This window comes from Anas platyrhynchos, chromosome Z (genome assembly GCF_047663525.1).
Source record: "Anas platyrhynchos isolate ZD024472 breed Pekin duck chromosome Z, IASCAAS_PekinDuck_T2T, whole genome shotgun sequence".
Lineage (NCBI taxonomy): Eukaryota > Metazoa > Chordata > Aves > Anseriformes > Anatidae > Anas > Anas platyrhynchos.
In genome coordinates this window covers 65,519,047-65,591,135 of record NC_092621.1, presented here as the reverse complement: position 1 = coordinate 65,591,135, position 72,089 = coordinate 65,519,047, and the positions used below count along the sequence as shown (strand labels likewise).

The window sequence follows — 72,089 nt, the reverse complement described above, 5'->3', positions numbered from 1 at the left end:
AAACTTTGAGAACAATGTCTGTAATCCCTTTCTGTTACTATTTCCTGCATTTAGTCTTTGAATTTTTGTAATTAGAATTAGACAACTAGCCAACAGATAGAGCACAAGAAGATATAATCACTGTCATTAAACCTACAGCAAGGATTTAAACTGCAATGAGCTTAGCTATCATACATATGATAGGAAATTAAAACTAAATCTTTCCCCCAAAATACCTTATTGTGATTAGAAAGTGTGATTAGATATGTGCCCTGGGTAATAAGTCTGTCTACATCAACTACATATTGCAGTTGTGGGACACGCTGAGAAAGTAAAAAAAGGAAGTGAGAAGAGAGACTGCATTGTTTTTAAAGAATATTGTTTTTATTTTATTTTATTATTTATTTTATTTTATTTTATTTTATTTTATTTTATTTTATTTTATTTTATTTTATTTTATTTATTTTTCTTATTTTTTTATTCTTCTATTTTATTTTAATGTCCTTGGAATGCTGACCTGAGCCTGTATAGGTAAGACAGAGCACTTTTTCCTGGCTTATGCGGCCTCCCTCCCTGCCCAGCCATGCCAGTGGGGTGAGTTGTGATCAGTCAGCGCGGATATTACCAGCATGCCTGCAGGCTGCAGCTCGGTGTCAGGTGGGACTCAGCCAGGAGAGGCAATCCACTTCTGGTCTCTACTCAGAAAGAAAAAAAATAGCTGAGATGGGAAATTAAGACACCTGCTCTGTCTGTTGGCTGCAGCCTGACAGCTGCACAATGCGATGACAGCCATGCAAGTGCTTCACAGGATGCTGTTCTTCTTGCCAAGCCAGCAAGCAGACTGTTCTGTGTACGTACAGCTCATGATGCTCTTTCCAGAGGCTCTGGGAATGCCAGAGGAGCTTGAAGTGCAGTTATCCTCCCCACCCAACCTCTTGCCCTTCTGCTCCTTGGGAGGAGATGGAGCCAGATGAAGACCTCCCTCTCACAGCTTCTTGGAGTTCTTGGCTGCCTGGTGACCTGCCAGTGGAAATCGGAGATGGGCAACATGGAGGTGTTATTTGAGGCACCTCACCCATAAGTGGATCAAAAAGCATTAAAGCTCTCATGAAAGAGTTCACCGCATACAAAGAAAAGAAAAACAGGAAATGAAAAGAGAAGCAAAGAGAATAAAAGTTCAGACAAAGTTTTCAGGGTTCCAACATCAATATTCTTTTTATAAGACAAAAAAGTTTGAGCCATTTTTTATGAAAAGAAAAGCCTGTTTTATTGACTGATGAAAGCTTTATGATAGCTCTATGATCTGGTCTATAATTTCTAAATTGTTCCTGAACTTCTCCCTCCAGAGTATCTGATGGCAGCCCTGGGAAATGGCAGCCTCACAGTCTAACAATGTCACAGCCATCCCCACCCCTCTAGAAGAGGAGTCAGGTCATGGCCATGTTTGTGTCTTGCTCATTTACCTTCTACCAAATACATGGCATAGGAAAAGGTACAGTCAGCAGGATGTTTAGCAGAGCCTTTGCCAAACAGGAATGACCTTGCTGAAATTAATACCTCTCAGTAATCACTGCAGCACTGCTGTAGAGGCAGGTCTTCTATCCACATAAGGACTTCAGATGAGGAAAGATGGACACTGTAGGGACAGAGCAGGTGAACATCTCTAAGACAAGGTTTGAGATCATGCTTAGAAATGGCTAACACTTTCCATGATCAAAGTGAAGTACACACAGTTGGAGCTAATCAGAGCCATTACCTTGTGAAACAGAGTCTCCAGATGCGGGTATTTAAGCAATTTCAAAAATGAAACTGACTATGTTAAAACCCATGGAAAGACATCATGTGTAAGTAGTATATATGGTGGGAGCGCAGCAGCCCACAGGGTTCCCATGTCTGAGGAGTAGGGAAGCTTAAAACCTAATCTTTAAGTCTATAACGAAAGTCTTCCCACTGGGTCAGGTCTTTCAAAAAACACAGAGTAAGGACATTTTCTACTTCACAGTGATTCAAAGCTGCCTCTTGGGGCCACTGCAATAAACTGGAAGAACAGTTGCACACATCATGAACTTGGTAGTGGGTGGGAACCAAGGGTCATCCCATCAAAATCCCCTCTTCAGCTGTACTGGATCACAAGAGCTGAGTGCTGAAGCTGATGCAAGAGCTACAAAGCTGCTCCTTGCACAAGCTACATGGTTTAGATCCCCCCTCTGCCTTGATATACAAACGTTTACAGAGAAATGACATAGAGGTTCCCACGTGGCTCCAACAAAATGTGTAGGGGGAAGAGAAGACAGAGATGATATATTTTCCTGCATTTTCTGCTAATAAGTCTCCAATCTATGGGAAAACATTAAGATGTTTTTCTTCATGCATGATGTGAGAATGAACATGTCTCTCCTCATACTGAATACTTGGCATTGGCACAGTAGAAATTAGGTATGTCTCCTCTTTATCACAGTGCTGTATACCTTTTTTTTATTTTATTTATTTATTTTTTTCTTTCTTTTTTGGTAATTTCTGAGTTCTGGGCTTTTCACTTGTGGAAACTGGTAATGCTATGCATATCCTGCTCGTTATTTTATTCAGGCCTCCTTACAGGGAGTTGTCTTAATGAGTGCATGCAACACGAGAACTACGGCAGAGGACCTCCGCGGGCACTTGCCAGCTCAAACACCAGTCGATCCAGACCAAATAAAGCTGCTCTGCAGCATCTTGAACTGTATGATGCACTTAGAAAACAAGACACGTTTCCTTTGAGAAAGGAGTTGACAAAGGGTGTGCGATTCCTCAGAGCCCAGGGTGTCTGTGGGGCAAGGCTCGTGCCAGGGTGCCAAAGCGCGCTCCAGGTGGGATGAGGGCGGAAAGCATCCTGTCTCATTCCACCACCCGAGGGGAGAACTGCTCTGAGGGATGCAGGGCAGTGGCAGGGTCATACTGGTGAAAAAGATCAGTTCCCTGTTCCCTGCTATGCATGCACTGTGCCCACTGCTCCACACTGCCCTTGTCTCCCTGTGCTCAGCAAAGGGAGCAGCCGTCAGCTAGGCAGGGGTTTCGCTGTTTTCCAGTCTGTGTTACCTTTCAGTTTATAAACCAGTTTTCACTCTGATGTAGGACTAAAGGCATGGGTTACAAACTGTTTCAGTGTGGCTTGATAAGTGTGCAGGATGCTTTGTGCACTAAAGATAGCAGTTTTGGAGCTGCCTCCCAGCTTGGCTTGGGTTGCAGCTGAGACATGCTTATGTTCGCTATTTCAGTGGGGAAAAATGAGCTGGAAGTAGCTGAACTTATATAATGTTTTTCTTTCCTTTCCCTGCCCCCCCTTCCCTCCAAACCTTACATTCTTTTGTGTTGTTCAAGTTCCCCAGTGCTTTATATGAGAATTCAGAAGTCTGGTTCTCTGGAAACAATTGTTATGTCAGCTGACATTAACACAGCAAGCACTTTAACTATTTTTCCAACATATCCATCAAGTGCAATGGCCAAAGCATTAATTCTCATTACGCTTCAACAAAGTTTCTCATTTTCCTCTAATTCTGTCACCAGACTGCCTCCATGCAAGATTGCTTTACAAATATATCAAATCATTAACTAAAAGGACTTTGGGAAGATTTTTTTTTTTTTTTTAGTGGGCTTGTGCCTATGCATTTGTAAATGTGCTAGGCCATTTATGGCACAAATTTAAGGCCCTTGTCTCCTAACTTAACAAAACCCATGTATGTTTTAAATCAACTGAAAAATGCAAAGCTATATAGTGCCATTACCATCTTGGAAACTAGGGATAACACTCTAGGATCATCAGAAAATACACAGGAAAAAATAGAGATGAATTCAGCTGTGGTAGGATTAAGATTTTGTTACTGACTACAAGCACTGGGTTGCATGTTTTGTCCCTAAATATTCATCAGCCAGCTCTAGAAGTCTCAATTCTGAATATTTGCTGTGGATGTTGTACAGGGAAGTGCAAAAATAAAAATAGACAGGATATTACTTTGCTTTAGTCATAACCAAACACAGATATGTGTCATTTCATACTGAAGATGTGCTTGTCTGATGTTTGAGAGCTCCAGTGTTCAGAGCACAGACGGTGGTGTAACTAGAAAGAGCTAAGGCCACAGTGCATATAAAATCCACTAATAAATAATGAATATCCATTATAGGATATCATAGCTTCTATGGGCAGAGACTTAAATATATATATATATATATTTATATATATATATATAGTACTGATAGTACTGACAATATCTCAGACACTATCAAAACATTGATGAATGTTGCCATTTTAGAACTATGATTGTGGTGAGCATGGTCTATGCTTACTTTTTAAATGAAGCATGCGGCACCATCAGACTGCACAAATGGCATTTTTACCTTCAAATATCACCCTAAAAACACATGTAAGAACTGAGTTAAAGGAAGTAAGACACTGGTGCATGCCACTAGATTTGTCTGGAGAGAAGAATCACACCAGATTAACTCCCATGTCTTTTCTGAGTGCGCTGAAGATTTATAAAATAAATTCCCACCCACATTAACAGAGGTTAGTATAGGTAATTGGCCTTGTAAATCAAGAACAGAATAGACCCTATAATATATAGTATTTTGAGGTATTTATCACTTTGCTGAGGCAGACAGGATTTGAGCATGTAAATCCTAGTAATGGTAATAGTAATTCTCCGTTGCGGTGCCTGCAGGGTGGTGAGAGCACCCCTCAGCTCCTGGGAGAGCTGTCCATCTCCCCCACAGCCCAGCACCTCTCAGGTCATGGGCTCTGAGGCACTTTCTAGTGGTCCGCAGAGACTTGCACAAATAGGACAATGCACTACTCCGGGTTGCATCGTCTCTTGCGTTACTGCTGTGAGAGCACACCTAATTCTCTGTGTCTTTTGACCCACTCACTGTTTTCTCTAGACTTCCTAGCTCTACAGGATTTTCTTTCCTAAGAAGAATGCATGTTTAAGTTATTCTCAATTCAATCCCATATCATGACAGAAAAATGACATAAACCATGGCTGAATATATTTTCAGAAAATTTCAAAACATTTGGAGTGGGAGAAGAAAAAAAATAATCCTGAGGTAAATGGCATGTTAAAGTCACCATTCTGCTAATATATTCCAGAAATGTGCAATGACTTTAAGAATACATTGCAACCTTCAGATAATCGTTAATGCGTGTAAGTGTTCTGCAGGAAAAAAGACATTCTGTGTTATCTGCAAAAAGCCCTCCAGAGTAAGACTCCATATCTCCAGGTATTTCTTTTAAAGGGGAACGGTTTAATAAAAATAACAAAGCTAGAAACCAAGAACATTAACTTTCACTTTGCCTAGCTACATGCTAGTACTCTTGCTGTAATTATAACACAGAGGTCATTCCAAAGGAATTACCAGCCTTCAAATGATATGAGACAATTATTCTCCAGGGAGTCGGACAAATTTGTAAGACAAATACAGTTGAAATTTCAGACATCAATCTCTTTTTTACCATAGCATGGGAACAAGGGAGCTGTGAAATGTAATTTTACCCTAAGGCCCAACAAATGATCGCATTAAAATGATTTAAAAAAAAAAAAAAAAAAAAAAAGAAAGAAAGAAAGAAAGAAAAAGAAAGAAAAAGACTTTACATCTATTATAACTCAGAAGTGAATGTAGCATTTGATTTTCTAAGGCTTACTGCAAATAAAGGTACTCAGTAACATCTGCAAATTGAGTCCTTGTGGGTGGTGGTGTGCTTGCTGTGCAGGTGCTTTTGCTCCACTGCCATCCGCTGCCTGCTCCTTCTTGCACTGGTGCCAGGTTGCCAGCCAGTGCCCAGAGGTGCAGCCAGGGCTTCGCCTGCCCCGGTGCTCTCTGAAAAGAAAGGAGCTCGGCTTCACATTGCCTCTTTTCAGCAGAACCGCCTGCCTCGGGTCCATCCCTCTCTCGTGCTCACACAGTCATGCCCGTTTTGATTTAAGCCGACTACTTATGTGAGCTGAGCGGGATTTAGCCCGGTGTGTGTGTTACAGTCAAAGTGGTGAAGTGGAAAATGGATATTAAGGAACTGCTCCTTGGCTAAGATTTGATTTACAGAAACCTATAACAGTCTCATTCTTCAGATAAGTGCATTTCTCCAACTGCTATTACTCAAGAAAACAGGCTCCTTAGAAATCTTTACAGCCGACACATTGCAATGTGACCTTGCACCACTTGGCAATGCAACTCTGTGTGTTTTTATTGTATTTAAATAATATTTTTTTCTTTTTTTTTTTGTCTTCATTTTTTTTTCATTTGTATGGGGAAGTCAAGCTGTAGCTCCGGCATCATTCTTGCATTGCATGTGTATGATGGCCACATATGCCCATGTAGGTCCTGGGTTTCTGCAGAGGGAACAAGGAGTTTGTGTGCGCTTGTGTGGGGAGGGCACATCTGTTTGTGCACATTCTTGCATCCCTTTTTTTCCCAAGGATGGATTCCTGTCCCTGTGACACCTCCCATCAACTGCTGACTAAATGATCTCGTTAGGTATAGCCTGTGCAAATATTTTGGCCTACCTGCTGACTTCCATTGATTGTATGAGAATGCTTCCCAAATGGAAGTTGACAAATTAATGAGAAATGCAAACACATCCTGGTTTAAATGAGTGCAAAGCAGTGCGGTGCCTCTCTGATTGATGGGGATGATTGACTGGAGAGCTGTGCAAGTGACCTTCTTTGGTACTTTGGGTGGGGAAAGTGCTTGAAACGTCATGTTTCCATTTACTAGACCACAGCATCTCAATCTACCCCCACGAAGCTCTGCTAAGGTACAGTAACTTTCCCAAGAGGCCTAATGAATTGTTAGGAAAAAATAGAAAACCCTCATGATGAATGATAGGCATCTCAAAGCTGCCATGTGATGTCTCACCAGCAAACACTTTGTCCACCTTACTGTGGGAACACTTTGAATGCCCCAGAAGTTTCCCAGAAGCATAAGAAGTTATGAGTCCCTGATGCTACATAGTTTCCTAAGTTAGCTTTAAATTAATATGCTGTTGTATTATTAGACAAGCAAAAATGGAGTTACACAAGCCAGAAAGAAAAGAAAAAAAAGAGCAGAAATGCATATATACATGTTTTGTATGCACATATATAACTTATCTGACTCAAGCTATTCTTACCCTTAGACAGAAGTGGCAAATCTTTCATCATTTGCCTCTTGCCTGCATTGTGTTTAGAGGGCACAGGAAGCCCCATTTGCTGACTTTGGTACCGATATACTAAGCAACCCTGAGGGCTGGGAGCAAACCAGCAGACTCCTCGTGTCTGAAAGAAAGGCAAAATGGAAACTGAGTGTCACAGTATGGTCATGACTGAACACATGGAGGCAGCTCAGGGACATATCCCATATAGTCCACAGATGATAACATGAAGTTGTATGGAGACTCCTATGTATGCAAAACAAAACACCCCACCTCATCAAAATTCTCTTGCTCATGACAAGTAAATTGCAAGTTTAATATCAAAATCTGTGTTATGCCTCTTTGTTGCCCTGATTAGGAGGGATAGCTTCTTGTAAATGTGGGGGAAATCTTTGTCCCTCCTTCCTTCCGTCATTTGATATAGGAGAATCCTAACTTGTATATCTATGACTTTTGTGAATGTTTTCTGACACCTTTTACTTCATTCATATGAAATCCTCATTTGATGTCTGTATGCAAATTACCTAACAGCTCTGAGTTACTGGAAACTTCAGTTTTACAATAATCAGAATGACTTATATCCATAAGGACTCCAGAATATGGTAGAAAGCAAAGCTGTTTAAAGTGACTGATTTATTTTTCTGATAGAAATAGAGGAAAAACTACACAGAGCCATTGAAAGGCTGTTTTCACTGTACAAACAGATTCAAGGATTACTGCGCTTGGATCAAGGGCATACCTAACCCATAGTCAACCCAACAGTTTAATTTTCAGAACTTGGCTCCCAGTTTTGGAAGCATGAGATCAAGCCAAAATACATCACCAGTAAAAGGCTGTAGCACAAAACCAGTGTTGAATTACAGAACCCAGAAGGTTTACAGAAGTGTTTAGTGAAAATTGTTTGCAAATGGGGTTATGAAAGATTTCTGCCTCTAGCTGCTTCAGGATCTGGCCCTGTCAGAAGAGCTGAAGAGCTCTCTTCCCATCATCCTAGTGGAGATACGGAGGATCTGCATGACTGCAGGCAAGATGCTCACTGCCCAAATTAAGCACGAGAGAAGATCCAGAAGATGTGCTCTAGCCAAGGTGAGTGTTCTGCCACCAAAGAGGTTACTGGGCTCCATCCAGGCATAGCTGGATGAAATGCAGAGCTCTCTGATACACAGAAGTGAGGCTATGTAATCTAATGGCCCCTTCTGTACTCAGATATTTGACCCAAATAGGCATATTTAATGCTTTTTTTCTTCTTTTTTTTCCTTTCCTTTTTTTTTTTTTTTTTTTTTTTTTTTTTTTTCTGTTTATCAGATGGACTGTTAACTGGAACAGTTCTATGTGGAATAGAAATAAACTATGAACACAGAATTTTGCCCTGAGCAAAGCAGATTTGTATTTGATTTCTCAGCTTTGTTCTCGTATCTGATATCCATTTAAAAGAATTTCATGGGACCTGCAGGAATTGTGCTAATCAATGGGCAGTAAATTTATGGTTTTAAACAGCTTTGTTGTCCCTGAACCCAGTGCAGTCATCACTTACGTCAGGACTTGCACAGGAGTGGTTTTGGCTCTGCCTCTGTTTCAGGAGAGCCCTGGAAGTAGGTTGCGATTGTTAAAGTATGTTTGTTTCAGAGTTGAACAGAAATGCATATACCCAGCAGGATAAGCAGCTCCTACAGGTCATGGGGAAATATATTTGCATCTCATTTAGATGTGCTTATTTCTATTCACAGAAGTAGGGGCAAGTGATTTTTAAGGAAACTCTGGCTTGTAACAGCAGCTGCTGCTATTTGATTGCTGTTTCCTTCCTTCCTTCCTTCCTTCCTTCCTTCCTTCCTTCCTTCCTTCCTTCCTTCCTTCCTTCCTTCCTTCCTTCCTTCCTTCCTTCCTTCCTTCCTTCCTTCCTTCCTTCCTTCCTTCCTTCCTTCCTTCCTTCCTTCCTTCCTTCCTTCCTTCCTTCCCTTCTTTCTTTTTTCCTTCTTCTCTTTTTGCCTTCTTCCCTTCTTTCTTTCCTTATTTCCTTCGTTCTTCTTTTTTTTTTTTCTTTCCCCACCTGGTGGAATTTTTTGGAGATTTTCCTCTTCTTGTTATAGTCACTGAACTCATGCATTTAGTTTAGACAGGGAGAAATGCACTCTTAAAAACCTACTCCTTCCTTCTAATGAAAGCCTGAGTTTGGTGCTGTATCTAACATTCACAACAGCACATTCACCGTGCTGTGAAAATAGAGACCTTATTAACCGTGGAAGAGGTACCTTCTGCTAGAAGTCTCCAGGGAGACTCTCAGAAGTGCTGACATGGCTCAGATCAAGGGTTTTCTATGAGAATTTCTTAAAATAACTCCGGAATCTCTGAAATCTTTCAGCTGGGTCCCTTTGACTGTGACAGCTTTGTGCCAGCAGGAATTATTGCATATGTCTTATTTTTCTCCTCTGCATTTGCTCTGCTAGGCCTGTTTAGCACCTGTTTGCTTCCCATCGTGATGATCCTTGGACCCAAGTTAGCAGAGGGAGACCTTGCTGTACCAACAGCAACGCAACAGGATTTCTAATTTTTTCCTGCTGCAAGTCTGAACACTGCGCTGACAACAGGCAATGTGTGGCTCCAGCTATGTAAAATGAAATCTTTTTTGTATCCATGGAGCAGTATGGAGAGAGGTGCTGCAGGCACCCTGCCAGTTTGACTTATTGGGATTTTATCCTATTATTTCCATCTTATTTTCCTGAAATTCTCTGCAAGGCACCAAACCAATAATAGAGTCTCAAGGGGCAGATATTTGTACTTCTCCCACCTGACGAAGCACTACCTAGGCTGGCAGTGTAAGGCAGCCTGTCATCTATCAGCAGCAAGGCTGGCATTGCTTGGAGGGATGTAAAACACTGAGTGCCGTGTTTCATTCTAAGCTAGGTCTGCAAATGATAATATTTTCACCAAGAGTGACACCAAAGTATCTCAGGCTTTTTCCACTGACCACAATCTAAATGGGCTTTCCAAGAACTGAAACAGGAGCCTGTAAGGAGTCAGCTCCCAAGCTGTAGACCTGACCCTGACTTCTGCTGTAGTCCGAGAAGTCATTTAGCCACTCAGCCTCCACTCCTCTGCTGTAAAAACACCTCCTCTGACACCAGGCAGGCTGGAAATAGGCAGCAGGGTGAACAGTGCTCTGCCAGCATGAAGGAGCAGCAGGGGGGCTTTGAAAACCCAGCCCCAGCTGGGGCTGCTCTGCGGCAGCCTCAGCATCACTCCAGTGTGGGGTTTTTAGGGAGAAGGTGCAAGGAAGCCACGACTAATCACTTCCCGCCCTGGGCATACAGTGTCTGGCTGAGGAGTTAAAACTCAAGGCAGGAACACCTTTCCACATGAGTAATCCACGCAGAGACACATCCGACAATCTCTTAAAGCTGAAACCTTTCAGCCTAGCAAAGAATAAATGAGACTGCTCCAGTAATGCTCCCTGTGTTTAGAGCCAGCTGTGCACTTAAGTGCTTTCCTAAGTAATGGGTCTTAAGGAGACTGATAGTGGTTAAAAGAGCCTCTTGCTGCTCACGAGCATATTCTGCTAGCATGGTATCTCTTCCCTTCTTGAAAAAAAGGGAAATGTCTGATATTAAATGGAAGCTAGGTTTAAACTTCAGTGACAGGCTGACCAGCTGCCTGCTGTTTTGTGCTTTAAAACAATTTGCATGCTTACCTGCAGTCCTATTTTTTAAAATTGATTCTTTCCTAAAGGTATTCCCCACTCCCCCACCTCCTTTCTCTGCTCTGATTAACAATCATAGCATGATCTCATCAGGCCCCGACAAGTATTGATGGTCTGTAGTATCATGAGGCTAATAAAGTGTGTTACCCAGTATTTTCTGGTGACACATAAAAAACTCCCTCTTGGAAGGTGCAGGAGGCAGAATATAACATATAACATAACATAACATAACATAACATAACATAACATAACATAACATAACATAACATAACATAACATAACATAACATAACATGTATATATTATATAATATTATATGTAAGGTTATATTAATGTTATATATAATATTATATATAATATAACACAAATGCCACCAGCACAGCAGCACAGGGCAGTGGAGAGGCAGGGTCAGGGCGAGGCAGGGAGTGGGGAGGAGGACCCTGCTGCCCCTGCAGCTGTGGTGGGGCTGGTGGCGGGATCAGGGGCATGCTTGGCTGGAGAACGAAAGCCCCAGGTGTTGCTGTGCACCCATGCTGGAGCACTCCAAAAGCAGCACACTGTGTGTGCCACAGTCCTGCTCTCACTGCTGGTACTTTGCTGTCGTTAGCACAGGAGCATGATGTCCAGTCTTTGCCCTGTGAGTCCATGGTTTTGGCAAGGATGGGTGCAAATGATCACTGAGCACTTAGTCATTTAGCACACCTCCACTTTACAACTGTGCCCTGAGTGTGTGCCAAACATCCAGCAACAAGGCTGAAATGACCACCTTACTCCTGCTGCACAGAGCCGGCTCCTGGCCATGGCAGTGCACAAGTGTAAAGCCTGGCAAAGCCTGGCATGCTTGGTAGAGCAGCATCAGCTGGCTGCTGGGAGCGATGCCCCAGTCCTGGTTCTGCTGCTCCCCCTGACCCCAGGAGCACTCTGCTGCCTCTGTGGGGCAGGGTGGAGGGGTGGCCCCCAGGGCTGGGGTGAGCATCCCTAGGCAATGCATTTGGGGGTGGCATGTGGGGTCCCGTGGCTGCCCTTTGCAGCCTCTCCTCCCTTCCCTCATTTGTGAGTGTTGCCAAAGTATGCCAATCCCAAAACTCCTGCTCATGAGTGGAAGGCAGAGAGCCACAATGCAGGGTCTTTCTGGGGCTGCTCTTTTGATAGAAGAAAGGAGGAAAAAAATACAACTAGAGGTGTAACAACAAAGAAAATCCCTTTTCTAGCTATCAAGCCCTCTTTCCCCAACCTCTGTGAATGTCTCACCTCCTGCACAGGCTCCAAATATAAACTTTGCTCAGCACACTCAGGGTAATCTTTTCACATCATAAAACTTATAATCCTCCTAAAGTGGTTTCCTAGGGGTTGAGGTATGATGCACTTATCAAATAACTGAAACAAATAAATCAGCTTATTTAGGCTGTGGTCAGTGCATGTGTATCTCTGTGTACGCAGGGAGGAAGCCAGCGCCATACCAGCATTTGTATACATTACCAACAAAGCTGTCTGTGACAAGCTGTCCTCTGCACAACTAAATATTTAGCTGTGTATCATAAGTAACTTCTTAAGTGATTAAGGCAAGAGGGTGCTCTGCATCCACGCCAGCGTAGGGGAACGGGGCGGCACAGCCAGGCGGGCAGGAGGGTGCTCCTGGGGACTGCAGGGCATGTGGCCTCGGTGGCTGCCCAACACTGCCCGCCTCTGCCTCCAAGCTGGCTCCGACCAGGGTCCACGCGGCTGTCTTGAATATTTGTACAGAGTTCAAGTTTTCAAACATTTGTTGCTAGCTTTTATTGGTGTTAGAGCAAGGTTTATTTTTAACCGGGACTGTATTTATGGATTCCCGCAGCTGCATATTTTTTGCATGTGCAAAATTAAACCAATAAAGCAATTTCGTATTTAAGAACTATAGAATCTGTGCTTCCCATTTGCTATAAAATCATTGTTAATAATCTCAAAGCCCATCAGCTTATAAAGATCAACTTTAAACAACAACAAGCTAAAAATGTTATCCTAAGTTTGCTCCCTGTATGTTTTCCTGCCTGTACAGTAAATGTTTCTTTAGCATCCATACACCACCAGGACTGAACTCACCTAAAATGCTGGGGTTGCCAGGGTATAGATACATCCATAACTGAATATATTGGGTATTTTACTTAGGTAAACAGAGAAGGAAACCAGCCTGCCCTAGGGACAGGGTCAGTGTTGGCGTGTTGGGCTCCCTCCTCCTCCTGCTGCTTTCTGCCTGCTCCCCGCAGCTCTCTGTGCCTGGCTTTTGCTCTCAGGGAGAAGTTTCACTTCTTCTTTACTGCGAGGTGGAAACTTCAGAGGCAGTCAGAGCCGTTTTCATGTCAGTGTCAATTCTGTTTCAGCACGGGGACAGGCAGAGGGGCCCGACAGCCTCTGTCCCACCGTGACAACACCTGGTGCGTGAGGATGGTGGGTGCCCAGCGCACCCTCCCAGCTCCCAGAGGCCCCCTCCCACTCCTGCGCCTCGCCAGCCCTCCCTTGGCTGCCTCAACCACCACCAAAGGGCAGGGACCCCTCAGCCACTGCCGAAAATGCCCTCAGCCTGCAGCGGTGCCCAGGCTGCCCCAGGGTTTGGCAGCGGCTCCTGTGGGGAGTGCAGCCTGGCCAGAAACCCAGCCCTGCCTCTTCCTGTTGGAGGGGTTAGTTAGGTACACCCAGGTGCTACAGAAATAAACACATAAGTAAAAACAATTAAATTAAAACAACAACAACTACAAATGCCAGGAGTTATATGTATTGCTCTGGTTTCAGTGGCGTGCACAAACTTTTAAAAACCTTGTTTCCGTGAACAATTTCTCGGAGATTTTGTTACTTGCATCTGGGAGAGCAGTGTTGAGGAAGACAGTAGCACTGTCATCTTCTTTTCTAGAATATATTGGGTTAATAAGAAAATTAAAGCTCAAATAAATATTCACCAGAAAGTAATTTCAGTCTGTCACGGAAATAATCTACATTTATAAGTTATCTAAAGTAAAGTGAGCCATACTAGCCTCCAGCAGCTCTGAAACCATTATGAATTATTGAATAAGTCATCTTTTTTTTATCGTTATTGACATAATAAATATATTTGCTTGAAAACATCCACAGATGCATAGGCACGGAAGAATTTATGAGCCTGTGCTCTTTACAGCACTGTTTTACAGGGCACTGTCAGCTGTGGAGGGGAAATGGAGAGAGAGAAGGAGGTTTCACCTCTGATGTTCTTGCCAGCAGATGTGGTACTTCAGCCACTTCATCTCTGCAGGCCCTTGTCTTCATGGGCCACAAAATAAAATAAAACAAAATAATAAATAACAAGGTGCCAAACATGCCTGTATTTATTTTTTTGGTAATGGTTAATTGTTGGGCCACTATGAAATTTGGTCTTGCAAACTGAAATAATTCTTTTTGATAATGCAGAGCAGCTTAGGCTTTAAGATGCCACCAGATCAGCTCTGGAAGCCATAAAAAAATCAGAAGCCTTGGGACTGATGTCTACTGTCAGAGATATGTCAGGCAGCCTAGAAAATCTTTGCATGCAGCAGCTGGGGAGGTGGATGGTGCCTGCAGCCTCAGCAGAAGCTGCCACTGCCAGAGGCATCGGATGGGATCTCCAGTGTCATGGCATCTGTTTCCCCAGAGGAAGAGCTGCCTGAATTGCATCAAAATGTTAGGGGAACAGAAATATGGCAATGGGAATTTCTGTGTGCAAGAGTGTGCCCACAAAATAGAAAGTCAATTCAGTCCTGACTGGGCACATTTGCAACCAGGACATCGTGATGGTGAAGCCCTCTCCCAGTGCCCAATGGGTGCCAGGGGCTGCAGTCCTGGGAGCCAAGCACTGGCATCTTCTGGGAGACTTCAAACTCCCCTCTAGAAGACTGTGGGTACAAAACACTTGGGTAAAATCCTCCTTTTGCAGTAAATGCTGAGTTACATTTTTTGCCTGACTTGTTACTCAGTAAATATGTAATCAGTAGTTTTTAATTTCCCATAAATTAAATAAATAGCCACTACTAGCTATGAATATGCAGGAACATATGCTATAAGCAAGAAGCAGCAACATATTTTAAAGAGTGCTTCCCCCTGGAATGCAAGTCCAGACAAAGATTTAAAAGATTTAATTTTTTTTTTTTTTTTTTTTTTTTTTTTAATTGAAGTCTGGTGGAGCAGCATTGAAAACAAATCAGCCTTTATTCAAGTGTGAAAATTAAGGCATAAATTGCTGGCTGCTTAGCTCTCAAAACAATGTCACATTACAAGAAATGTGATATTTTGAAGAGAAACAGGAAAAAATTTATCAAAGTTTTTGTTATTGTTGCATTATCCTCCTGCTTGATCTACTAGCTATAGATACTTGGTGTCTGCTTAAGTGCTTTCCATTCTTCCCATAAGCAAATTCTGGTTGAAGACTATATATCATTTTGCTCTTGATCACTGCTAGTCTCAGTACCTCATTACAGCAGAGCACTTTTTGAAACTGAGCTATAGCCCAGATAAATGATTGTATAAAGTTTTAAATAAACATACAACATTTATGTTATGTTGTTTCACAGGGATGATTTATAGTCATTTTCTTCTTCCAGTCCTGAGCTCTGGACATAAAAGACACTGAGCTCTCTGCTGTTTATCCAAGCTAAATCCTCTGTTTGTTCTGCATAAGCGTTCTTGATTCTTTAATATATTGCAGGCTTTAGCTTCAGGTTTATTCCCTCTGGGATGGTGGAATTAGATACATTAACTGACAAAGATAAGGTACGGACATTGTAGCTTAATAGCCATTAAAATAGATACTGTGATAACAAAAATGGAGCTAGAAAAGGGAGTTGAGGTTGCAATATTTTAAAAACATATATTTATGAGTCTTAGATGAATAAATGCAAGATTTCAAAAATGTCTGTAAGGAAAGCTCCAAATGACAGTGGGATTTTGTTTGCTTGTTTTTAATTTCATAAGAGAATCAGAAATTAAAGATACTGTGAGCCAGGTTGTGTTGCCTCTCATGTTCCCAAAGACAATTTTGCTGCTTCTTCTTCTTAAAATGACATTATGTAATCTGGATGCTAAGCCACTGAAATACAGCTCTGTACAACAGAAGAATATCAAGAAAGTGCTGTAAGATAAAGCAAACCTCTATGCCTTAAGAAAAACTGGGTGGATTCTCCCAGCTGTGTTCCCTCTTTTATCTGTGTATTTAAATACACATATATATGTTCAAATCACATGGGGTAGTCTATTTACTTCATATTGTTATTATTCACAATAGACCTTGTTCCTGTGTAAGAAAACAACTCCAAATGCCTGTTTTCTCTTCTCTTGTGAGTTCAAATAAAACAAATTTTGAACCAAGCCCACTGAAAGTTGCTTTGTAGTTCATTTGATTCAGTATTCATTTGCAAACTGGTATAAAACCACAGTGATTAAAGACCTGATTCTTAATACACAATAAAGATTTTAAGAATTATAGCAATTAATGTGACATACCCTAAGTCATCTCTTACCAAAGTGTAAAAGTTAAGCTAAGGTTTTAAAGGCCCTAAATGGACTTGATTTTTTTTTTTTTTTTTTTAAGTCAGGATTAACTGGTGTATGAGTAACAGGCTGGGTGCTTTCACTGCCAAAAATTATCTAACTAGAAGTTTGAGTCTGGCAGTATAAACAGCAGCTCTGCCTGTACTTATACAAGCTTGTTTTTTTGTGGTACACAAGTTGGTATGTTGTTCATGCTCTGTAACAGATTGCATTCCATAAAGCATGAAATGTGTTTTTATCTGAAACTGGAGTGGTAAAATAAGCAGCAAGCAAAATAAAGACATGGGCAGTCATTTATTTATTTTTTCTACAAGCATTTATTAAAGCTGAGATACTTTCCTTCTATAGTGGTGAGACATTTCCAGGAGTGATGGTGCAGATGTTGTGAATGATCTATTCAATAAATAAGAAAGTAAGTGCAAAAAAATAAATCCCTTCCCAAAACGCCTCAGATGTTTGTGAAAGACTACTGTTAATGCATGAAAACTCCTTTTAAAACACTCATACAACTTATTTTTTTGCATATGGTGATTTTTTTTTAAATGATCTGATTGAGATTGCTTTCAATATAACGTATATAAAATGACACATGTAAATCTCTGCGTAATACCTAATATACATATCTTGCCATTCATCATAAGCAAACCATCCCAATTAATTTGTTTGCTGGTGAAATCTGCCTTTCTCTTCATTGTGCATACAGGTAACAGAATGGAAGAAAAAGGGGAAGAGTCAAAAATGACAAAAAAAAAAAAAATCAGGATCTTGTTGCTATGCAGGGAGATGTAGAGGTTTTACAAACAGCAACAGCAGTGGCTTTTCCCCATGATGGCAAGTGCAATGGAGTGAAGGTGCTGCTTCCTCCCCTTGCTCTCTGTGCCCCAGTGCCCCCCGAGTTCTCGTGCTGAGCTCCAGACCTGGATGGGGACCTTGCGACCACTTCATGGGCACAGCTACATTTGGCACCGGGGCGGGGGTGTCCTGCTCAGCTGCAGCCAACAGCACTTGAGAGCTGCCTTGTGAAGAGTTGGCTTCCCCCTACCTTCAAGACTCATCTCCAGCAATATCTGTCATGTTGGTTAGGATAATAGGGATTTGCTTTTATTAGTATTTCAATACTAATAAGTCAGGAAATGATTTTCCTATAAAAGTATTCACTAAAACCCTTGCAGTTACTTATTTGCTCAATATACGGGACATGGCAAACAATGCCTGACCTTTTATTTTTCATGCATCTGTAACAACCAAGCATTAACTAGTGGTTCATCAAAACATCAGAGTAACATCAGAATAACAAATAGCAATCTTCATCCTACCAATACTGTACTGCCCCACACCAGATGCAGCCTTGTCGAAGGGGTGCCCAAAACTCCACATTTTTTGCACTTTTTTCTGCCCCCTCACTCCCCAGCTGATTTTATTCATCTGTTAAAATGGTTAACGTAGCCTTCTGTGAGAGGCATCAGCCCTGGACTAATTTAGCTTCTTTAACACAGAAATCAGTCATACATAAGGATTAAAATATTTTTGCCTTTTTTCTTTTTTGAAAATTTTTGAATTTGTTCATAATATGCTAGAAAAATGTAATATACTGATTTATCTACTAAGAGCAGAGTTAAAGAGTGTAAGTAATTTCTACTTATTTGCTGAAGAAATATCCTGCTAGAAGCTAGTAACTACCCCTTTCAGGGCATTAAGTGCGTATCCAGCACAACATGCAGTCTGAGTTTAAAGCAGTTTGTGAACCACTTATATAGAAAAACTCTCCCCTTTTCTCATATTGTTGTTTGAGAAATTGAGGCACAGAGCCCTCTTACAACCAAAATGGGCAGAGAAACCATGCATTCAGTACCCAACCTTCAGTCTGCCCCTTCACACAAATGGTTCAGGACGGATTTTGCCATATTGCGTGACTTACTGCTACACATGCAGTACACATACACTGCTTTGTCCTTATGCTGTGGTGCAAAGACAATGCATTCTAAGATGTCCTCTTGCTAAGGCTCCCTATTTCTGCTTAAGATTATTACATGCTACCTGCATTGATAATAATATACATAAATGAAATAGGACTTCATAAAAGTATTCATTCTGATCAAACTTTTGGCTCATTTTAATCATTTGTTTTGCATATACAATAAGAAAGTACAGTCATGGAGTCAAAAAAAATGCAGCTGTTCTGCAGTACATGGTAGGATGGGGCAAGTAAAAGTCACTGCAGATGTGTACAAGCACATTGTTGATGAGTCCAAGTTTTTCCATGAAGAGCAGTGCCCTCTCATGGAGGTAGACACACCTACCCATAGACACACCATGCCTACTAATTCCTTGGGGGCAGTGGCGTGGCCTTGCTTTTTTACATCCTGCCTTTTTTTTTTTTTCTCCTCATTTATTTTGGGTTATTAGCTCCATTATTTCAGTGGAATAATTGGATTATAATCAGAATAATTAGGATAAATAAATCAGTAAGGAAGAATGCATAAAGCAACATATGCATCTGCATTCAGGAAAAGTGCAGTCAAAAATGTTATTTGCTGTAGAAGTGTTGAAAATGTTAAACAGTCTAAACAACAGATCCTCAGTGTTGCTTGAATGACTCCTAGAGAAGAAGCAACTTTGCACCAAATATGCACTAATAATCATGAAAACATATCAGCAGTATTGGCTTAGTATGCTAGCTATAAAAACAAACCATTAAAATGTCTGACTTGGAAGAGAAGGTGCATGTCAACTTCGTGCCTGAGTAGGACTCAACCTTCAGGCGTATCTCTGATTATAAAGCAAATAAGGGCTTACAGTACCTTTCAGCCCTTGTCTGTGTCATCTATTATGTTATAATCTCATTGCCAAAAATAGCCTTCTCAGGTGAAAACACTGATGGTATGTGTTCTTGTATAACTAATGTCTCCTAGTGAGACCAATAAATTCTTTTTTGTATCTCCAGAAACAACAACAAAAAAATCCCCTCACTTATGCTAAGCTGTTAAAGGAGCACAAAAACGCTGAAGACTTACCATTACCTCTTACACCTAAATTCTATAAAACATTTATTAGCTTGATTGCCTGCTCATCTTAAAACCTGATGATTTAATATTGCTGTCCTAATCATAGAATACTTTGGGTTGGAAAGGACCTTAAAGATCACCTGGTTCCACCCCCCTGCCATAGGCAGGGACACCTCCCACCAGAGCAGGTTGCCCAAAGGCCCATCCAGCCTGGCCGCGAACAGTTCCATGGATGGGGCATCCACAACTTCTCTGGGCAGCCTGTGCCAGGACCTCACCACCTTCAGAGTAGGGTATTTCTTCCTTACATGTAAGTCTTTCCTCTTTCAGTTTAGCCTCTTTCAATTTAAAGCCATTACCCCTTGTCTTATCACAACACCTCCTGGTAAAAAGTTCCTCCCCAGCTTTCCTGAAGACCCTCTGGTAGTGACAGTAAGTCACAGGCCTCTCTGAAAACAATTTTACTTTTCTCACAGTACAGATAAAGCTATGAGCAATGTACAATGGCTGTTTAAACAGTATTAGGCTACAGGCCATGTCCTACTCTCTCTGCCATGAGTAAGCCCGTTTCTAAATATGGATGCCACATTATTTTGTCAATAGTTATGTCCCAGTAACTGCATCAAAACCCAGTCAAATATTTGTAATACTACACTTCCATAATGATCCACTTGCTATGTATATTGTTAGAACAAAACTTTTTGTAGCAATACATAAATTGTTTAAAATTCTGTCAAACTACTACAAGTATTTCACTTGAGGGAAAAAGAAGTACTGGACTCCAAAGTAGTGGGTGCCATTTTTCCAGAAGCATTATTAATGAGGACTATTTTAGTCTTTGGTGATGGGGAATGGCAGGCTGTAGCATTTCTTAAGAACAGAAAATAACTGTACTTGCAAGAATTCAATTACTCTACATTAAAGCCTCCATGGGGTTACTGTACATCAGAAAGTCAGTAAATTATTTTTCTATAAATTAGTCTCTCAAAGTTGACTTTTTTCTTTCTATTCTGAATGCCAAACTCCTGACTGCTTCTCCACCACAGAGACTTCATATCTGGATAGCCGACATCTGTAAAAACATTTCTAATGAAAACACTACTAATACAACCCCCTGGAGAAACAAATGAAATGAGATCTAAGTATGCAGCCGCCTTTCTACAGTTCTGTCTTTAACAATAGTGGGACTAGTGCTTCCTATCCAAGCCTTGACACAGGTCACGATCATTTAGGCACAGTAGTAGCAAAATAAATAATTCTGTAAATATGTAATAACTGGTACAAATACTTCAGTAGCACTTAGAAGATGTGATAAAGGACTTCCGTCTTCAGCTGTGCATTAAGGTTTATCTCAGTGGATGGAAGGGAGAAGTATTTAAATTGCACTGAAGGGGAGCTATGGACTGAATACTTGAAAGCTCAGTGCCAGACATAACATTGCTTCTTTTCCACAACAGCAGTTTATAAAGTGTGTTAGTGTTGAAAGTGTTGGATAACCTTTAAAAAGGTATAAAAAATAGTTGAAGCTTCCCCCTAAAATACAATCTACTGGAAAGATTGTCTTGTAACTACATGTTTTAATAAACCAGCTTCAAAGCAAAACATTTTTCTTATTTCTGTAATTTTTTAGATTTTTCTTCAACGCATTTCAAGTAACAAAAAAGAGACAAATTTTCAAATAGACTAATAATTAAAAGGTAAAAAAAGGTTGGTTTTAAATAAATGATTCTCAAAGCCTTAGTTAATGTTCCACATGAAGGTTCATAAGTAGAAATGTGTAGATTTGCTGCTTTGCATTCAATTCTGCACTAAGCAATTTGAGTTAATTCTGGTAGTACAGATCAGTAACACCTGGAAGTCCACACCACTGTAACTAGTCATATAGCTACTTATAGCACCTGAGGAGGCAGGTGGGGGATCCTCTGACTTTGGATAATCATAAACACTGTTTCTAAATATCCTCATTTTCAGATGGCTTAATGATTTGTCTTTAAGAGACTGAATTTGGACAAACATGGGAAGCAATTCAGTCTTGAAGTTTCCTTATTCAGACAAAACTGAAAATTGTGTGCCTGAATAAATCAATTTGTCAACAGAACAACCCTCCTTTCCCTTGCTACCCCATTTACTAAATTTTATGGGCATTTGAGTTTACACAAAGATATTAGTAAAATTACTTATTATGAAATAATTTCATCTACTTCCCCAGTGAAATCTGGCTGCATCAAAATCAATGGTATGAATCTGCCAGAATGCCAGCATGGCCTAACTGTTGCTCATCTTCCCATCCCCCTTCTTTAATGAATATGGAAGCAAGGCTGAAATTGAAGAAAATTGAAGACAGTTTCCAGTAGGATGCTGGATAAATTAAAATACGCTTGTTATCTCATGCATCTGTTTCAAATGGTATTTATTCTTGCCATGAAGGAGATTAAAGTAAAAATTAAGAGTTGTGGTTTTTTTTTTTGATAAAAGCAGTACATAGTTGTTCCACTGAATTGTTATAATGTTTAAAATGGCTCTGTGGCAATAAAAAGCCTCAATGTAAATAATAAAAATAAAAAGATAAAAAAATAAAAAGAACTCAATGTAAAAATAAAACAGCCATACTGAGCTCCCCTCTGCTATATATATCTACTACAAATATAGATTTCTTGACTACTTTAGACTGAAGCACTTCCACTTTTTTTCCTGCAAAAGTTACATCAAAACATCAAGCCTAAAGTTAGTATTTTAGGATGAGAAAGTGTACAATACAAACAGTGAACAGAACAACTAATAGCTGTATAACCAAAAAAAATCTAAATTTAAAACTTAGAAAACTCATTCTTCTAATCCTGATCTTACTGATCTTTCAAGGGACAAAGTGGACCCAAACAGCTTTAAATAGCATGCTTATAAATATATTTTAAAAGATAAAGTGATATAATAAGTATTTTACTAAATACTCTGATTTTTATTAAGTACTCTGATTTACTAGAAAAGCTACAATTATTTATTTAAAAAAAAAACAAAAAACAAAAAACAAACAAAACAAAACTTACAGCAGCATGACTGCTGTTTTCTTTACAAGCCATGAAAAAGATTATTAGAAATTCATAAATGAAAATAACTTTGAAAATCAACTTCTCAACTTTACGGCTTCAAACACTAAAGACTGACTTATTACCTATATTAATAAACAAAGTTTTTGTTCAAATACATAGTTGAAAAAAAAAACCAAAATCATTAATAATAAAAATCTGAGTTTTATTTAATAATGTAACACCTGAAAAGTCATAGAATATCGGTTCAAAATATATCCAATTATGAAAATTGTTAGTAAACAATCTTTAAGATCTTTAAGTCTAACACACCCCCCAGTGTTTCAAGAAGAAACTGCACTTCTACCGCGAGCAAGCATTTGAAGAATGTCTTGAGCAAGTCTTTCTGTCAATACATAAACCCTCCTGATTCATTTACAATAATTGCATATGATCATGCATCATTGATAAGACAACAACAAAAAAGTAAAACTACATGTAATGGATTGTACTGGATTTATGAAGACATTACTTGTTTTACTGGTAGGATCTTTTTAAACACACTAATTTGAAAAAAATAGTGGTGTGCAAGGCAATACAAAAGCATTTCTTAAGAAGTCTGACACTGATAATCAGTAATTCCTTATAGAATCTGATATCCGAGTTAACATGGCTAGTTTAAAACTTTATAGGCCCTTAATAACAATTTATTTAGCAGGAGAGAAGCCCGTTGTAGGGAGGAAAAGAAAAAACACAAAGTCAGATGCAATGTTAAGTCTATTTTCTATATAATTCATACCATGCAAAACAGGAAGGCAATACATACACAGCCATGTCTATAGATGTTCACAGATTTTATGTAATTTTGTTTTTTGCATGGGATTTGTTATGCTTTAGATGAACAAAGATATCTAAGACTTGTTCAGTACTCAGATACATTGTACCAACAAGACAGACAAAAATCCCCATTGAAAAGACAGTGTTGTATGTTTATATAATTAACTAGATCCACATGAATGATTTTAAAAAACTGACACAGAATGAAGTTTGGAAAAAAAACAAACAGCTATTTCAACTGATTATACACATACTAACATTTCTCGTTGAATTCTGTTGTGGCATTCAACACCTCGAGGTTATCTTTTTCATACTTCAATCAAGTACTACATAAAATTTAAGTGGCAATAAGACAACATGCATTGAAATATATGTTAAGGAATCATAAAATGACCAGGTCTTGATTAAGGAAAAAATCTTCACTTAGACAAGCTTTCTTATGTAAGTGTTCAACCTTTGAGGTACTAATTCAGTGAATTTATATATCTTTTGTTTTAAGGGATGAATATAATGCATTTTTATTCCTGAACCAGGGCTTTACCTTCCTGTCTTCACCCTTACAGGCGTTATGTGCAAAACTGCTAGGACAAAGGGACTTTTATTCTGTACAATTCATACTAGTTACTTAATATTTCAATCGGTTTCATAAGGTTTGAGTTTTCTTCTCCATTTAAAACCTTGACTCTTGAAAGAGTATTAACTACAGAGCTTGCTATCTTAACTACAGTTACCAAAGCAAAGGTTGATTGCCTTGTGATTTAACAGAAAGTGACATGTCAAGTTCAAGTGATGCGTTTTGGGTCAGAATTAAGAATTCTATCAGGGAAAATAGCTAATGTAATTTTTTCCTACTATAGTTGAAGAACCCTTTTTACAAAAATTTAAATAAGTTATGACAGTATTGACCAAAAAGCTTAGAATAATTATTAAAAATATTAAAAATAAACCTAGGCACGGTGGTACAAAGAGGTAGAAAACATTTCAGAGGAAAATACACAAGATAAATATATTCACATATATGAGTATAAAAACATTAAAAACCAGCCACTCCCTGTAAAACTCACAATTATGCTTAACATCATGAATTGCAAATATTTACCTTGACTTCAAAAATAGCTAAAAATGTGCAAAATTTAAGCATGACTATACATTTTTGCAGAAGGTGGTTTAAAAATCAGTTAGTCTGTTCAAGTTTAGTCTCTTTTTAACAGCTTTTTGTACGCTTTTATCTAGTGGTATTCCTTTTTGCAATAGCTTCTCTGATTTGACGATCAAGTTCACTTACAATATGGTCTTCATGATTATAGACGCCTGTTCTCAACAAGGTATCCCTCTCTTCTATCAGACGAGAGAGATAATCATCCATGTTCTCATTTAATTTTCTAGAATGAGGACTATCCACTCTACCAGCAGAATTATCTCTAACGTCTTGCAATTGCTTTCTCTCTTCTTCTTGTTGCTTTAGCCTGGCATTAATAAAATGGAAGGTAAGAGCATGACTGTTAAAAACTGCTTTGATTTTCAGATGAAATAATACATTAATTGAAGTAGTTAGTAAAATAAAGAAATCAGTAACAAATAAACTCTCTGTAGTAAAATTAAGGGAAAACTATAAATGAAAGGCAACATAATAGCTACAATTTGACAACTTTTTTTTTTTTTTAAATCTGCATACATAATATATAGTAATTGCTACCAAAGCTCATATTTTGATAATGCAAATACCACTCAAGCTACGAGGCTTCAGTGTACAGAATCACTGCAGACAGCCATTGGACACTACACAGACTTGGAATTTTAATGTATTCAAAATATTGATAGTTTTTTTTTTTTTTTTTTTTTTTAAACTCCCTTAAAATGCCTAGAACTGAAGATCCAAAAGAGAAAGAACAAAAGATGCCTAGTGTCATACACCTATGTTAGCTTAAAAAACAATGCGGCCTTACACATAGATTTTCTATAATACAGTACAGCTGAATTTTATAGATGTGCCATCTTTACCTAAGGGACACTAAAATGTGTTCTTTTACTAGGCTGATAGCCAATTATAGTCTTGATTTAACTGAACCTTCTCTTATTCTGAGGCAGGAAGGGAGTCTTACAAGTGTTTTAATACCTGTTAAGTTCATTTCTGATATCTTCCAGCTCTTGTCGGTCTGTTTTCCCCAGCTCTTTTTCTTCTGCTGCCAAATAGCGCAACCTCATGTGCTCCAGCTCTTGTTGCTGCTTTTTAAGGCGAGCCATTGCACTTTCTTGTTCACGCTTATGGGTGAAAGGATAAAAACGTAAACTTGGTTGACACATCAAAGTGCTAATTATAGTGATACAAGCAAAACCTCAGGAATGAAATCACAACAGTTAGGTCTCTAGTAGCAGTAGAAAGATGTTAAACAGGATGTCTTTAGCTGTGATAGTCACTGGGCTTGCAGCATTACATTAAAAACTGCAGTAAACCTATCCATGCTGGAGCAGCTGTGGCCCAGTCACAGATACCTTTCCATTAGTGAAAGAACATAGAGGGACAAACCTTTACAAATATTCGGTTAAGCTTGTTCACCTAAAACTTATTTGTGAAATTGCTGAAGATACTATATAGCAAAAAAGTCTCAGTATTACAAGTTACATTTTTTTTTTTATAACTTAGTAATATGATTTATATAGATTATACCATGTATGACAAAATGGTAAGTAGCTGCATAAAATCCCAATATTGGCCCCCATAAGGCCTAGTATCAAAGCTTCAAGACTTGCTGAAGTTGCAATTCATGTGAAAGATTAAGCCTTGAACTCCTAAAATTCTAGTGAGATTTCCTTTTAGAGTTTTCCAGCTCTATGCAATGCCTTAGGTAACTTATTCAGGGGATTTAATCCAACTAACCCTTCTAAAGGTTCTTAGTTACTTGGTTCTAAGTTTACCTTTTGTTTTAGTGCCTTGTATAGAGCCACAAAACTAGAATTGTAGCCCACTTCCACTCTGACATTGAAGTGTCTGAATGACAAGCATGTTCCTTTCTCTGCTTGTTTTCCTCCCAGTCATTTTCCGTATGACCTCCTGTGCTAACTCAACAAAATCAGTCTTACACTCAATGAAACAGAAAGCCTGAGGGAAAGTGGCATTTGTTCTTGTAGTTAAAAAAACAAAGTAGGAGGTTACACAAACATCCTGGATGTAGACATACTGTGAAGTGTGAGCTTACCTTTGTAATTTTGACATCACTTTCATCTGAAATATTTGATTGTTAATACAATGTTTTATATTTATTACAGCAGTAAAAAAACACAACTGTTTTATATGTGTGAATATATTCATTATACAGCCAACCTAATAATTTCTGGAGGAATCCAATCCTTGATTTCAACCAAGCAGTTTTCTGAATCTCAGTCCCAAGCATATTAAGCACTCCCTTGTTATCATTAAGTAATAAAATTCAAATTTCACAAGGAGTTGATATAAACAAAAGCTCTAATTGGTCATTGTTCATGTGAGCAGCCAATGTGATACAGAAGCACTTGTACAAGATTACATGCAATCATAGCACCCAACTACAAAATATTTTAATAGCAAATCCAGTATACCATTCAGCAAATTAAATGCTACTACTTTAGTGAGACAGACCAAAATGACTGCAGAACAATTTGCTAAGGGGATACATAATAATAAAACCAGAAGCAGGAATCCTGCCAAGAATCTACAGCTGATAGATGGCTAAAGTATAAAAAAAAATGCACTTGGAAAAGATAAGACCATTGTCCTTCCTCCCTCATCAAGAGTTCATTACAAAAGAACATTATTTACAAAAGAACATTACCATGTGAGAAGCATTTTTTTTCTGTGGTACAGGTTTGAAGAGCAGGCTCAGATTAAAGTAAAATAGGTTTAAGTAAAATAGGTTTTAGAATACGAACCAACAAATATGTAAAGCAAATTGTAAGAAATCACTATAGCCAACTGATATTTATTCAAGAGTTCTAAGGAAATCCAAACAAAGTTTAAGGGAAACTGGAGGTGTAATCCATTACTAGAACTGGTGTTGACACCCCAAGAACAACTACCCTCCATCACCCCCAACACCCTTCCCCCCCCCTTTTTTTTTTTTTAATAGAATGGAATAAAACTACTCCTTCCTCCTGCTCTGAGGCATTTGGACTAATGGCAATCTACCAGTAAGACTTATTTCCACAGTGAATAAATTGGTTTATGAAGAAATTGGTTGAAACTGCAACTAAAACAAAACTAGCAGGATGCACGGATATAGTAGAAAAAATGAATCCGGTTTTCGTAGAAAAGTCACGCTTCCACTTCTCTTAAGACACAAAAACAAAATAACAACAAGCAACCCACAAAACTGATCTGTCACCAAGCAAGTCCTCTCACTCTCTCAGATCACTCAGGTTAAGTAAGACCAGGACTTGATCATTTCCACAGCAGGTAGAAGGTGGCAGTGGAATGCACAAGAACCTGATCTTCGATATACTTGGTGATATGGCCACCTCGTTTACAGGTTATTCTCTGGTTTCCAAATATCTGGATAGGCAACAGATTCCAGGCAATAAAGCTAAATTTCAAGTATACAGTGGGCTAACAGTGATATAAATGCTAAATGCCAGCAGAAAATTAAATGCTGATTGTTATGTATGCTCAAATAGGTTGTACTGCAACTTCAGTTTTTATAACAACTAATTTACAGAATATAGACAGCATATCTGATTAGCCTGATTGTGTGATGCATAGAAATATGAGAACAGATCAATATTTACTTGAATACCATCGCTGTTCTTGGTGCTTTCACTAGTTCCAAGTTCAAGTGTAATCCTTCTCAAAATGGAACAAATTAACATATAGCCAGCCCCATTTCAGAAAAAAAGTGTTCAGATTATATTTTCAGTTTTGTGCTTTCCTTTAGGGATTAGAATACATTAAAACTCTACATTGTTTTATTTAAAATTCTACTCAAAATTATATTTAATCTCAGGAGAAGAATTGTTGCACTGTACATGTAGATTAAGCCTAGAAATTTCTATTTGTCTGTCTCTATAGGTAAAGAATCTAGTAACTTGGTCTGCTGACCAGCTACTTTTCTTGATTGGACAGTAAGCCTGAAGAAACTTGTTCTATATAATCCTGTTGTAAAAGCAGTATAGACTGCATAAACAAAATTCAAATGCAGAAGACAACTGCGTTGGCCTGAGAATAGAAATTTCCTTACAAATTGATACTTTACTATCTTGAGGCAGAAAATGTCAATGATCCAGGCCTTTATATTGTTCAGCAACATGTTCTTGGTGGCAGACCGATAGCAAAGTGTTTTAAACTCTGAAAGAAGTACATTCTCTGAAGACTAACAGAAAGTCCTAAACTCATTCAGGCATATGACAGAAAATTCCCAATCCTTTGACTGAGCAGAAGGAATCCCATTTGGTGTTTTCTTCCTTTCTGCCCTCACTGAACTACCTAGTTTCAGAACAGTAAGTTTTTTGATGAAAAAACATACTTAGTGATATTTAGGAACACCAAAAAAGGGGAAAATTAAAGAATATGAAAGCCCCAAAGATGCAAGAACAAAAACTGTTCCTGAAGAAACTTTTGTTCAGTTTGTGTTTCTTTTCATGCTTGGAAAAGTGTTCAAGAAAATAAAAATCAATGTTCCTAGTGAGCATGTTCATTGCTCAAGATATTCCTAGATTTGGAGGGACGTAAGGGTGAATAAAGAGTGCCACATTTCCTACTTTATGGAGAAAAGGAGAAAACTCTTATCAGTGTATTTTGCCTCCAAAGACAACACTGCATAAGACTTCCTCTCAGAAAAGTGCAGTTTGAAGTTCAATGTGGTTACTAATACAATTATGATATAGATATGACAAATATTCCATGTAATTTCCTTGTTCGGGAGTGATGAGATAAACTATGAGATTAATTTTAGCCCTGTAACAGTGAAAAACAAAAATTTCTGTAGCATTTTAAGAGGTACAGATTACCCTGAATAATATGACCTTTAACTAGAAAATACTACTTTATTAAAAAAGTGTTTTCTGAGGCAAGATTTCCCTAGCACTTAGCATAAGACTAGAAACTCAGAAAAATACATGAAAGCAAGTGACAAGAGATTTTGCAGTTTCATTTATGATGGATCCTGTGTGTAATGTGAATGCTACACACTTCATATTGTAAGGCTTTGAAATGTATTTCCCAAAATTCATCTTTAACTCCTTTAAGTCTGACAGAAGTTGTAGAGTGAGTAACAGCAAACTTGTTTTTTTGTATGATGCTTAGAACAGCAATAGAAACTTATTTCTTAATAATCCATCAATACAGGAAGATTGCAAAAAACTTAGAACACTTGTTTGATAAAAAGTGAAGTATGCTTATTTTGAATTCATTTGCTTTATTCTGATATGTTCAGAGACAGATAAGACTTGTTACAATGGGATTAAAAAAGAAGTATTTCTTATTCATCACAGAGGTGACCGGTACTACTTTATAAGAGACACTCAGGCTCTAAAATCCCCTTTTTTCCCCAATCACAATTTAATGATGCATAAGCACTGCTTATTTTTAAACCAGAGAAGGAACTCTACTTCACAGTAGTACTTAAAATTTACCAGAATTTACTGTGCAATCTTTGAAAGGAAATAATAAAACAATAGTAACGTGAAGTCCAGCATTTCTAGCCTCATGTGTAACATTTTCATTCTATTCTGTGTATGCTGAAGTTTAATGACAAGGATATAATTGAATACAAAATATCCTTAATTGTTTCTCAGGGCACATAAGCGTATACATACACACACAATTCACGCTGGCTTTTTGTGATAGGTCTTATTATTTCGCAGAGAATATGCTCCTACAATATATCCTCCAATAAGGTACATTTTAGATTTATTCCCAACTTCTTACTGTACCCCTGTCAAACTGTTTGAAGCCTGAATAAGAACCCCTAGATTTTTAAACAACTTCTAGAAACTTGAAGATTGCTTTTTAAGACTTCAGGTAAGGGTCCACTCCAGAATTATTAGCTGCTGGACTAAAAGCAGCTATGTGGATAGAATGTAAGACCCACTAGAAACTCTGAACAGTCTGTTCTTGCATTACCTCCTTACTATCAACACCCACCATCCCACAGCAAGGCAATAACAGATGATCAAGAAGAGTATCTGCAAATTACTTTTAATTTTTACCATCTGGATATTATTATTGTAATACACCTAGTCGGCACAGGTACCTTTTCCTCCATTACCTTCTCAGCACTGTCAGTCATGCTATCCCCTTCTGCTTTTTTTTTTTTTAAAAAAAAAAAAAAAAGAGGGGGAAAAAGGAAACTTTTCCATATTCCTTTTCCTTATTAATTTGATGTTTTGCCATCTTTCTCTTACATACCCCAAAAAAAGCCAAGCCAAACAATACCTTTAAGCCCCATGCTAGTTATCAGATTATTTAATTCTATATCTTACTGCCTTCTTTCATTGGTTTGCATCTCTAATGTAGTACTTGAGAGCAAGAATGTTGTTTTAGGAGTTTGCATGGTGGGACCTTCAATCATGTTTTGAAGCCTATGGTACTAGAGAAATAATCAGCATTAAATAAAAATTAGCCACTATTAAGAAAACAAAAATTTCAATTACAATCAGATTGTAAAAGAACCCCTCTGTGCCGCCAGGTGCTCTAGTTAAGAGGCTCTTCAATCAAGGAAGCACAATCTTTATTTTGCCATAGCTGCCTATAAATCCAAAAGGGAGATGTAAACATACATACACTAGACTAAACAATGGCTAAATAGCGGCCACTATTCACTCTCCCACTCACACATACCATGCAAGTCTGTGGGAAAACTTACGATTGAAGCTAAGGAACTCAAGTAAAGTTTTCTGAAAATAACCCAGAGCTGACAAGTCAGTAGGAGGGCCTGGATGGTTTCAAGACACAGTTTTTAACCAAGACTTGGACCTCCAACTGTTTTTTTTCTTTTTTTTTTTTTTTTTTTTTTTTTTTTTATAAAAAAGTCAAAGATTTATAACCCATCTTTGGCTAAATTACTTATAAATTAATCAAATTAATTACTGAGTGGATAAGCAGGAGGCCGGACAAGATAGAGTAAATGTCAACCAGCCAGTAAGATGTATGTTGTTTTAAATAAATGCATCAGTGTTAGTTTGAGCAGATCTGTAGGATACAAAAACAATAAAGACTTCATTAAAAAATATTTCTCCCAGAACACTGAATGATGTATGTATGTGCACTTTGAGATTAGCTTGGTTTTCTAGATTATCAGACTATCATCTGCTGAAAATGAAATTCCTGCTAGCTTTGGTATTTGTTTTAAAATACAGTTTCTTGCACTCCATTTAGTACCTGAGATATCCACAACATCGTGTGAGTGGTTTGATTATTTTCAGTAATAATGCTCACATATACAACTACACACGTCTTGTTTGTGTAGGTTCAGACTTTCCTTGGCAGTAAGCTTTAGAAGTCAGCTTTTGAAACCCCTGGAAATAACAAAACCTACCAGGATAGGCACAGCTATGTAGATAACAAAGTTTTTGTCTTCCTAAAGGTGAATAGGGATATAAGTGAAGTACTTATATATAGTTGCAAAAAGTAAGAGGGACTAAACAAGACTTCACCAGAATGTAACCCAGCTTACTATTTTCACTCAGCTTTACAAACTGTGTTTAAATTCAATTAACTTCTGTGCTTTGTTAGTCACAGGTGATATATATGTGCCCTCATTTGCTCAGATCTTCTTTTGTTTTCACCAGCACTGTGTTTTTAAACATTCAAATTACTAGACATGGAGAATTCAGAGCATGTTCTATTAACAGTCCCATAATTTTCTAAGTTATGTAGTGCATATCTCATTCTGTAAAATATAAAGCCATCACAGATGTGTGCTAACAACTAGTCCCAAAGTAAAAGGAAACTTTTTAATTAAGGAAACATTGACTTTTATGGTTGCAAATCAGAAGAGCATTTTACTAAATGCTTAGCCTGTAGATTATGCTTCTTTAATTCACAAATTGACTGTACTAGGTCACCTTTGAGTAATGGAAATCTCTGTTTAAACATTTTTTTGGCAATGGGCACAAAGCATTAGATCTCATTTCCAAGACTTACCAGCTGGGTTTTGTCATTAACATTTATTAACAATCTAAGATATGGCTTTCAGCGTCTAATCCTCACTACACAAATGTTTTGTATAGTTCTCTAGAGAGCTTTGGTGTGACAAATTACTGGCACAGATTACAGCCCTGTGGCTATTCACCAGAGGCAACGCAAAATTAACATGGTACTAATCCAATTTAAACAAGAAATTGGTCAAACTATGTGCAATTGCACAAATCATCTGAACTAAAGCAGATCTAGAATTCCTGAAGCAACACTTTCCAAATTTATATTTAAAACACAGTAAATGTTTTTTGATCAGATCTGCTTTAACTTTTATTTGGCTTTTTAAAGTCACTTAAATCCTTTATCAATAGACTAAGTATAAGATGAAACACGGGAGTATAAAAACACAAGAAACCACTTTTAAAGGGTTTGTTCTGTCATATAAAAGTCTTAAGTAGCATAATTCACTGTATATGCCAACTTATTTTATAGTTCAGACTTTCATCAAGGGGGGTCAGCTGAAACCATCTACATATGTTATTAAATTCAGATCATCAGGTCTACTGTGATGAAATTCATAATAAGAATTTGATGATGATATACTCTGTGTTAATCTGGCAACTAACAATATTTTCCTTTATTCTACAGGGAAGTTTTAAATTTGGCACTAAGAAAAAATAGCTAGGATATTTCATGGCTGCTGAAGAAATCTTCATCAGAAAGATGAAATTTATGAGATTTATGTTCTTCCTTCTATCATATTTGCCAAGCACAGCATGTCAGAAATCAGAGAGGAAAAATTCTCTTTTTATCAGTAGGCAAAAAGGAAATTTGAAGACAGATAACGTTTAGTTTTTAATAGTGATTGAAAACAGCTAACATACTGAGTAAAGAGGATTAAAAAAGTAACAATCAATTAGAAAATGGAGGGTTTAGTTTTTACTTTCCAGAAATAAAAAAACAACAGGAATGAAGCCTGCTTAACTATAATCCTTAAGAAGTACCTTCCTACTTCACAAGAAGTGTGAAGATAAGTAATAAATACCTTTTACTAAAATTATGAAGGTCTAGGTCTGTGTCAGTGTTTGTTCACCAACCTGGATTAGTGATTTATTAATTTGTCACTGACAATCAAAATGCTTGCCACTCTTACATATACTGCTTAGTTAAAGTTTACTGCAATAAGTGAAAGATGCAATGACAAAAGTCAAAGTCATTCAATGCATTCAGTACATTCACTGCATTGGTTTCAGGGATTAGGATTTCCGATGCCATGAGCAAAAAGTTTCATTTTAAATTTCACATTTCTTCTGCAAATTTACTTCATGTTTAAGCATTCAGCAAGTCTTAAGCCATTGTTTCAATTTTTGGTTTTAATCTCTACTCTTTATTCATTTTACAATTAAAAAACAGTTAGGAATGTTACTGACCAAGATAGTCAGGACGGTCAAAGCACGTTCTCTGAAAGTGCTGACTGAGCTTTACCAGGAATTAGATTAATTAACGTTTCTTTTTTGAGCCACACCTGCTTTCAGCTAAACCAGCTTTCTTTGTTGACCTGAGCTGTATTCTTCCCTGAATTTAAAGGAAAACTCTATTCTACTATTCAGCTATTCTACTGACTTCTGCAAAAATCTGAGCTTGAATTTTACAGACAAACAAAACGCTAAAACAATGAAACAGCCAGTAATTAACAGTAACCGTAGATAGCTTCCAACACTGCATGAACTTGGTTGTCTCATATGATGAAAGAAAAAAACATGTATACCTGTTTTAACCTTGCAAGTTCTTTCAATGCTCTTGCCCACTGTTGTTTGTAGTGGAGCTTTGACTTGGTAGCTGACTCCAACTTTCTTTCAAGTTCAACCTAAAAGCAATTAAAACCATATCAGCTGAAGCAATAACAGCAGTAACAATCACTGAAAGATGTATATATACAAAGGGTCTGGTTTAAGAAAAGTGTTTATGTAGTGTAACATACAACATCATCTAAAGCTGTTATATAATGTAACATAAATATTATGGCACATGAACATTTTCTTGTTTAAAATATAGCTTTATTTTTATTGGATAGCTGTCTATACAAAAGGAAAAGATTAGTTATTAGCACTAAATCTACTGATGTAACCTTTTAAATTTAAGTTTCTCAAATTAGTAACCTCCCCTCTCCACCCCCTCCCCCCCCCCCCCCCCCATGCTCTCTTTTTTAAATAAGATTATAAACTCTAATTTAGCAGGAATGCTGATAGACAAATCTTGCACAAATCTTGCCTTTAAAAGGTGTACAATTTTTTTTTTTCCCCTTTTCTGGAGCTGATGGAAGATGTTACATTCTTTCCTCTGAAATACACCTCTGTTCTAACCATTCTTTAAAATATATGTATACATTTTGGGTATCTCTGTTTTTACAGTCTAAACAATGAATCTTAAGAACATGTTATGCAATTTACCAAAAATAATTCATTGCATTGTGCAAAAAATATTCCAGTACTAAAAGGCATATGAAAATAGGTGTGAAGTACACAACATGGTTACCTGAAAAAATGAAGCATTTCAATCAACAAAAAATCTGAGACAGTTATTTTTTAAAATCGGACAAGAACTATTTAGCACTAGATTTGTGAAGATTTTTTTTAAGTTAAAAATAAGCCTAACAATATTTTAGTTAGGAATTTAAAAAGTCTGTACAGGCAAATATTTTGAATTACCTGCTTGCATTATTAAAAGCTATTTAACTATACAGTAATATCCAGACTAGCTATACACTACATAACTGAGTGCACTTTGTGCAAAAAAAGCATGGTATAATTTTTTCAGAATATCTATTTTAGTCAGACCTTTCAGTAATTCTGGGCATAATTAAAACCACAGATAATGAGCATCTGAAGTAGAATATCCTCTACTGAAGGCATGTGCAGCATATGAAGAAATCAACTTGTGATGGTAATTCCATTCTACTGATAAGTAATCAACCTCTTTTCAGGAATACTTAAAAAGCAACACACAGTCTCAATCAACCCTCACAAGAAACTCTTCTTAAACTTTATGAACAAAAAGCTTAGAGTCCCAAGTACAAATCATGGCACTAATAATGCATTTGACCTATTTATGGTCAGTTTTTCCTGCCTTAGCCTCGCCACAGCTTCCTCTACAGAAATAAGGCCACTGTTGGCCTTCATTGTGTGTGAGTATTTAGTTTGGAGACATTGTTGGAAAAAGTAAAACAAAATGGACAAGATAGCCAGGTTCATGCAAGATTATTCTACATCTCCCTCACCAAGGAATTGTGAGGGTTTTTAATGACTAATAAGATACCTTTTCTAAAGTGAGGAGATTTATTTCCGACTGTAGCTGGATTTCTGGTTTACTACTTTGCTGTTCTTTGTATTGCTGGAACTCCTTCTCCAAAATTTTATGCTTATTTTCTGCTTCATAAAGCTACATTAAAACAGATACATTAAAATAGATATAAAACAGATATTGAGAGTTACACATTCATAATTAATAATTTCTTGATGATGTCATACAGCAATGTTTTAATAAGGAAAAGTTTAAAGATGATCTTTGCTTGTACTGGAAAAGAAGAAAAGCAGTCTCTCCTCATACAAAGCAGAAAGATTTATAAACACTTCTGTTCACATTTCTAAAATGGACTTGCAAAAGAAATACAGAAAACAAAACTATTTAGACTTACACACAACTTTTAAAGAATGCCAGTGTTATCTGCTGTATTAAGTTTTATTACTGACACACTTCCACAGGCATAACTTGTTTAGGAATGTCTGGGAGAGGAAATACCTAATACTTTATACAGCCAAATAGTAATTTAAAAGGCTGAAACAAAGACTTCTGTAACTAATGACTCAACACATGTACCTTTGTCCTCACTATCTCCAGAGTTTCACAAAGATACCATAATAGAGCTTTGATTTTCATCTTAAAACTGGTAATTTGAAAGATGTACATGTATGATTGTATTACTATCTATGATTGTATTACTTTGCTACAAAAAATAATTTAAGTTAAACACTTAATAGATACTTTTTTCATTATACAGTATTAATAACCTTGAGAAAACATCTAATAAGAGAGTTTTAATGAAAGAATAATATAACAGCAGAAGAATAAAGGTTACTCAATTAGAAAGCCCTTAATACACCTGACATAAGTGATGCTTTCCTCTACAGAATTGATGATAACAACTGCAACTTGTTTCATCTTTAACTAGTTAATACAAACGTTTCCTTAAGTGTATCTAAGTTTAGAATAGTGGGTGAAAATGCTTCAGAAAATTTCTTTGTTTAAAAGCTTTCTTTTATTAGTACAATGTTTTAGTTCTGATCTCCTAATTGAGTCACCTCAATAATTCTTCCACAAGAAATTTCTGCATTTTCTATAGAATTCTAATAAATTTCTACAGAATTTATTTTTATAGAACTGATGTAAGAATGGAAAGATGCCTTATAAGAAAACCATACGAAAACATAGTTCGCTGCAGTTATTTTTCCACAGAAAGAGATGATAGACTACTTTGACAGATATAGTATTGCTTCTTGACAATACTTTTACCAATTTCTTTTTAAAACATAGGCATATGGCTATGATGTCAATGATAAGAACAGCAGCCAGTTTTGTTAGCTGTGAAGAATGCAAGCTATCCCTAGAACATTAATGTTTAATTAGTTTGTTTCTGAAAATGCTTTAAAATAATGGAATTTCTCATGAGACTTCAGACTACAAACTGTTAAGCTAGTGCACAAATCATACAAAAGCACAACTTGTCTATTCAGAGAATAAAAGTGATATTCTTCAAAATGCATGGTTCAGAAACTAATCTCTTGTAGGGCTCATCTTCAAACAAGTTACACATTTAGAAACCTCTATAGATCTTCATATGTGAAAATCGTGTAAATACACATAGCTTTCAAACTAAAGGGTAAGGGATGAATTAGAGTATATGCCTTAGAATTCTTCCACTTTACTCCAGAATATTCTTTGTTAAAAGACAAAACAAACAACCATAATCTAAAAGGTAGGATAATAACACAGTCAGAGCTGGTAGCAATACAAAAATTCTGCCTGTGTACATTAAAAACTGAGTTATCCCACAGTGAAGGACAAACCATCCTAACTCCTCAACAAAACAAGGGGGTTTGATGTCTCATGTAGACTAAGTGGAACAACTACATCTCATACTGAAGCACAAAGGGAGATGCAAAATAGTAGGAATGGCACAAAAAGGGAACCAGGACGATCAGCTAGAGAGCATAACTTTACGACAAGGGAAGACAAGACACAAAGATGCTCATATTTGGAAAATGAGTATGACAGACTTATGAAATCATGAATACCATGTAACAGGCACTTAATATAGCAGGCACTTAAGGATTACTCATTCATATTAAGCAAGAAGCTTTAAATGAACATGGGATTATGTGGGTTTTTTTTTTGTTTGTTTTTTTTTTTTTAAATAGCACAGAACTGCAGAACTCACTGACACAGGATGTTGCAATTCTAAAAGCAAAACTTTTTTAAACAGGGATCAGATGAGTTAACGAATACTTTCACTGATGGCTAGTAAATATGAAATGCAGCCTCTCAGTCAGACTATATGTAACTCAATGGTAACCCTAGTTGTAGAAAGACTGTATTTTCTACTTGTCCTTCTTATTTTTTACACCTCAAAATCCAGCTATTGCTGCAACAAACTGTTGGTCTGATACAGTATTTCTGTTTTTAAAAACACCAAAGCAGGTACCTCCCATACATAAACTAAGTCCTTAAGTAAGAAAAATACTTAATTTAAGTATATTAGATCTTAGTAATAGTTAAGTTTCTAAATATTGTAACTGCTTCAGAAAAGGCTGGTAGTAACTTGAAGTTTCATAGAATTCTTTAACAGCCAACAAAAAAAAATAATTAAGCAAGTCTTGCCATTAGTGCAAAAGATAGCATACAGGACAACAGAACATAGCATAAGTTTTCCCAGTTTAATTAAAGTTCCATTATCAAAACAGAAGAACATAACATCAAGATAATTTCCCCACCCCCCAAAGATGGCAAAGTAATTTTTTTTTGCAATGGAATCATAAAACAAACTTCAAAGTCAAGCTTCCTAGATATTCTCGTATATGTTAATTGTTAACAATTTATTAAAAAGTTACTGAATTGTACATTGCAGTTCTACAAACATATGCTTGTAACCACAGTTTGATCTTCAGCATTTACAAAATGAAATTATAACCACTGCATTGCCAACTGGCCCTATTATGAAGCAAGATTGACAGAGGTGGATCCAGCATGTAGCTCACTGAACAACTGGAGATAAAATATTTTCCAAGTTGCCTCAATATCATTGCTCAACTTAACATCCTTACTTAAAATAATAAAAAACTTAAATGATAGAGACTAAACATTTAAATATACATACCTGCTGCTGTAGGCGAAGCTTGTCTTCTTCCATCTGTTTGATTTTTGACCTTTCTAGCTCAATTTGGTGAGCACATTCTTCTCTGGCACGTCGCACAGAATCCTGTAACTCCTGCTTATTTCGTTCATGCTCTGCTTGCAACTCCTTCTTTACTCTTTGAAGCTTAAGAATGAGACAGCTACATCAATTCATACATTCAGAATCTTTATTTTAAGAGTCTCTTAAAGCTGTTACTATTCATTCATGACAAAAGTTATATATTTTAGAAATTAAGCAGTAGAAATTGCATTGTTACCTACACATTTGATATACCCCCTTTTGTTGGCTTTCAGATTAACTAATCATCTTCAAATTCATATATTTGGCCTACAAGTATATTGTTACTTGACTACTAAAAACAGGGATATCTTTATCTCTAATTACTTTCTAAACCACATTACAAACAGAATTTAGTTTCCTACTAAAATTAAAAATTAAAATCTCTTCACTACAGAAAACATTAAATTACTCCTACAGCCAAGAAAATGTATTTTGTTCAGTAGGATCTCACTCTTCAAAATGAGTACAGTGAAAGGATTTCATATCAAGCTTAACAGGAAAACCATCCTTGACATGTTTGAACTTTTCAGGAAGATGTTACTAGCCCACTTACTATCTGCATACTAGCCTACTTACTCCTCCACATTGACCATTTTATCCCCTCAAAATGTAATCATGAACTCTCTATCATTTTGTCTAGATGCCTGTGGAATCCACAGATTTTTGTTATCTCTAAACCCTCAAATCAGAATCTCACTACATTTAGAAAAAGTTTTGAGACAAGCATTTATGAGAATCAAATACTTTTATTCCAACTGAAATGCATCCAAATTTAATTACTAGATTTTGTGTGTTGAAATTATAGGTAAAGTCAGACAATCTATAGCACAAGCTACATCCTGAGGACAATAAAGAGCTTCTGAGTAAAGAACTGGAAACATGTTCAGCCTGCCAGTGCCTCTGCTGGGAATTGTAGCTTTGTTCTCAAGCAAAGGAGGGATTCCTATGATAGATAGGCTGAGCTGAACCACAGGAAAAAAAAAAAAAAAAAAAAAAGTTCACTGGACTGCTAAGTCACCACAACAGTCTACCTATGTAGTTGTGAGACTGTTCTGAAGTTTCTGAAGTAGGTAAACAGGAAGTTTCTTTTCTCTCTCTTTCCATATGCTTTCCATATATAGCTTGCCTGAGGACTCATCTTGCTCCCTAGATGTGGGGTGTTCAATGACATCCAGAAACAGTGGTAGCTACTGGTTTCTCCCTCATCTTCTTTGGTCCTGTCACTACCAAAAAATACAAAATAGCAATTCTATCGTATTGCTGGATGACAAAATTTGCACAATTGCAGTTCTTCCCAGCATTCCTTTGCACCTCCTATTTGTTGCAGTGGTAGGTCTAGCAATTACTGTTTGAAGTGAGGCACTCTTGTACACATGGAAAATGTTTACTATGATAGAATACTAAACATAATTGAGATATAATGATGTTACATAAATCTCTCCACTGACACCAATTCTGTTAAGAAACCTAAGCTTACAGTTCTGTACTTGTAACAAGTCACGCACAAGTTTGCTTAACTTCTATTTCACTGAATATGTATAGAGGTAACAAACATTTAGCTTGAAATTGTTAGTGCTTATCTGTGCATTAGTATGAATGTTGCTCTTTTAGTTCTTATACACAGGTCATAACTGCCTCCATATGAAAGAATGGATAGAAGCATCTTAATCAAAAAAGTGACCAAGCAATTTTTACCTCTGATTCAGCACTAAAAAGATGTCGCTCTCGCTTATCTAGATCCCTCAAGGTTTTCTGAAGTTGTTCTTCCAAAACAGTATATTCTGCTACCTTTAAAAAACAAACAAAAAAATGTTTTCTTGCAATAAAACATAGGCTTTAGACAGCTGAAGAATTTAAAATTGTTTGTTTGATATAAAACATGGACAACATTTGTTTCACAAGTTTACATAAAAAACAAATCTCCAGCTTTCAATCATGAAATCATGGTGGAGAGCTTTTCTTTTATTAGTGAAAATAGGTTAGTATGCTCCAATTGGACTGCTGAAGATTTTGACCATGCAATCAAGAAGCAAGCAAAGCTGAAAATCCCCTGGAGTCAGCAAGTTAACCTACAGGATTTGTAACAAATATTCTGTCTACATATCATCATAAAAAAGGTAAACAACCTAGCAATTTCTAGTTCAAAATTAAACAAATGTACCACTAGCCTTGGTATTAAAATGAAGTAAAAGACCTCTGATTTTAATTTTTGTACTGTTGTCTAAATGCATACACACCTCTAAGTCATAAGGAGGTATCACAGACCCTTGTTATAGTCAAAGAATCTTGTCAAAATTTGCAGTAATGAGGCTTATGAGACTCTTCAGCAAGCATAGAAACTAGTTTCCTTACCTTCTTCTTCACTAATGCTTCTCTCTCTCTGTCTCTTTTCTTCCATTCTTCTGCAAGTGCTTGCATATGGGCCATCTCCTTCTTTTTAAGCTTTTAATAAAAGGAAAAGAGTTCCTAAACAGAAACTCAAATCAAAATTGTTGATAGCACAGCTTTTACAGAGAGTACTAAAAAAATGAAGCCTGGAGCAGTGAAGTAAAAAAAAAGTTTTTGCAAGTTTTACACTGACTTACTGTACCTCAAATGATTTTGATACATTTGTTACTCTTAAAAACTAATTGCAAAGCCAGCATAAGTTTGAGGAAAAGTATATCAACTAATAGAAACCATATTCTCACTCTCTTAACCAAGATGAGACTGTAACATTTATAGGATAAGTGGAATGACTTAATGAGTGGAAGAACAGCAGTAGAGTGACTGAGAATAAATAAATGCATAGTTAATATTTAACAGCAATAACTTTCACATTGAATATCTACTGCATTTCATAAATCATGAAAGAATTGTGACAGTTGGGCAGTTTAGGAAGTAGGAGTAAAGACCTGATTTTCAAAGATGTCTTCTTGCATTTCCTTCCACATTTCTAACTCCAGTGCTGCTTTGTATTCAAGAGTTTCTCGAGGTTCTGGATGGTTTTCTGGGACACAAGGAGGCTGAGTATGGGGGGCATGCCGCTGCTGACCAGCACCTACACACTGACATAACAGTGGATTTTTAGTTAGAAAACCAACATTTCAAAGCGTTCAAGGAAAAATGGTAAAATTAATGCAAAATTTACTTGAGAAGAATCTGACACCAGAACTTCATGCATTTTCACAAGCCCGTAGTCTTCCAAAGTGATGGCATATGAAAGCTCTGCTATTCTGTTGCCTGACCTGAAAATTGTATCAGAACGAAAAACAGTCAAAAATACTCAAAGTGTTCTTTAAGACAAGTAAAGCAACAAAGCTGAATTGCTAAAAGGTTCTGTGTAATGTCAGGCAACTGTTGCTAAAGTCTGTGACAACACAGCCAAGCTCTCCCATATATATAGTTAACAAGTACAAATTTGTGCAACTATAATAAGCTTTTCTGACCTTAACAACTTGTAATCGAGAACCTATTTAACTAACATTTTTTCACAATTGACTCATCCCTGCAAGAACAGAATGATACAGATATTGTTCTTGTGGTCATAAATCTGTTTAATAAGTCTACCTCTTGAAAGTATTTTGCTACTGAATTCATTTTTAAGGTACTCAATTTCATTAGTACTGTATTAGTGGTGTTAGTTAACCATAACTTTCTAATGTTAGGTGACAATAAATTGTGGATAACATCATTTGTTGTAATCCATCCTTAGATTCCTAAAAAAAATAATACCATTTCCAGATGTTTCAGCACAGGCAATTTACAACCTTAAATCCACCTAGAGGGGGCCTTACAGTAAGTATGTTAAGTATCTGTCCTAGTACAGTGAGAAAGTGTCCAGATAAATATTTTAACTAATGAAGGTGTAAAGGCAGTAACACAATCCCTCAAAACCCAGAAACTGCAGTTTTTGACAAAAAAGCTTCGAGAATTCACCAGTGAAGTTTCTTTCACTGGAATTTCTTCTTCCAGTAAATATAAGTAGACAACATATTTTTACAAAGGTGCAATCATCTACGCTATCATCCTTTTTCAAGGGAAATGAGGGGCTACATTAATTTATGCAAAGTAAAAACAAATTACTGCATTGAGTTATTACAGCTTTCTATCAGTCACTAATAAAAAACAAGATAAATAATAAAGATAGCAGTAATTATTCAGAATTCTGAGGTCTGTATTTTAAGTCAGTTAACATACCCATCTAGCTTTGCTCTTGTTGATATATTTTTTTTTATATTTTTTATAGTGGTATGTTTTTATATTTTTTATAGTGGTATCAGAACAGCAAAACACAGAGCCAATTACATGAATTTGAGAATGCCATCTAGTGGTTTTGTGCAAAAGCAGGTTTTATGTTAGCAAACTTATTTGTTAAAAGTGTCAACCTTAGTGTCCTCTGAGATCATAAACCAACTCTCCACTGAATCAGGCCATGCAAAAATTTAAAGAGATACAGAGATCAATTTAATACAAGTTTAGGAGGATGGAAGACAGGCTGTGTTAGTTCCCTGAAGTTTCTTGTGTGTCAAATGTTGGCATGCTTTACTTATTCATAGGATTAGAGGTTTAACGCTGACCTCAGTCTTAGAGGAATTTTTGTTTATTTTTAAAGGCATAATCAAGTCCTCACCATACAGAAGATGAGGGTCTACACACCGATTGCTAGCACAGTTCACATTTTCAACAAGGGCATAGGACAGAAGTACATAAATATGAAAAAAGAAAAGTGTTCATTTACATGAAGGATTAACATTCACACACTGATACTACTGCTTATTCTGATGTACATGAGCTGAAAACCCTGCAATTATCAGTGTATAATATTGAAAATATAAATTTCTCTATTGTCCTCCTAACTTTAATTGAAGTCAAATATGTCTAAAAACATACTAGGGATAAACACAGACTTAACTCTTTCTGGAACATCAGCAGCTATTCACAATTCTTAAGTAACTTTCTCAGTAAAGTCCCTCGTTTTATTTAATTGGGTATTTATTTCTTTGATCTGTGTGTGAAGATTACCCAAGATCATTATTATATGATATAAACCAGAGATTTACTTTAGTATCAATGCAGGATTGCACAATATATTGGTGGTAATTAAACTTTTAATGTTTTGGATGCCTACTCCCAACTCCACTGCACCACGAACATCCCTATTCACCAATACAGTTAGCACTCTTTACTAAGAATATTTCCTACACAGGTTTCAGCCATCCAATTTAAAGCACTGTCTCACAAATGTGAGCTATTAGAAGACAAACTTCAGTGCAAGGATGGGGATAAATTTGCAGGGTAAGGGAACCAATGTGAAAGTGACGGATTTGTGTTCTGTGAAACTATAGAGTGAAATGTCAAATGAGGAAAGCAATCACCATTCTGCTGGCCTCAGAGTGAAAAGCTCAGGTTAAAAAGTGCTAAGTTTAAATGATGTATTTAACTTTCAGTTATTCTCTCTGGTCCTTTAATTTGTTTCCCAAACTGTTCACTTGCCAGGCAAAAAATATAGATTTGGCTTCATCTAAAACCATGTGAGCTTACAACTGATTTCCAAAATACTTACAGACCACCAAAAACATTTTACACTTAAAAATAAATAGGATTTTCTTCAAATAACACCAGCCCACTTTGTGAGACCTCTCAATTCTGTTGATAGCCACCATTCTGTTTTAATTTCAGACTTCTCTATTTCATTTTTGGTATCTTATTCTCCAGAGCTCCTAATATGAAAACGAGCAAGTTTTCATATTCCTAAACCTATAATAAACCTATAATTCCTAAACCTTTCATAAACCTACTTTAACAGTAGGTTTAAGTATGTATGCATTGACAGAAATATTTACATGTATGTATAAGTTTCCATCAATAGTAATCCTAAGTGTATGATTTTAAGATTCAATCACCAAAACCTCTTACTTATTTTCTGCTTTTATCAAGAAAATCTAAGTGCTGCAAGTAATTGTTAAAAGGTGAAAAATTAAGAGTTATTTCTTTGTCGTCTTTTCTGCTGCAGGGCTACCAATGCAGATACATAAACAAAACACAGCCTTTATAAATAGTCTCAATTTCTTCAAATTTATGTTTACCTTTTACCTTTCAAATTTATAAATCGAGAAAGTTTGACCTTGTTCACAGAAATACTAAACAAATAGTTCTTCAAGGCTTGCTACGGAGCAAAGAACTTTTATTTAGTTATTACCCTTGTGCTGCTGTGACACTGACTGTTTCATTGAAAGTCTGACGCCAACATTGTTCACCATTACCACCCAAGAAACGGGTTTTTTCTGAAGCCAAAACATTTGAAAGCTGAAGTCTGGCAATCCCTAGAAGCATGTCTTTAGTTGTTTTATCCTTGTGCCACAACTCAACCAGCAGAGGTAATCTGAAACAAGGAAATTATTTTCACGTCAGTCACCAAAAGAAGACAAATGGAACCTCATGTTCAAAAAGGCAATTCCACTGTCAGTGCTGGTCAAAGCGTCAAAATGATACAGGCTTACTGCTTTTCAGAGGAGTGAGATTCACAAACTTTGTCTTTTTCATCACTTACTTTGCAGAAGTCATCATTCTTTCCTCCATTTATTAGCGAGAACTACATTGCAATGAAAATAATTGACTGAATAATCTTAACAGACCTAGATTCTTCGTTTATAAATACCTACATGTGAACTTCAGTCACTGTCACTCACAGAATACATCTTCTGTGCTTTTCCTTTCAAAACATCACAATTACAATGATTCTTTTAACCACATCTAAATACCCTATCAAAAGCATGTGGGACTACTGGAAAACTGTGTCAGAATTCACAACTCAACTGTACTCAGCTTTCCAGGTTTTAATATTTCCACAGATTAACTATGGATATGACTGCCATCAAGTTAAAAAAGGAAAACAGAGCCAAAAAACTTCAACTGGCATAAATATGCTTTGTTAGAAGAATTATCAAACCTTTAATTTAAAAGCTTACAACAGCAGCAAGCAATGATCCCTGCATAAATACTCAGAGATAAAACCAGGAATTTGAGTACTCGTCTTTCAAAATAAAGAAGGAATGGAAAGAGAAGTGCATTAAATATTCATGTTGATTCCTTACTAAGTTCTCAAACTCAAGATCTTAAGTAAAATACTTGAACCTGACTGTATTTACAGTGAAAGATAAAACATTCAAGCTAATTAAGATAAAAGAATGTAAGTTATCACCTGAAGAATGTATCTTGAAGCTGATGAGGTGTAGTTGCAAAGTCAAATGCACAGTAGGACTGTGGAAGAAAAACTTCCATGTTCTTCCTGATTTCTGTGGGTGGGCTTGTCATAATAGGCGCTGCACTGCCAAAAAACGGATACGAGTACCTAATAAAAGCAATAACAAAAGCAGTCAAGTAACAGTTTAATAGACATTTTCTGCATAGAATTCTGCAAAAATAAGACTAATTTAGAATCCTTTTACTGAAACACAAGTAACATAAAAGTAAAAACTGCACAAATGTACCTAATAGTAGAACTCATCTCTCGAATAATGTGTTTTTGTTTACACCAATACCCATCAAACTTCACTTACATTTGCTGTTACTTTGATAAAAAAAGCTTTCATAATCTGTATGGATGTTTATAAACTTGAACTATTCTTTTCAAATTAAAATTGTATCTCTCATTTTATAAAATTAAGGAAGAAGTATTGTGCTCATATATGGATTGTTATTTGAAAACATTTTTAACCATTTACAACTCAGACTTACCAATTACTGCTGTTGAACCAAAGTATAAATATATACCAGAATCACTTGAAAATCTGAGTCACATTTGAAGCATTTAGTTTTTAAATGTCCACGGGTTCAACTGACTGAAAGGAAAGACACATCCTTTTACAGATTTACAATGTGACCCAGAACTACTGTACTGGCAAATTGAGTTTGTGATAAACTAAAAGGGGAAGTCAAGAACTTGTTGAACGTTGATTTGCTCGAACTGATAATGCTAGCTGTAAGCTGAGTTGCTAAAAAAAAATAAAAATAAATGCAGTATCAACAGCTGCCACTTATAAAGTTTAACTGCTTAGGCAAATTTGTTAAAAGCTTGATCAAACCTGAATTAAACAACATTCCCAACATGCTGTTAAATGCAATTGTTTACCCTGCAACTGACTGTAGTTTTTAAGTGTTATGTTTTTCCTTTCAATTTATTGCCACATACATCAGACTAAAACTTGAAGTGCAAAAAAGAACAAAACCTATTTCTTATCCCTATTTTGAAAAAAATAATTTTGAAGTGTTATCTGAATCTGCTTTTATGTGAAATTCATAGCCATTTTATGTTGTTTTACACACACATCACTTTATAATGTAGCCTAAACAGAAAAATCATTAACGATAAAAATCGATATTAGTTGTGTTTCAAAGTATTCCCCCAACCATCTTTTTGCCCCATTCAAAAAACCTTAAACTCCGTCAAGAATTTATCATCAAGAACAGATTTCCCAGTGACCAGCTAAAACTGTATTCAAACAGACTGTTAAAACAAGTGGCAAGCAAATGCAGACCTTTACAACTACAGTTATGTAACTCCTTCAAACAGAATCATACATTAGAGGTGTACACTGAAGTGGCCCTAATGAAAACCAGAATACAAACTAACTGCTATGAACAACATGTATGCTGTCAAGAGCTAAATATTATTCAACCAGGAATTATTCCCCACCTCTCCATAAAAAAAATAAAAATAAAAATAATTCCAGTATCTATGAACTTTTGACCCTAAATTCTACGGAAAACCTGGAAGAAAAGTAAGAAGCTGATAAAGTCTCTCTCTTCATGACAGAGTGAAAAAAAGACTAAACTAAAAATACACAACATGAATACAGAAATAGGGGCTTCAGTGCCCTTAATTTTAACATCTTTTAGTCTTTACTCCTTCAATTTATTTTCCTCCCTGCTAATTTATATTCTCTGGAGCTTATGCTCCAGAAATACTCCCAAATTTTTCTTTTGTATTAACAGCAGTAACAAGCTTATTTCTACAAAGTTGTTACAAACTAGCACTGAAATTCTGTACTGTTGTCTAAGGCACAGAATTCACATATCCAAAAAACTTATTTTTTTTTTTTTTAAACTCCAAGAACCAGTGTAACCAAAAGATGCTACTTCTCCCTACTAAGATTTGAATCCTTCCTTTAATCCTAAAGAGGATTACTCATCTCCTACAGACTGAATATTGATTTATTCCTCCTGGGCTCTGATATTCAAGTGAGAGATATAATAAAACAACACTGCAGGCAAACTGTTATATGCTGTCTTTAATACTGCAGTGCTCAGAAGTTTAGTGATGAACTAGTTGAAAATCCTAAAGCATTCAGCTACTCATGATAAAAATAAGGCATTAGCCTGCAAACTGACTATAAAGATACTGTTTTGAGAAGAAAAACACTTATAACCAAGAATAGGATAAACAAAAATAAATCATACCGTAAAATGCAATTTATTGGAAAACCAACTTCCAGACCACGTATACTTCGTAAGTCTATTGAAAAACAAAAATGGTGAGAGGCCGCTGGAATGACAATTTTCTGTGCTGACACAGGCTCAGAAGAACTGGATGCACCCACTGGGTTGGACTGAGATGCAGCTACTGGTGCAGCATCAGCTGAAAACACAGACGAGAATGTGCATATTACTTGGGGTGTAACAAATTATTAAAGACTATTAAACACATCTCATTTTGTATGCAAGTACAAATAGGTTACTTCCAGAAACATTTCAATTCCTTGTAATATAAACCAATACTAAAATAACATTGAAAAGTAGCCACGCTAAATTATTGCTTCTAAATAAATATACTTTAAATCTTCTTGAAGAAATAAAAATAGTTTAAAACTTAGAAGTTCTGTAATATATTTTACTCCAAGAAGTTCTGTAATATATTTTACTCAAAGAAACTAAAAAACTATTATCGATCATACTGCATTATTCTGCAGAACTGAATAAGGCTTCAGTTTCAATAGTATGCTTAACTGTTCCTTGCCAAATTAAGGGCACACAGAAGAGGCAGGCTTATAAAAAAAAAAAAATAGTAATTTAGCTTTCTTCAAATTAACTAAACAATTTAGTTTGGAACTGAAAGGGACAGAGCACCTGGTCAACCATAGAACTTGTGTAAGAAAGCATCAACTACTGCTCCCAGGCTAAGGGTTAATTTGAAATAAAAACTGAACTGCTCTAAGTCTGCAAAGCACATCTGCTCATGCATGGACTTTGACAGGATTGCTCCTGTTATACCCATTTTATAATTTGTGCAACAGAAGCCATGCTGTAAGTGGCCTGTTCAATTGTATCAAGTCAGTCACAGAAGTAATGTAGATTTTTCATGTACTTAAACTGGGGTCTTAGCCTCCCCACTACCTGTTTCAAAAAGCAAGATGTCAAACTACAAGTTTTAAAGACATGTCTCCAGAATGCAACTCCCAGAAACATGTAAGACTAAAGAGAAAAAGGCAAGAACGGACAGAGGAGAGCTTCTGCCTTTTACTGCTAGTTGTTCTGATCTAAGATATTTCCACTGTTGTGGAAAAAATATATCACTACTAGCATTGACTGTTTTCCTGATGTTTTATGAAGTCTTTTGTTTACATTATCAACACAAAAAAAGAAAGTTTCATTACTTCAGTATCAGATAATCGGCATAGTGTAGTAATGAAATTAATATTTTCAGTCATTTAGGTAAGAGTTTGTCACTATTTTGCTTTATGCAATTAAATGGATGAGTAGAGCTTTAAGGCTCTCACAGAGAACATAAAATTGCATATAGTTTTCAGTTAAAATTCATTTAAGTTGCTGCTACACTTAGATTCCATTCAACATACTAACTGATTTTGATAAGTTATTTTGCATTACTGGAATTTTGCAGATCTGACAATAGTGGTGATTTTGTTCTGCTCTGCAATGTGATAACTGGCATCTCTTCGGTGTACTCTGTGTTAACCTCTTTGCAAGACTCAGTCACCAACCCTGAAAGATAATTGTAAAATGACAATTCATTTTGCCAAAAGCATAAGCAGTAGCAAAGTTACTATGAGTAAAAAGCATAATTGGGATTTTCTCCCCAAAACTGGTTGCTGGGCTTATAGAAAGTATCAAAACTTTATATATAAGATAATCCATGTTTAGATAAGAACTGTTAGAATTAAAAGAAACTTGTCTGAAATAGTGGATAAATCCTGAGAACAAGTTCTAGGGCACAGATTTTCCTCTGCAGACCTGGACCTCTTTAGGACTAACATCAAAACAACAGTGATACAAATGCTATTAGAAAATAACTATTAGGCTTTATTTGTATACAATTTCTTAAGACTATGCATACCCAGTAAAATTTAGCAAACAAGGATTATTTTGAGTATTATGCTTTCATTATGGTATTTCTTCCCCTCCTGTCTCTGCTTCTCAATTTCTCCCCCAGCCAGTCTACAAGCTAAGTAAAACAGGGCAAAGCATGTATGTAACAATAAAGTTTTTTCACCGTTTATTTCATGTAACCTGTGTTTGGGAGGACAGACATTTTTGCAACGAGAGCCCACCCCCCCCTTCCTTTTTCCATCTTTTATTGCTGAGTGTGACATCATGTGGCATGGTATATATAAACCAACCCTTTGGTTGGTTTAGGTCAGCTGCCCTGGTGATGTTTCTTTTCTCATTTTTTTTGCCCACTCCCTACGAGGGTTAGAGAGAGTCCTGATGCTGTACCAGCACTGCTCAGCAGCAGACACAACACTGATGTGATACCCACTGTTGTTCTAGCTACAAGTGCAGAGCACAGCATTGTATGGGCTGCTGCAGGGAGAGATAACATCCCAGCCAGACCCAGTACAATGCATTTCTTTAGAATTTGAGCTTCCCTTAAAAATCCTACATTTCCCCTACTGTTTTATGTAATATACTTGAACCTTACACCACTGCTACTCTTCCCTGAAGAAATCAGTTTCTTCATGGGTTTGTACTGAAACTTGCATTTTCAAATTCAGGTAATTTCAAGTGTATCTGGAATTACTTTTCAAGCTGAAGATCATCCGTATCACTTGTAATCCACACATCAAATCTCCAGTTCAGATCTTCCATGTGCTTTCAACAACTACCATGTTCAAATTACATTTACTTTCATCCTATCACTTATTCTACATACATAAGTCTTACTTGCTTAGGAATTATGACAACGAATGAGCAGTACATAATTCAAGAATGACTGCACTTAGCAAGTAGGGAGAAAAAAATCATATCACATACTTGTTTTTTTCAGGTTTGTGCCTTTTTCAAACTTAAGACTTTCCACTTCACTTTCTGTTGCTTCATCTTCTGTTGGGGAAGAGTGGTCATTTTGAGATGGGACATCCTTGGATGTCTGCTGCAGGCCCTCTGTTTTTCCACTAACAGGTGAAAGAACTTTCTTCTGTGGCTGTTTAGGTTCATTTGGAGCATTTAGGGGAATCAAAGGCTGTAGAGGCTGAAGAGATATGGTTCTCATTTATTATTGCTCCATGGAAATACTCTGTTTTTAACATTTAACTTTGAGATTATTTTTACGACCGAGAAGTTAAACAATGAAAAAGATTACTCATAAAAGCAAGTTTTTTTCAAATGAGTACTTAACTGACTTAGAAATAACTTCAGACATGAAACTGCAACAATAACTAAATCAAAAATAATGAATAGCCTATACCTGTACGTTTAAGGTCTCCTTTTGCAGAACTACAGATACACCCACAGTAGGAGCCATATCCAAGGGCAACTGTGGCATCTTTTGTTTAGCTCTATTTGGTGGAACAAGGACAAATGCTCCTTCTATTGTCACAGGGTGCTGATCAATTTCCGTGCTTCCCTTCTTCAGTAGTCCAGACAGGGGTATTTCAGTGCTTCCAAGAGACTGGTCACCACAGCAAAGATGGATCTGTATGACATACAGAAGTACCAGAATGTAACTGGCATATGCATTTCCACCAGAACTGTCTGTCAAAGCTCTGCTAGAGGCAGCAAATACAACAAAAATATCTTCATCCCTCGTCTAGTCCCTATATGCTGACAACAAATATTTTGAGGAGTATATTTCAATGCAAAGCAGGTAGGATTTGCCAAGTACTAGCACAGCATCAGATCATTGCTGGCTGCCCTCTGATGACCTGTCATGTCATCCATTCTGGATGACAAATTTAGTAGCTTGTGCTTTTTAAATACACTACAAACTCTTGCTCTTAATGTGAAATGCACAACCATGATGTACAGAACAAATAAAGCAAGTTCTCTGAAAGCTCTGTCTTTACACATATATTTAGACTCCACTTAAATGGCAAGGATATTTGGAATTAAGTCACCACATTCTTAATTCTTTATCAGGATCATTATTCCTTTCTCAAACCTTGTCTCAACTCTTTCGTCCTTCCGCAGAATAATATTTGCCCATCTAAGTAAAGGAAGGATCTTAAAATTTTAGAAGTCACTCAGTGAAAGTTAATTATTGAAACTTACACACTTTTTTAAAAAAGCAAACCACAGCATTGTATTCTGATCCTTAACATTTAACATACCTTTTTTTCCAGAAAATGAATACATTAATGCCAAGAGGTGTAAAACTATGTGTATATACATATGTATATTACTATATTAAGGATCAGACTACAGTGTGTACATATATTAAATACTTTGTTTCAAGGCAATAGGCTAGGGTAAATTCCCAAACACATCAGTACCCATGTTCCTCCAAGCATTAGAAGAATATTTCAAGTTAACAAAAAAAAAATTAAAAGTTCCTGTAACATTTTTAAACTAACCTAGATAACAAAACTAAAGTTGTGTATACAAGTTCAAATCCTATAATCCGGTACAGGCAAGGAAGAAGAAAAAGACAACTTTAGAGGGCCCATACTCAGAATTACATTCTATAACTGTCTTATTTACCAGCTGTGTTTAGAAACCCTGTACTATCCTCAGCAAAGTTGTCTAATTTTGTGATCACTTAAGTGTAAGCCAAAGCAGATCACCATAAACACTGTCTGTCATATTACATAACATTCAAAGTTAAAGCAACAAGTTGTTGCTATAGATAAGCCACATCCACTAACAGCCCAAATATTGCTGTAGCGTATGTAAAACAGCATTTGGCTGAGAACTGGTGGAAAGCCAGACCTCTTATTATTCACAAGCCCTGTTGATGGCATGGATTATAGAACTTATTCAAGAGTTCACTCCGTGGCTGGCATGGATGAGGTTCTAACAGGCAGCACTAATCAGGGCTGTGGGATTGAGGTGATCTGATTTCCAAGGAGGCTTCAGAGCACTCAAGAATGTCCTGTTTCATTCATTCTACCTTACATCATGATGTGGAATCCAGTTCACTACATACCCATCATTTAAGAAAAAAAAAAAAAAAAAAAAGAAAAGCACTTCATCTACACAGAAAACTTGCTGCTATAGCATTTCCCTCATTAGTATGAAAACCAAATTATAATACAATCTTGTTCCAGAAAAAAATATTTTCTCTTTCAACCAGAGATAGATTCTGTTTCTTTTGTTTTCATCATTTAATTTGTTTTCTATTCACATTTGAAAACTAAACACTTACCTGCAATTTTGACTGTGCACAAAGATAAACTTGAAGAACATCAGCTGTACTACGTATTCGAACTGAAGCTCTTTCTGGCTCAAAATTTGGATTAATTAAATCAGTGAAAGTTTCGTTTGTTACGTCATTTCCCAGTAACGAGTAGTAGAAAAAAAACTCAGGCTGTCGTTCAGGAAGCTTCATAGTACTAGGAACTAACTAAGAGAGAAACAAAAAAGAAGGCATCTTTCATTACTGTACAGCTACAGCAAACTTCAGGCACTACCTTGGAAACTTAAGGGCTTATCATGATCTCACACTTCTGAGCAGCTATCCTGAACCTCAGTTTACAGTTCCAACAAAATTAAAAAGAAAGTTTTTGTGTTAACATTCAAATAGAATTCAAAAACAGTTACCAAGGACACCAGAAACTTTCAAAATGATCCCTTTCAAGCTACTAGCAACATATACCAGAACCAAGGGCTGTAAATGATACAATATAATCAATAATGGCAAGCCCGGTACAAATATTCAAGAATAACAGCACCTCCACGAAGTATTTATAGCATAAATAAATTCCGTATCTAATATGCATTGTTATAGCATAACTTACGTGACTGAATAAAACATTGGAACATTCAAAAACAGAGCTTCTCCCTCCTTTAGACATTGCAACCGTTGAGTTCAAATGGCACAAACTGCTCTGGAGTGATCAGTGAATTTATTTCACACACCCCTGTAATTCTGGCATTTAAAGTTACATTATTTTCTCTGAAGCGGATAAGACCAAGCAAAGTTTGTCATGTACTTTGAGCTATCAATAACTCCAGACCATTATGAAAGTCACAACTTCCAGCCATCATAACTTGGGCAAGCCTGTACTTTGAAATCAGACAATGCAGAGAAACCTGAAGAGTGTATCAGTGTTGTGGTACAGCACAGCTTGGACACAGCAGCTGTCTAAAGCTGAATTAATCACATTAGCCTGACACTTTATCCAAGTTGTTAAGTCCTTCCCTTAAGCAACATATAAACTCTACCACTTCATACGGACTGAATTTAAAAGGTATTTAATCTTTCCAGAACTTTTGCATATGGCCAATACATTCTATCAAATACTAAGATTTATCAGCTTTCAGATAGGCTTTTACTTTGAGTTCAGTTTTTAACAGCTGTACAAGTAGAAAATTAAGCCTACCATACAACTAGCCTGGAAGAAACAGTCACTATATTTAGCTGCTGTCCTCTGGACTTTCTCTGAAAAATAGCAAAGTATACAATATGCCTGAGAGCTTCCCCAAAGCACACTATTTCTGTCTGAGTCAACCAAATCCTTTTGACAAAATAGCAGGGGCTTGAATCGTTTAACATGCAGGGTGACCAGGAACCTGAAACCCTGTATTGTTGCACTCTTCAAAGAATATATGTCAAACAGAAAACTGAAGCCAATTCCTAAGTTCAAGATCACCTTTGGTTCTAATTTTAGGCAAACTTTTCAAGAGCCAGTCTGGTAAGGTTTGAAGTTGGCCCCTTTCCTTTAGGGAAAGCAGCTCTGATGGTGAAGTTTAATATTCCAACATACTTGCTATATTGACATTTTTACATTTTTGTAGAATAGTTCATAAGGTAAATCTGCTGTGGTCCATACACATTTTTTTAATGTTACAGTATAAATTATGCACTTTAATGTAATGCATAATTTAAAATTACAGTTTTAATGCCTCCCCCCCAATTCTGATCTTTCATCTCTAATTTGACATATAAATACTACATAAATGTTTCAAAATTCAATTTTTTATTAATTCAATATTGGGACAAGGCTATTTATTACAAGCAACAAGATAAAGTTGTATCTTCAAATATCCTAGAAATTAGAAACAGAAATAAGGCATAGGAAGGCAAAAATACAGGCGTATTTCTATAGTACTTCTTTAAAACTAAACTGGCCATGAAACAAACCTGTTCCAACTGTGTGGCAAATGCAATGGTTACAGACAAAACAAAGTAGTCTCTGCAACACTCTGCTGGTCCAATCTGATGATAGCCCTCTTCTTCAATCAGGACCGGTACAATACTTTTAGGGTCTAGTCCAGAAAGAAAGGCAGACACTAACAGGGAAGAAAAAAATTAGTACCTTAGGATGTTACACAAGATTCCTTCAGCAATTGATAATCATAATTTTACCTTTACTTACCTGTAATTTCTCTTACCACACATGTAATGAAGATCTTTTGATTGTTTTCAAAGCATTTCATCAAAGCAAAAGTTTAAGTATACTTCACAATAGCTACTTTTTTTTAGATAATTTCTATTCAGTGGACACATTGTTTTGCACGCTACTATAAAGAATGTTAGTTTAATTGTTACAATGACGAGAAATTAATTTCATAGGCTGAATCCATCACACTCTTTCTTCTTTGACTTGTCAAAAGAAATGCAAGACAGTAATTGCATACGACAGACTAACTGTTGACACAAGCATGATGTTTCACTCCACTGAGCTTTTGAATATCTCATTTGAAGACTTAGATGAAGTCTTCAGCGTATAAAATAGTGGAGACTTGCATTATAGGTTTTTATAATACTCTAGAAAATAGAGGAAAATGGTCACAACAGGACTCAGATACAGGTGAATGGGATTACAGGGTGCCAGCTCCATGGTCACTGTTTCTAATGAGCTAGCCTCCAGCAACATAGAGGTATTTAAAGTAAAGCCAGTTAAAAAGAGCTGTAGTTAACTTATTTTAGTGTGAGTTAAAATCATGCCACTTTACATACACCATGGACTACAAGCTGACTGGTGAAGTCACTGAACAACAAAAAGCAGCATTGATTTTCTCACCTGTATTTCTTTATCAGAAGGAAAAAATAAAAACTGAACAAATATGCAATATGAAAAACACCATCTACTGCCTATGGATCACTGCTTTCCACCTGCAATTGCAAGATCCTGACAGCCCATATGCTTTCAACTTCTAAAAATGAACTCTAAAGTGAAACAAGTGAAATCTGAACTCTTGGTCAGACTTCAGAACCACCGACTATTAAACAGCTGAGACTGAAAAGACACTTCACTTAGTGTAACAGCCAGTTCAATTCCTGGGACAGGCAGAATTTCTAACATCTGCTGTTTGCCCCAGCCAGGTAGCCCAGTAGCCTCGATACATCTAAAATCATTAAATTCACTTATGATCCAATGTAATTTTGAAACTCATCTTCAGAGCTAAACAAACAGAAGAGCTCTTGAAAGCAAGGCAACATGGAAACCACAGTTATTTGTAGAGCTACAGTAAGACGGTATTTAACTAAATAGTTTACACATACTTTGAAACAGTAAAATGAGGCAATCAGAACTGAATTAAATAAAATAATACTTACAAAAACATGTTATACAATGTATTTTATGCACTTTTAGAAGACAGGGCATGCAGGGATTGTAGTTGTACATAATGCACACTTAAAATACCACTTAAAATACATATCTCTAGTTTCCACATCCTACATTTTTTTAAAAAAAGATACAATATAAAAATCGGGGATTTAAAAAAAAAGAATGACTACTCAAGAATAAACCCTTTCCATTCTAGTTTACCAGTTACCACTCCATAGTACCAGTAATTCAATACATTTCAAAGCACCTCAGATTACAGCAGACTAATAATCGCACAGCTCTTTTGGTGAGCCAAAAGGCACAGTTTCAGACACTGTAAACATTAGACCACTCAGGTCAGTGAAGTGAAAATCGAAGTGCATGAATCCAAAAAACAAGAACATCCCATTAGCTATCCAACAAAACTAGAACTGGGTGGTCTAGTGTTGTCATATGCAATGCTTAGAACATGAACCTTAAACCTGTGAAATTCTACATGCTTGTTTTCCTCCATTGTGTAAGTATGGCATTGACTAATTTTGAGATGGTAAAAACACAGGAGGCTTGCAAACTTGTTTGACTTCTATCTCCACAGAAAAAAAGAAGTGGAAGACAGTGCGGGGCAAAAGGAGAAAGAAATTCCTATATCGTCTACCAGTGTCATGACAGGTTAGACAGCTTGTAGATCAAAAGATCACAAAATAGGTAGTAGAGGCAAGGAACATGATCGGTTATATATGATTTGTATTATAAACTTAAGAGTATGTAAAATTCCTGGTGCTTTGTTGTGAACATGAAAGGATGAAAGCTAAGTAACTAAACTCCTTAGCTACTCCTGCAATGTGGCTGAGAAGACAAAGTCAGAGCCAGAAATCTTGGAAAAACACTGCAACTGAATATTTTGTTTTTACAAAACCACAGATGTAGATGATGATGATAAGCAAGTTACTAATGCAGAATTGCAAAAAAGTTACCTTCAGGGCAGGAACACAATGTATCAGAACGAACGCAGGAGAAAATACACCAGTCTAACGAACACTCAGTTTTTAAGTGGAATAGATTTTTGGGTGGGGGAAGGTAAATACATGCTTTTTTGTTTTAAACACAAACTTTTAAGGGGATTTAAAGAAAATAAACAACTCAAAAAATTCCCAGACACAAGACTTACTGATCAGCACAGCACAAATGAAGACACTGGCTACTGTATTATTGTTAAGTAATACTCAAGTTCTAACAGACTTGACACATTTCACTAATTATTTTTTGAAAGAAAAGTACAAAGGAATCAGAACCAGAATTAGTCCCAACAGTTAACTTAGTGTAGATGCTATAAATATTTCTTGTAAATGAACACAATGTGAGTGGCTCAACTTGACAAAAAAAAAAAAAAAAAAAACAGAAAAGAAAAGCAGTCTACCCAACAAACAGTACAGTACCCTACTGTAGGACTTGCAATTTCAAGTCCAAACTGCTGAAACTGCTTTCTGTAAAGCTTTCTTATTTCTATGTTTACAGAACTTTCTAAAGCCCTGAAATCTAACCAGAGTGAAATGCCATTAGTACCAAGTCCCTGATCCTGATTTGAAAGACCAGTAAGTTTGCATCTCAGTCCACCTGAAATCACACTATTACCAAAGTAAGAAATCCTATGAAGTTATTATCACAAGGCATGTTTTCTGTATGTATCATTTAGTGTTAGTTAATGCTACAATATAAAAAAATTCTCTTCAGGCTCAAACAACATGTCTGCAACAAGCGATATGTTGATCTGTGTCACGGGAACACCTCTAATTCAAAGCCAATAACAGCATGTTACTTACCTCTCCCTTCTCTAGGGGGTGCTTCCTTTGCTTTAAAACCATCCACCAATGCTTTTGTATCAGTTTCCAACACCACACCTACTTGTATTTCGGATTTAAATTTAGTGTACTTGTTACTAAGCAGAGGGTACCATTTTGGTGTCTGCATAAACAAAAACAAAGGCATTTTAAAAGCAGAAGGATAATTAAAATACGGTTACAGAGAGCAGATGTGCTCTAGCATTTCTACCTTGTCACTTACAGAAATGTACCTTGGCATTCGTTTCTAAAATGAGTCTGTTTTGAGTACACTACTACACTAAATATGCCATAGAATGGAGAAAGAGTTGAACATTCTTTTCAACTGATCGGCACAGTAGACAAGTTAGCAAGCAAAATACACCATAAATCTTCACTTAGAAAACTTCCAAGTTTTCAGCTGCAAGGGTGCAGAATGCATTATATGAATCACAAATCCTTATGAATTGTGATTTAAAATAAGAAACCAGGGTCAGGTCATGATCCATGTCAGAATTTTTTTGATCAAGCACAACACAGAATTTTTATGAATGCTTTTTATATAGACAATATTATATGTCCCATGTCTGTCCCTCCCCATCCAACCCCCCTGCTGTGTAAGGGGCTAGAACCCCTATGACATCTTGCACAGAAACCCATTAAAAAACACAAGCACACACCAAAAGCAACTTCAGGCTCTAAAGTCTTGATTTGATGGAGACTCAATTCACTTTCTCAATAATAACTTGTAAAAACTTACTGAAGTAGTTGGTAAGTGATAGCAATGCTTAAATACGTTGCTTAGAAGTGTTTAAATTCTCAAATTCAGAAGTGCACAATTTTTTTTAAATATACATACTTAGCTTTCTCATATTGTAGATCATTCTATTAAGATTAGTACAAAATTGCTTTTGTTTGCCCATGTTCTTACACAGTCACTTTATTTTTAAAGAGATCTTAAGTAGGACTCATACTCCTTCAAAACAAGACTCAGAAGTTATGTCTTTGCCTCAATTCAGATTCTACTTTATCTGTAGCAGCACTGTTGTGAAAACATCAATTGGTAAAGTCTTTATACCTGTTTCTTTTCCTGCACAGCCCTTAAATCAAGTACAATATAGCCTATATTCTCTTTAGCTGAAGAGACAGGATCCAATGCAAAACACTGGAGTTTGATAGGTGTACGCTGCAGCCTGTAAGAACATTTCAGTTGAAATCCAAGATGCTGAAGTTATTTCTGCAATTAGCTCACAAAAAGTATTTCACAAGTTTCAAGCATATCAACAACAATTTATTGAAATTCATAACATAGCTAGTTCCAACAGGTCAGCAACTGAGTTTTCATGCCGAATTTTTGGAAGTTCAGTGTAGCCACAGAATGAGCAAATGAATAATTTTATAAGAAGAGTTTCTTGGGAATCTCACAAAGCCTCAAATGCTATTAATAAGAACAGTCATGTTAAATAAACCCAATCTCATTGACATGCAAGAAATAAGTAATGCAACTTGCATTAAACTGCAATTACACTTGTGAGAAAAAGAATTTTGCAAAGCACCTAGAAGTTCTTAAAAATATAGATGAAGCGTCTAGCATAAAATACATTCAGCCATTGTTCGTTCTTCAAAGTTAATATAGCCTTTTGAACTTATTTGACACATTAAAGTACTACCTCAATATTTTCAGTCAAAACCAATGCAGGTATGGAGATCAAATCCAATTTCTCAGCTTTATTTGAAATCTTCAAAGAGATTTTATATAGGCTTTTCAAGCTTAAAGTTAACTTAATTCTGTGTCATAGAATACAATACATAAGGGAAGCTTGAATCCAATGCTTAAACTATAGCTTTTCTCATTTGACTTTTTTTTTTTTTTAAGTACTATAAATGGAAGCTTTAGAAGCTTTTAAACTCACTTATCTTTCACACATGACTTTAGTTTGCTGTGGAAACAAAACGGTAGATCAGCATATAGCTAAAAGAAGGCTTCTAAGAAAAAAATCAAAAAAAGCTCAAGTGAAAATAATACAAACATTGTATTTCAGTAGCTGTAAGGACAAGAAAAATAAGTTGAACTCCAGAGCAAATTTAATTTACTTCAGATTTAACTTTCCACTGTTACCTGTGCTGATGAAGTGCTTTCCTATCAAGTTCCCAAGCCAATTCAGTAGCAAATTCTGGCTGATCAGTATGCTCTACAGGATCAGTAGCCAGCTGTTCACCATCAAACTTGGCTTCAACTATAAGCATGTACTTTGGTCGTTTTGGAAAATAGCGCCCTGCAACAGAGTGTAATAGCAAGACATCATAATTTAAAAAAAAAAAATTGAGAGCTCATAATTTCATATTAAATGATTACATAAAAATATTTCCCATGTTTCTCATATCTTCCCTGATATACTCTAAAATTGTATTTTAAGAATGTGTTTTTACTATTTAAAAGTTTAAAACAAAGCATTTGTGAAGCACCCAGAAACACTGATATATTAAGTAACATATAATAATTAACATAATTAAGAATTATAATTCATTATAATTAATAAACCCAGCAACCAGTATGATTTAATTTTGATAAATCTATGACGAGGAAAAGATCAAGCCAACAGGTAACAAACAGGAAAGTTTAAACATTCTTCCTTCATTACAGATTTGACCACTGTCTTACATCAAAGCAGGGAACATGACCTCATGAGCATAGTGAAAGGTGTTTTTCCAGTTACTTGTGATTTCAAAAAAAAAAAAAAAAATTATTGGATTAACAGAATGTTTAGGGTCATACCACGTGACAAGATGAAGGGAAATGGCCTCAAGTCGCACCAGGGGAGGTTTAGGTTAGATATTAGAAGAAATTTATTTACTGAAAGGGTTCTGCTGAACTGAAACAGGGTGCCCTGGGAAGTGGTCCAGTCACCATCCCTGAAAGTCTTCAAAAGACATGTAGATGTAGAGCTTAGGGACATCCTTCAGTGGTTCAGTAGACTCATCAGTACCAGGTTAATGATTGGACTACACAATCTTAGAGTTCTTTTACAACATGAATGATTTTACGATTTGTCCTGGATTCATCACCATCCTATATTCTGCTTAATTTCAGTGGCAAAATGAATTGTTAAGATTTGCATATGTCACCAAATGGGATGGGGCTATATGCCTTTCAGAGGACAGAATCTTAAGTTCAATTACATTGGCAAACAACATAAGTAGCCAGAGAAACAGAATCATAGAATGGTTTGGGTTGGAATAGATCTTAAAGACCTTCTGATTCCAGCCCCCTTGCCATGGCAGGGACACCTCCCACCAGCCCAGGTTGCCCAGGGCCCCATCCAGCCTGGCCTTGAGCACCTCCAGGGATGGGGCATCCACAGCTTCTCTGGGCAGGCTGTGCCAGCGCCTCACCGCCCTCTGAGGGAAGAGTTTCTTCCCACTGTCTAATCTAAGTCTCTTTTAGTTTATATCTGTCACTCCTTATCTTATTGCTACACTGCCTAATAAAAAAATAATTGTGTGAAGTAGGTCATAAAATAAGGTGGAATAATAGAGCACGTTACAAACAGCAAGCGCAGACACGCCCCCAACAACAGCAACAGCAAGCCCTCACTGGCACAGCCAGGCACAGACGCCAGTACTCACAAACTTATACGCAGACCGCTGACAGCGGATGGAGAACGCCCGCCCACCGCGAGGAAAACCCTACGGAGAGCGCCCTACGGAGAGCGCCCGCCGCCCCGCTCACCTTCCAGGATGGAGACGACGATCAGCAGCCGGTCGGCGGCCCTGGGCACCATCGCCCCGCTCCGATCGGATCCGGACCCGCTCCGCCCTCGGGGACAACGGCCGCCGCCTCACGGCCTTTTAAACGCCAACCGCCGCCTCCCGGCGCACTTCCGCCTGGCAACGGCGCGACCCGCCCGCACTTCCGGCAGCTTCTTCCCGCCCGGTGATGGCGGGGAGGGGAGAGGGGCAGCCATGGCGGCGCTGCGTGCGTCGCAGCCCTCGCGTTATAAACTTCCTGCTGTAACGCTGAGGCGTTACGGCCCTTTTCCTTGCATTCTGTGGCAGGGCAGTCTGAATAAATTCTAGCAAAACGCAATGTTGTCGCTCCTGCGTCGTTTCTAAGGTGTTGAATCTTTTATGTGAAGTAGTAATTCAGCAGTGATAACAGGAGTGTGTGCCACCAGTATCTTAACTTACACATATTACTTTTTCTTTTGACTTTATAAGGCAAAAGAAGACCATGTTAATTTTTTATTATTATTTTCACATGATAGACCATAGTAAAAACTCTGTCCTGACACAAAAACCTTCAATTTAAATACTACAAATACTCCAGAAAATACCACTGAAGCACAACTTCAATTTAAATACTACAAATATTCCATGAGTTGCAATTATAAGGAGATGGAGAACCATCTTCTTTTGGCTGCAGTTGATCCTGGTACTGAAGCACTGTTCAATGAATTTTCATAATTCCAAATAGAATGTGTGAGTTGTTTCTGTCTGGTGCTTTCTGTCATGGCACCTTCTGTTGTACAGCACTGCATTTGATACTACAGCCCTCTACCTCATGTTTGCAGTCATGGTTCTTATACTCTTTAACATTATATAAGCTTCTGAAAATTAGGTCCTAAATATTTTGGAAAAAAAATAAATAAATACACGCCTGGAGGCAGACTGCTGAAAAGTGAGTAGATTTGGCTATAGAGGGGACATGTTTACAGAAGCTGACAAAATGTACAATTTACCTGGCAGCCTCTTTCATTTGAAAATTGATTTCTCTTGGAGTGATTCCTGGAAATAACGTCATCTTCTGGTGATTTACTTGAGCTTATTCCATATCAAAGTGCTTCAGCTTGTAGTCAAAATAAACTAGTGTCAGTAAACAAAGATTTATTTATTTTTTTAAATAATGTTTGCTCTTGAAATTAAAGGCACTAGTGCTTTTTCTAGGTGAAACAGCTACTTAAGGTTTCTTTCTAATCAGGAAAAGGTGTCTCCATTTCCTCATAATGTTCAACTATGTTTCATCAGGTTTTTTTTGTTCACTTCAAGTTGTGGTCTTCCTTCACTAATTCATACTTTTCTGTATTTTGTCTCTCCAACCTTCCTAATCCTGTGAGAGACTTTTCCACTTTCATTCTTACCTTCTTTTCAGCCCAATCATAGAATCATTCTGGTTGGAAAAGACACTTAACACCATCAAGTCCAACCAATGGATGGACTTAGCACTGCCAAGTCTGCTACTAAACCATGTCCCTAAGTACCACATGTACACATCTGAATACCTCGAGGGATGGTAGCACAACCACTTCTCTTGGGAGCCTGGTCCAATGCTTCACAACCCTTTCAGAAAAAAAAATTTTCCTAATATCCAACCTAAACTTGAGGACATTTCCTTTTGTCCTATGTCTTGTTGCTTGAGAGAAAAGGCCAACCCCACCCTTCTACAACCTCCTTGGAGGCACTTGTAGAAGGCAATAAGGTTTCCCCCAAGCCTCCTCTTCTCCAGGCTAAACAACCCCAGCTCCCTCAGCTGCTCTTTATAAGACTTGTTCTCCATACCCTTTGCCAGCTTCATTGCCCATCTTTGGACATGCTACCTTGATGTCCTTCTTGTAGTGAGGGGGCCAAAACAGAACACAGCAGTAGTCTGATTATCTTCCTCTTTAAACAGTCTTTACAATCAATTTCTATCCTTTTTAATTATTTTTGTTCTAACATATACTACTTACCTGAATAAGACTGTTGTTATTTTTCTCACCACTTTTTTTTTTTTTTTTTTTTTTTTTTTTACCCCTCCCTCCTTGGTGTGGGGAAGATGGTGGTATCTAAATAATCTCGGGTCTCTGAGTTCTCTCTGTTAGCCGTTTTCTGTGATTTTGTTAAGCCCTGCTGCCCTTCTCTGAACTCTTAATTAGTCCACACCCATCTTCATTGACAGTATCTACAGCTGGATAGCCTGTATCAGGTGAGACCTTGTACAACAGAATTACTGCTTGTTTTCCTGCATACTCTGTACTTTTTTTCTTCTGAACTAGTGATGGAAAAACAATCACTTCAGCATGTTATTGTTCTTGGATTTGTTTTCTGCCTATTTAGCAAGCTGAACTGTTTCAGCAAAGGGTCAGACAAATGCCAGAGCTAACATAAAATAATAAGAGGGTGTGGCTAACTGCTACCTTATGGGTGTTTGGGATCCCACAGAGCAAAGCATGTTGGATCTCCCCTTTCAACAACAGCAAGTCATTAAATCAGGTCAGCTACCTTGTGAAACTTTATCCTTAGACACCATGCAGTAGCCTGATATGTTACAGGCATTAGTTGTGGCAGGAGCCTAATCATCATTACCCTTTTCCAGTAAAGACCTAAAAATGAATCAGTAATAAAGGGAAGGGGGGGGGGAGGGAGAGAGACATTAAACATATTTGGTCTTCTGATTCATTTGTTCACACTGTTTTGTAGAACACCAAGTCTTTTTCTTTAATCTTTACCACCAAATAATGTTTGTTTGTTTGTTTGTTTGTTTTTGTTTTTTATTGCAATTTCATAAACTTGCCTGGTTGTACTTCAAACTCATGTATTTGCCAGCCTAATACTCTTCTGCATTTTTGGCTAATCCTCCAATTCTTTCTTAGTCATTAGCCTAGCTCATTGAAGAGCTTAAGTAAACTAGAATTCTTCCTAATCTTTTTGCTTGAATGCCTTGCATATACATTTTTACAGAGTTTCTTCAGGGACTACAATCTCTCCTAAACTACTTTTCTAATAATCATATTCCCCCTTTCCCTCCCTCCCCCCTAAAAAATTTACTTATTTATCCTTTGAGTTCACTAAAATCTGCTTTCTTTAAATTTGTTGTGCCTTTTTGAAAGGAATATTTTGACACGCACGTAGGACAATCTGATAACTGTCAGATCTTCATTAATATATTGGGGTTGGAAAGGCATCTAAACAGAACAATATAGAGACAATGATTGTATTAATAAGATGTTAAATGTTACCATGCAACACACTCATTTTTAATTACTTGTGACTTTGTGTTTAATCTGTCCAAAAAAAATGCTTAAAAATATATATATATTTCAAAGAGTCAAAAAATCCTCACTAAGAACAACGAAAGTGTTTTCTTCATAAAATACCCTTTTTCAAATGCAGTCAATTTCTATCAGATTATATGAAACGTTATGTGGAAGGCAACATGTTTTTCCATTTTCTAAATTTAATTGTTTAATGCACATGAGGCAAAGTAATGCCATTATGCTTCTCCTTGAGCAATAGAATTAGAACTATAACATTTTCAAGATCCATTTGCCAATTTATAATCTGATTTTCATGAAGAAGATAGAGTCTGTCCAGTATCTTGTGCTTCATTACTATCTTCACTTATCCCACATCACTAAGGAAACAGTATAATTAAAATTAGGTAAATACAAATGATTAGATAGCTCAGGAAAGCAAATGAAGTAGTGAATGTTTGACACAATATTTCGGTTAGTATTGGTTACTGATTTTTCTTCATACAGTAAATGGTTGAATTATTGTATTAATATATTATGATCATCATTAAATGCTTTAGTCAAAATTCATTGCTTTCATCTTCTTGTTCCAGAGGTTATTTAGCTGTAATAGTTCTTCATAGTTATTAACAAATTTTCCTTGGCATGGTTGCTTTTTCAATTCCAGCCTTAGTTCCCATCGATATCATAATTTTACTTCCATATATTAAAGTTTACCTCATTTTGCAAGGTTACTTAGGTTACCTGTTTCATTCTCTCAAACATTTTAATATTTCTTTCTGTTAACATCAGAAGATTTGTACTTGTTGCCCTTCTATCTATATGCACAGCTACGAGAATTTGGTGTTCCCTGCTAAAATTACATCTTTGACCATTCTGTTTATCTGTGTGTGTTAATTATCTGCATTGCTCCCAGCATTCTAGTAAGCCAAGGATTTGAACACTACAATACGCATGTCTTAGAAGTTTGACTCTCCCATTAAGAAGAACGTATACAGAAAATGTTTGCTTGGCATTATTGTTAGTATATATTTATATCAAAAATGTGAGATGAGCTTTCAACTAAGATTAGAAGGTGATGAGACTATTAAGTGTTCTGTATCATTCCCAGGTTCGCCACACTATAGGCAACCAGTCCTTTCTCATTGAGCCTGCCTTCTGTTAGCTTGCTCAAATTAAAAAGATTGTATTTCCCATTACAGATCATTTGTGCAGCCAGTCACCACTGAGGCATGCTGTAATAGCTTCAAAGATTCCCTCTGGATGCTGCAAACAGGCTAGAATACCATTATCGTGTGGTTAGCTGAGAACAGACTGTACATATACAATTCAAAAAAGAGTGAATTATCCTTCCCACTCAGGCATCTTGTTTCACGGTAGCTGAGTCCTGAAGATCCTTCTGCTTGGAAGTTTGTATTGTTTTATTCACTATTTATGTTGGAGGGTGGAGGGGGTTCTACAAATAACATTTATCTATCCAAAAAAAAAATAAAAAAAATAAATGTACTTTTAAATTGATATTGTTTTCAGCTTAAAAATGCATCATATTTGTTTCTGAATGAATAACCTCAGGGTAGTTAGTAACTGACTCAAAATCTTTAATTTAGTTCCTATTTGACCTGTTTTGCGTTTCTTTCAAAGTTTGCATATCATTTCACCAAAATAATTCATGTGTTCATGCACAGAGTATAGTACACGCTCTTGTCCATTCATAGTAGGAATGGAAAAATTGTAAGAGTAATGTGTGTTTTAAAAGGATGACTTAAATTACTCTTCTTGTGGTTGATTGTGTATGCGTGTGGGAAGTATACCTGATTGTCTTGTCACTTGATCTCCTGTTTTTTGGCTACTCACTGCTTTCCTGGTAAGTAAGTAAGCCTACTCACTTAGAAGGAGGAAAACTTCCACAAAATATTTTTTTAGGAAAAAAATATCTAGTGACTTAGTTATAGTGAGCACACTGTACAGGCTCTATTTTCCCATGCTCTAGTGTTCTTAGACATCCACATTTTTCAGAGTTTTAACATACTTGTATTTAGGTGAGACATCTTAAAGGTTACACTGTGACTGAAATTTAAATTGAAATAATTTCACAGAATGACATTTCATCATGATTAATGATGAAGGGCATCTCTTATATCACCATTTTCTCCTCATCACTCATTTATTCCTAGGAAACCCCTTGAATTCTGAGAGCACTAATAAATCTAAGTAAAACTAAGGGCCTAATTTAGAATCCATGGGAGTCAGTGAGAAGGTTTCTTTGAAAGGAAGACTTCTTGCGCTGGGGGCCCCAGATGTGGATGCAACACTCCAAGTGGGGCCTCACAAGGAGAGGGAGACAATCCCCACCCTTGTCCTGCCGCCCACTCCTCTTTTGATGCAGCCCAGGATGCAGTTGTTCTTTTTGGCTGCAGGAGCTCACTGCTGGCTCATGTTGAGCTTTTCGTCCACCAGAACCCCCAAGAGATTCTCTACAGAGCTGCTCTCAATGAGTTCTTCTCCCATTCTGTGCCTATGTCTGGGAATGCCTCGGCCCAGGTGCAGCACCTTGCGCATGGCCTTGTTGAACTACATTAGGCTCAACATGGGCCCACAGTTCTAGCTTGTCCAAGTCCTTTGGATGGCATCCCTTCCTTCTGTTGTATCAACTGCACAACTCAGCTTGGTGTCTTCTGCAAACTTGCTGAGGGTGCATTTGATCCCACTGTTTATGTCACTGATAAAGATGTTGACCAGCACCGACCCCAGGACAGATCCCTGAGGGACATCGCTTGTCACCAGCCTCCACCTGGACACGGAGCCACTGACCACCAAAGTGGTGCAGCCAATTCCTTATCTACTGAATGGTACACCCTTCAAATTCACATCTCTCTAATTTGGAGATCAAGATGTCATGTTAGGCCAATGAATAAATGAGAACTTTTATCCCCCTAATCCTTGCTGGTCATAATATAAATTGAGACATCACCTTTGTCACCTTTGTTTTTCAAAGAGATCATTTTGGAAGCTGAACGTGCTTAGGTTAAGAAGTAGGCTAAGAAGGAGGCAGAAGAACATCCAAAAAAAAAAAAAAGGTCATGGACTCATAGATGATTTGGATGCTGCAAGGACCAGCCTGTGTGTGCTAAGGTTACACAATAAGTATTCTTACTTAGTGACATTAGTGTAATGAAGAAAAAGAAAAGAATTTTTATTTTATTTTATTTTATTTTATTTTATTTTATTTTATTTTATTTTATTTTATTTTATTTTATTTTTGTGTACAGGTAGCAAGGTAGATTTAATTATAAGGATGCAATAGAAAGATTCAGAGTAGGTATAATAGTTACCAAATCAGTGGCAAAACTTATTTATGCAGTCTAATAAGCTACATATAACAAGACGCATTAGTGCTGTTCTGCCCTGAGGGAACAATATTAACTAAAGACTGCTGGCACTTAGTCACCTTTCCAATTTGAGGATTATATTTCTTCCCTTAAATAGGAGATTTCTAAGATTTTATCTGTGCAGATGCACAACGTGTTCATTCTCTATAATTCTCTAGGGCAGTTGGGCACAAAGAAAAGTTTCAAATGAATGCCAAATACATGTTGGTTACCGTTAAAATCAAGTGATACATGTTGTGTTCCATTACCTGCTTTTGAATATATTTGCACATGTATAAAAAATCCTCATGGAAGATGAATTTAGAAACTACCCTTTGCTATACAGTATGAAGAGGATAGTATGGAGATAATGTATCTAACTGTATATTTAAGAAATAGATGTCAGATATCAATGCTGTAGCTCCAAAGACCAGAATACTGGAATTGTGCTAAAGATGATAGCACATCACATCACCTAAGGCAGTGATAACTTCATTGTGGTGACTATATCGTACCTGTACATATTTCAGAGGCAGTGAGTGGTACTCAGATAGAGACAGTCTAAGTCCCGAGGAAAACTACCAGTAATCCATACTTGTGTTTGAAGGCGTTTGCACATGCAAACTATCCACTTACATCAGTAACTGTGTGCCAGTGTGAGTTAGTGTCTGGGTTTAGACCAGATAAATAAAGACCAGATAAATAAAGAGTTAGAGACAGGATTATTAATCCCATTAAGGGGATGGATGACTGTGTAATAAAAATATTGAATGACTTGCCCAGGGATGCATAAGAATGATAAAGCCATGAAATTAAGCCATGAATTTAAACATCTTTTCCACATTCCAGTAAGGTGTCCTATCTGGGGGACGGCATTTTCTCTGAAAAGCTGCTTTTTGAGCTAATTATATTGCACCGTGAAGTTCCTTAGATACTAGATGGCATGTTCTCTGACATATATATTGTTTGTTCTTTTTCTAATTCTCGTGCAGGTTACAAAGTAACTGCTTTTTAAATGTCTCAGTCACCAAAATGACATAAATTTGTAGCTATTTGATAAGTCAAATTGACTCTTTGCTCCTCTCTCACAAAGTTTAGGTAAGATACTCTTTGAGTGAAAACTATTTACAAGATAGTTGGATATACGCTATTAGAGGTCTATTCCCATTATGCTTTTTATTGTATGATCTATAGAGTTAGTAGTCAGGTTAGCATTCCCTTATTTATTTATTTATTTATTTATTTATTTTTACTTTGTTGAATGATCTCCAAGTTAGACCTGTAAAGCAGTCTTCTACTACATGTACATTTTCTAACAAGAAAGAAAAAATTGTATCAGATTTATGGTATACAGCATCTGAATCACTCAAGAATGGATATATCTTTTTTTTTTTTTTTTTTTTTTTTTTTTTCTCCTCAAAACTGATTGTAAAATGACACATCAGGTCTACAGTAGAAAAAGTGGACAGCTATCAAGAAGTTGTCAATATGGATATTTTTAATTTACTACTTTAGGTATTAAAGAAATCTATTGGACTCTGAAAGTTGAATGTGAAATTTCAATTGGATTTAACATTCTGTGCCAAAAGCTGAATTGTTAAAATAATTGAGATTATTAATTATTACTACCTTTAACAGTATATAACAATAATCTCTCAGTCTTTGATGAGCAGGATGAAGTTAATTAATGTATAGGCTGCTAATGACTGAGCAAACTACGAATCATTGCTGCAGTCCCATTGATTCTGACAAGGTTGGGGTGAATTTGGGGTCAGAAGTTTAAGATGATTTTACAATAAATGTTAAAGCAATAACAGATATTAAAGCTGGATTATTTTAAAGAGGATTTTAAAGCAATGAAGCTATCATTTAAATGTTCTCTTTGCCTTAACACAAGCATATGTTCCTAGATTTCTCTGTATGAAATTCTAAAAGGCATATTTGGCACTGCAGTGACCCAACCAGCTTAATTGTAGTATTTTTTTTAATTGAACACTTATTTTACTTTACTTTACTTTACTTTACTTTACTTTACTTTACTTTACTTTACTTTACTTTACTTTACTTTATTTTATTTATTTTCTGTCAGGAACTTACACAGTTTGTTATTAAAATACCCAAAGCCCACTGGTATCATGTTGACAAATATATTTCCCTTTTTCTATTTCCTAATGTATATATATATTTCATTTCCTTGGTAAATAGTATCAAATTTCTGCAGTTACTTACGTTGTGGGTGTTATTTGGGAAGACTAAATATTGAAAATGTGCATGAGAAACCAAACTGTCAAGTTTGAGGGAATCAAACTTGATTTGAGCCGTCAAGAAAAGAGGGAATGGCTTCAAGTTGCACCAGGGAAGATTCAGGCTAGAAATGAGGAGACACTTCTCAGAAGGAGCAGTCAGGCATTAGAACAGGTTGCCCAGGGAGGCGGTGGAGTAACCATCCCTCGGGGTGTTCAAGGAAAGGTTGGATGTGGTGCTTAGGGATATGGTTTAGCGGGCAAAATTGGTAGTAGGGGCATGGTTGGAGCAGGTGATCTTGGAGGGCTTTTCCAACCTTAATGATTCTGTGATTCTGTTTATATTTAAGAGATTGATAATTAACATTCATGCAAAACAGGGTATTTACTGTTCATATATATTTATTTTATAAAAGCAGGATATTTAGAGATGATTTAGTAATATCTAATATCCATATGAACACTCTGCTCAGAAACAATCATTGCCCAAAATTTAGTTAGCTCTCATTTTGAATTAGACACATAACCACTTGAGCCATGAAGTTCTTTTTAGCAACAGGTTCCTGTGAAGAGGGTGGTTAGTAAACTGGTCCTTTACAGCAGCGTGCTATCTGAAGTACAGTGCCCATCTGGACTAAATGATTTGTCAGAAAATACATTAGAAATTATGGACATGTACTGCATATACTTTTAAATTCAACATTAAGCATTTTTTTCTTGGACAACATTGATCTGCTAGAGAATTAAATACATTATGTGTGAGGCAATGGAATAAGATTTAGTGATGGGAATCATTGACAGCATATATATGCTTTATTGCTTTCAGAGAGAGACTAAAAGTGTAGTAAAAACAAACAAACAAACAAAAAA

At 36.7% G+C, this 72,089-nt stretch overlaps 1 protein-coding gene across 2 annotated transcripts; it reads right to left on the bottom strand.

Moving 5' to 3' along the window:
* Positions 1–22,587: 22,587 nt before the first annotated feature.
* CEP120 (centrosomal protein 120) lies at positions 22,588–62,503 on the bottom strand. 2 transcript variants are annotated; one of them, XM_038170631.2, is made up of 21 exons: positions 62,329–62,503; positions 60,718–60,874; positions 59,677–59,791; positions 58,602–58,743; positions 55,371–55,519; positions 53,433–53,630; positions 51,537–51,764; positions 51,104–51,320; positions 49,721–49,834; positions 48,296–48,473; positions 46,038–46,187; positions 45,036–45,218; positions 41,985–42,081; positions 41,749–41,901; positions 41,207–41,296; positions 40,550–40,642; positions 38,756–38,917; positions 35,641–35,763; positions 34,094–34,192; positions 25,336–25,481; positions 22,588–24,685 (listed from the first exon to the last, which is right to left on the bottom strand). In XM_038170631.2, the coding sequence occupies exons 1-21, from the start codon at positions 62,378–62,380 to the stop codon at positions 24,445–24,447; spliced, it is 3,087 nt and encodes a 1,028-aa protein (XP_038026559.1). In that variant the 5' UTR covers positions 62,381–62,503; the 3' UTR covers positions 22,588–24,444. The 2 variants fall into 2 exon arrangements, with proteins under 2 accessions (XP_038026559.1, XP_038026560.1); XM_038170632.2 differs by lacking the exon at positions 49,721–49,834.
* Positions 62,504–72,089: the final 9,586 nt, after the last annotated feature.

Excerpts from the sequence above, each read along its gene's own strand:
- CEP120 (XM_038170631.2), bottom strand. The coding sequence starts at position 62,380 with ATGGTGCCCAGGGCCGCCGACCGGCTGCTGATCGTCGTCTCCATCCTG. Across the intron at positions 59,792-60,717 it reads AAAGCACTTCATCAGCACAG|GCTGCAGCGTACACCTATCA; the intron begins GTAACAGTGGAA and ends ATGTTCTTACAG. Across the intron at positions 48,474-49,720 it reads GTCAGATCTGCAAAATTCCA|CTGATGCTGCACCAGTAGCT; the intron begins GTAATGCAAAAT and ends CTGTGTTTTCAG.